We start from the raw sequence: 72,089 nt of genomic DNA, 5'->3' as shown, positions 1-72,089 counted from the left end.
TTTTCAAAATGGCGGCACTGACACCTGGCTGACGCTTCGAAGTCTCGCACAAGTCTCGTGAAGATCGCGCGGATAAGCGACGCCTGCCGTGGACCAAACGAACTAAATTCAACATGGCTAAAAACCGAACAGGCCGATAAGTATAATATTTAATTGCAATTAGTTGCCAATACGAGTCACGATATAAGGTTACTAAAACTGAAAACGTAATTGAATAACATGTTAATTAAGAAATAAAGCAAGTTTAAAAATGACTTCAGTTCTCCTTTAAACACACTGAAGATCTGGATTGCTAAAATGAGTCACGTTTTGATTCCATGTGATATGATTATGATATGAACTGCAGCTTTTTCTTCAGCCACTCATGATTAACGTGGACTATTTTTTTCTTCTTCTTCTTTTCGCTCTTTATTGCCAAACAAAGTAGATCATCAATTACATACAGCATATCTATTGTTCAGTATAATGTCCTCCAACCAAAGAGTTTGTGCCATTCTGTTATTCTTCATAGGACACCATTAACTTCGCCATAAAGGATAGTCACTATGATTGCGAACACGATTGGCATTTCTTGAGTCGCGTGTGAAGCTTGTGACATTGCAGACTGCTTTGCAGGTTTACGGTTATTTAGCACAAAAGTCTTTTAGTACAAGTTCTAAAGTCTGAGCACAACTCTAAGTTCTTTAGCACAAGATCCAAGAACACTTAATCTTTTTAAGCCCAGCGCACACGGGCGATTTTCCGTCGCTTGGTCGTACAACTTTTTGACGCAAGCGAAAAATTGCTTCATGCGCGGATATTCGCGACAGCAATTTTTTTTGTTGCTTGCGACAGATCGCAGGTATCAAACATGCTTGATATTCTGTGACAAAAAATCGCAAGTCGCTGACTTGTTGCAGAGATATCGCCACGTGTGCATGTCTTTGCGATAACAAAGCGATCACCTCCAAAGGCTAAGCCAATCCCCGCCCATGAAATAGTCACGTGATTTCCACATGACTTGCATCCCCCTTCCCAAATCGCCCACTGGTCGCAGATAACGCGCACACGCAGCTACCCGACAGGGGAAACTTGTGTCCAAAAATCGCAATGAGACGTCACCCGTGTGCACCAGGCTTTATGAATACTTACTGATCATGTTTAAAGATGCTTGATGGATTTTTTTCATGAAAGTTGCCGAGATTCTGACTGAAAACGAGCAATTGTATTTCTCTACTCCGCCGTCTTGGAACCGCCATGTTTGATGTAGCCTGTATGTTAATCACCAATCCTCCCTCCAAATTATTTAACACACCACTACAGCCAGCTTCCAGGTTTGTTTTGTCTTTATTAAAGTGCTCAGCTTAAATTATATCATATTTATTACTTACAATTTGCTAATTTGATAAAGAATGAAAAATCAAGTGAAATTTACAAGATAAGAGTTTAAAGAAAGCTTTTTGTTTGTTCTTTATTTAATTTTTTTTTTTTTTACATTTTTAAATATCGGCTTCCAGTCCCTAAACAATCATAATAAACCCCTTCCTATATCAAGATGAGTATTTTTTTTTCGATTATTATGACCATAATCCAGAGACTTTAGAACTTGTGCTAAAAGGCTTTAGGTTTGGGCGGCACGGTGGTGCAGTGGGTAGCACTTTTGCCTCACAGCAAGAAGGTTCTGGGTTTGAGCCCAGTGGCCAACGAGGGCCTTTCTGTGTGGAGTTTGCATGTTCTCTCCGGGTGCTCTGGTTTCATCCAAAGACATGCAGGTTAGGTTAACTGGTGACTCTAAATTGACCGTAGGTGTGAATGTGAGTGTGAATGGTTGTCTGTGTCAGCCCTGTGATGACCTGGCGACTTGTCCAGGGTGTACCCCGCCTCTTGCCCGTAGTCAGCTGGGATAGGCTCCAGCTTGCCCGCGACCCTGCACAGGATAAGCGGCTACAGATAATGGATGGATGGACTTAAGGTTTGTGCTAAATAACCAGATCCCGCTTTTTGTATGCTGACATCATGCAGGAACACAACTGATATAAAACACTCTTTCCAGGATTTCTAGGCTTGCGTCGAAGAACACAGATCTTCACAAAGCTCACTGTGCTTAGCATTTACGTTTAAACTGACCATGCCAGCATTGCTTACTCTTCACTCTGAATGCTTTACAGTGCATCCAAAACGAATCGACACTCCCATCCTAAAAAGACTTGCTACTGTAGACTCACATTTATACGTTCATTTGTTTGCAACTACTGCCAGTGCTGAAGAGCTGCTAACATACTGTGACTAGAGTTTATTTGGAACACTGGGATTTTCTGTGATTGGCCGAATCCTAGATGATTATTGATTGGCCAAATCGTCAATAGGCTTTATTTCACCATATAATAGAAAAGACCAGAGCAAAGCATTTGAGTGCAATTAACTGCAAAGAGAAGCCTTCATCCTGTGTTTTTGCTTTGTTGCGTTTGATCTTGTGACGTGTTTTTTTTTCTTTTTGGCGTGAAATCTGTTTTTGTGAAGAGTGACTGCTCAATGTTTATACTTAAATTATTTATGAAATATAGTGTATTGTTAGAGAAGGTCCATATTCTTGCTGTTTGGAGAAAAAAACAAACAAAAAAAAATACAAAAAAAAAAACAAAAACAAAAAAACATTTCAGACGTGATTGTACTGCCACTTAGTGGACCACCATTGTTACATCAGTGTTTTAGTAATGTTCTGGATGCGGCGACTGAAAACAAGGAGGAAAAAAATGTGTTTTTATTTAAAAACATTAAAAGAAAATACAGACATTTTTGCAGGCTTTGAGTGGTTTTTGATTTGTACTGCTTGTCTAGTCTGTGTTATAGTGCTAATGACACATCTTATAAAAATAACATTGGTCTTATTTGTGTGGAAAACCCTTTAGATGGCCAAATTAAAAAAAAGAGTAACATTTTTCACTATATACACTACCAGTCAAAAGTTTGTACACCTCTACTCATTCATATGAGTTTCTACATTGTAGAACAATACTGAAGACATCAAAACTATGAATTATCATCTGGAACAGATATAGGATTACGTGTTAAAAAAAGGTGTTAAAACAAAATACATTTCATCCTCTAGATTCTTCAAAATATCCAGCATTTACCTTGATGCACACTACTGGCATTATCTTAACCATCTTCATGAGGTTGTCACCATGCTTTTCAATTAACAGCTGTGCCTCGTCAAAAGTTAATTAGTGCAATTTCTTGCCTTCTTAATGCATCTGAGATCAGAAAGTAAATAGTAAATAATAACAATACAGTAAATAGCCCTATTCCACACCACAACTGTAGTAATCCATACTATACTGTATCAAGAACTGCTCAACGAAGTAAAGAGAAACGACATCCATCATTACTTTAAGACATGAAGAAGTGTCTCTTAATTAATAAAAATAAAGAAAAACATTGAATTAGAAGGTATGTCAAAAGTTTTGACCAGGACTTTATGACCGCTCCCAGCCAACTGAATTAGTAAGATGGAGCTGTGTAACTCTGTTGGAGATGTCAGAGTCGACGTAAATAAAATGTTCAAAATTTCAAATAAAAAAAAATCAAACTTTAAATATTGTACTGGCTATTGTAATAAATTTCTCCTTTTGGATGGAACCTTAGTTCGCTTGCATGACTCGTCAAAATCCTCAGGTAACATGGCCAGTTAGCTAACATTAACATTCGTTCCATGATGCTAAATTTAGATGTGTAGCTTGATGTACATAGCTAACTAGGCTACATTATCTATTTACGTATCATATTATGTCACAAACTGATCAAGTCAGTAAAGAGAAACGACATTCTTTAAGACATTGACATGCAGTGACTTTTAATTAATAATAATAATAATAATAATAATAATAAAGAAAAACACTTCCCAAAACTTCAGTCTGAAGTATGTTTCACTTGCACATGTAATATCTCAATTAGTAACATTCTAACATTTGAAAGAAATCATATTTTAGTTCACCCAAAAGTGAAAATGACAAAAAAAAATTGCTATTAAAGCTTTCATTCCAGTTCCACTGAAATATTCCCTGCCTACCTCTACATTTATAACCTAATCTACTTCTAACCTAAAAGCAATGTTACTGCCAAATTTGTAAGGATTATACGTTTAGTATAGGTCAAAAGTTCTCACTGATTATGAGCATCATTTACACCAGTATCTGTGTCATCGAGGATCTAAAGTAACCTAAATAAAAACATCTCCACGTTGACTTAGTAAAGTATATTCATAATATTGATGGATATTTCATCAGTTTTGGCTGTTTTCCAAACTTCAGCCACAGAGCAGCTGAAGGATTTTCCCTTCATGTCTAACATCCTACTGGTTTATATAGTGAGTGATGAAAGAACCTCCGTTAAATGTACAAAAATTAAACATGTTCACAACCCTGGCACAATATATCACAGTGTTGTTAATGTTTTTTTACCATTCGGCAGCCCATGAAACTGACATTCCTTTGAGTGAGAGGTAACTGAACAGACTGCCACTCACAGCCGCCGAGCACACTTCACCTGTTCATCGCTTGTGGTTCATTTGTGATCAGATAACTCCTTATTCTCACACCACATAGTGTAGCACCTGAATTTGCATCAGACAGCTTGGTTTCATTATCTGATTGCAAGGCCTGAGGAAAAGCCCAACATTCAAAATGTTCAGCTCCGACACACACTGATGGCTGTGTTTTACCAGAAGTGAGCTGCATCTATCCAAGTGGAAGAGGTCTTCTACAATCTTCTGATGTTGCACAATTCTTCAGTCAAAACTGCATGACATTCTGACAGAGGTAAGAAAAATGACTGAGCACAATAATAATAATAATAATAATAATAATAATAATAATAATAATAATAATAATCTCATCTCATTATCTCTAGCCGCTTTATCCTTCTACAGGGTCGCAGGCAAGCTGGAGCCTATCCCAGCTGACTACGGGCGAAAGGCGGGGTACACCCTGGACAAGTCGCCAGGTCATCACAGGGCTGACACATAGACACAGACAACCATTCACACTCACATTCACACCTACGGTCAATTTAGAGTCACCAGTTAACCTAACCTGCATGTCTTTGGACTGTGGGGGAAACCGGAGCACCCGGAGGAAACCCACGCGGACACGGGGAGAACATGCAAACTCCACACAGAAAGGCCCTCGCCGGCCATGGGGCTCGAACCCAGGACCTTCTTGCTGTGAGGCGACAGCGCTAACCACAGCAAGATTGCTTGCCAGCCATTAAGTAGTATGGCCATGACTGTAGAAACAAGGGTGGCAAAAAAGGCACATATTATTTGTGATGATGTGTCACATCCCTTACATCGGGCATATGAGTTGTTGCCTTCGGGCAGGAGGTTCAGGCTGCCTTCATTTCAGACAAATAGAGCTCGCAGATCATTTATACCCACTAGTACAGCCCTGTTAAATAAGGACCCAACTGTAAGATTGTATCAGAACAACCCATTGCACTTGGTCTCTGAATAATTGCACTTTACTATTATATTGTATGTAAGACATGAGGGGGTTTTGTCCTATGTTGTCTTGTATCTTGTCCTGGGGGGGGTGTTTGTATATTGTGTTTCTTTGTGTTTTTGTAATAGTTTGTATCAGACGTACTGTAAATGGCACAGAACAATTTTCCGAAAGGACAAATAAATATCCTATCCTATCCTATCCTATCCTATCCTACACCACCGTGCCGCCCAATAATAATAATAATAATAATAATAATAATAATAAGTGTTGCCAAGCAAAACAAACCTCGCCCGGCAACACTTATTTTATAGCTATATGTTGATAATGGTAATATTTCTCAATCATCAGCTGTCAGGTTATAGTCCTATGAAAATCCATGACCTTGAGTTTGACATTTCAGAGTCATTCAAGGTCAAAGGTCATGGTGCCAAATGAAAGCCCATATGGCACTTCCTATAAGTTGATAAAGGTAAATATCTGTTTACCATCAACCGTTTTCAAGTTACAGCCCTCTGTAAATCCGTGACCTTGAGTTTGACCTTTCAAGGTCAAAGATAATGTTGCCAAATGAAAGGCCATATGGGAGTTCCTATATACTCATAATAGTAAACATCTGTCTATCGGCAACCGTTCTTGAGTTTGAGTAATCGGTGCAACCGTCTAGACCAGGGGTCATCAAACTACGACAAACAGGCCGACTCCGGCCCGCCACCCCCCTTTGACCGGCCCCCCAGCCCCTCTGCCCCCCACCACTTGAACCGGCCCTATGAGGCAATCCCCAAAAGTGGTCATGGCCTATTTTTTTAAATTGCTTTTTGGCAAATAATAACGTCTGCATCTTGTATTTTGTTGATTTTATCAATTAAAATTGATATTTAGTTATAAAATGAACTATTCATATTTTCCGAATTTTCGTCATATGCTCATGATCAAGCAGTGACAGGCAGCGCACGCGCAGAGAACTGTCAGTGTTCAGGACAGCAAAACGGCTAGCGGGAAGTGAAAAGTTGACAGAGAGTGCAGAGTTTTTAAAGAACAGTGGACCACCGATTATTTTTTCGTTCAGTGTAAGGACCGTGCAGTTTGTCTTGTATGTAAAGAAAGTGTGTCGGTTTTCAAAGAATATAATCTGCATCATCACTACGAAACCCGCCACAAAGAGTATGCTAGTTTGCGAAGGCAAATAAGAGAAGACAGGATTCGGAGGATGAAATGCGGACTGGCTGCACAACAGAATGTATTCCTTCGCCAAACCCAGATCAACCAGGCTGCTGTCCGAGCTAGCTATAAGGTAGCTCACCTACTAGCTACCCATGGAAAGCCGTTTACTGATGGGGACTTTGTTAAAGTATGCATGCTTGCTGTGGCCGAGGAGGTGTGTCCCGACAAGAAGGATGCGCTCAACGCGGTGAGTCTTTCCGCACCTACTATGACCAGGCGAACCAAAGATTTGGGGGACAACGTGTATGACCAGCTGAATGAGAAAGCGTCAGAATTCGAGTTTTTTGCTTTGGCCATGGATGAGAGCAATGACGTGCAGGACACAGCACAACTGCTGTGATCTACTGATCTATTGCTTATTATAATTTCATTGTTTTTTTTTAAATGTATTTATTTTATAGGCCTATTTATTTGACCTTTATTAAGTGCTGCACACAATTATTATTAATATTATTAATAATATCAACAGGCCTACCTACAATTTATAATTTTCCACCCACCTTTGCCAGTGTCAATCACCTCAAATAGGCAGATGTTTCTTACCTTGACAGCTTTGATGTTATTTTTATTAGAAAATAAATAAATGGAATATCTGTGGTATTTCAAATTAAAACAAAGTGTGAAGACTCGATTACTACTTTTGCAAACCACAAGTAAAGATAAACAAATATGTGCCAGGAATCAAGTGTTGATATAGTAGTGTGGATATAGTAGTGGGGGTATAGTAGTGTGGATATAGTAGTGGGGATATAGTAGTGTGGATATAGTAGTGGGGATGGCTGTGCCAGGCTAGTAATCTCTACTACACAATGAGGCCTGCTGGTGGTCATATTTGTCTGGGTCATACAATTCTATGTTATATAGCTGACCCGACCCCGGCCCCCCATCACAGTCAGGAACGACAATGTGGCCCCCAGAGAAAAAAGTTTGGTGACCCCTGGTCTAGACGCTAGAATTTTAACAGACAGACACACACAAACAAACAAACAAACAAACAAATGAAAGTTTGAAAGAAAACTATGAGAGATGCCCCATCATGTAGCATATCAGTGGAAGCAGAATTGAAAGATGAACATTTTGGAATTGGTTTGAAGTAAATATGATGAATATGAAGGAAGATATCACAAAAAAAAACAATTTTGACCTTTTTGGTGACCTTGACTAGATGACCCTCAAAATGTTGGAGGTTCTACTTGAGACCAATGCCTATCTATCCTGAAAGTTTCATGAAGATTGGTCCAGCCATTTTCCCGTAATGTTGATTAAAAAAAACAAAGAAACAAAGAAACCCAACCGAAAACAATACCTTGCCCCCTGGTGGACTCTGTCCCGGGCGAGGTAACAAGACCGTCAATGACAGCGTAGCTCACTCCGGCCCCATCTAGTCCTGAAGGAACGATCTAAAGTGGGCCATCCTGCACAATAATGCTGCTTTTCCACTACCAACGCGGCTGAGTCGGGCTGAGCCGTGCCGTGCTGAGTTGGGCTGAGTCGAGCTGAGCGGGGCTGTTGGAGTTGCATTTCGACTACAACCGCGCTGAACCGTGCTGGCTGGAAGTGGGTGGACACATTGGGTGGAGTTAGCGAAAGTGTGTGGACGTCAGGTGATGTCATTAGGCGGCGCAAACAGTGACATCAGTGATCTTTTAAGCGGTAGTCTCACAACCCGGAGAGTAAACAATAAACATGGAGGACATGGAGTCGTTAGTGTTGCTGGTCCTGGTGCTGTGGCTTGTTGTCACCGACAACGCCAACAGATACTGGCAAGAGTGTATAGATGATGCGAGGCGCATAAGGCTTCATAATTCTCGTAATTCTCCTTCTTCCGGGTTTACAGTGTTTACAGATCCCAGCGTGCTCGCGGGGCGTGTGTGGGCATGTGAGGACACGCCTCCTCACCAATCAGTGCACAGGGGAGTGTCTCCTCACGCCCCTAGCCCCACTCAGCTCGGTTTGGCTCGCTTCAGCCCCACTCCAAAACCGTGCGAGTTTTGGGGGCTGAGCAGGGCTGAAGCGAGCTGAGTCGTGCTGTTCTTAGATAGTCGAAACGTGAGCCGTGTCGGGCTGAAGTGAGCTGAAGCGAGCTGAAATGAGCTGAAAAAGGGTAGTGTAAAAGGGCCATAAATGTTGCAAGTTATATACACTATATACAAGCTATATATAGAAGCGATATACACCCTAGGAATACCGACCTATTTGCCAGAAAGAATCCAAAACAGCAAGGAACTGACCGAAAAAAGCGATTTTTGTTGAACTGCTCATGAAGGCTTAATTAGTCCATAACTTCATTAATAATTGTAATTAAGAAAATCTGGGTAGAAGTTGTATGCACCCTAGGTACCCCTACCTTCAGGCCAGAAAGAATCAAAATCGGTGAAGAATTGAGAGAGAAGAAGCAATTTTCGTGAATTGTGGATGACGCCGGATGGATGACGGATGATGGACAATGGACAGATGACGGGCAGACAACAGACAACATGTGATGGCATAAGCTCATCACCTGTTGGCCGGATGAGATAATCTCATCTCATCTCATCTCATTATCTCTAGCCGCTTTATCCTGTTCTACAGGGTCGCAGGCAAGCTGGAGCCTATCCCAGCTGACTACGGGCGAAAGGTGGGGTACACCCTGGACAAGTCACCAGGTCATCACAGGGCTGACACATAGACACAGACAACCATTCACACTCACACCTACGGTCAATTTAGAGTCACCAGTTAACCTAACCTGCATGTCTTTGGACTGTGAGGGAAACCGGAGCACCCGGAGGAAACCCACGCGGACACGGGGAGAACATGCAAACTCCGCACAGAAAGGCCCTCGCCGACCCCGGGGCTCGAACCCAGGACCTTCTTGCTGTGAGGCGACAGCGCTAACCACTACACCACCGTGCCGCCCATAATAATAATAATAAATACTAATAATAATAGCACCCTTTCACAGTAGAGTCGTAGATCATAATGCAGCATTTACCATTTTATTACAGCTTGTGCTGTCATCAGGACATTGAAGACTGTGATCTTTACAAGGATAATCCGAAGAAACTGGATAACCAGAAGGCCCGTGTGTGCTCGGATAGCTAGTGGAATGAAAGAAAAATACTGGTTACTTTGTCCCATGTAAAACTGGCTCATATGAAAATACAGAATATATGACTGCAAATATATCACTTACTGTTAGAAAAACTCTCATACTCAGAACACATATGCTCCATGTTGTCATTATCAAACTCTAAAAACAAGCAAAAAAACATTAATAATCAACACACTGATTGCATAAAATGTAGTAGTGTATTTTAGCTTTGCTGTAAGTCAGTGTTTACAGTGAGTCGGTTTCCCCATTAATCAGTGACCCAGACACGTGAAACATACCCACAGCAATCTGATACAATTTAACATGACGATCTGTTGATTTACCTGCTCTGCTCTTTTGCAATCCATAGTAGTGTCCAGCCTTGAATTGAATTGTGCTTCGGTGACTGATGAAGCAAACGTACGTGTCCCATTCTGTATAAACAAGTGATTGAACAGACACAGTGTTCTGAGCATCTTCTTTCCCTAGTATGTTATATAAGCCAGGGCTTGATCTGCTGGTCCTTTTGGAGAGCCAAGCCATCCCTCCATCCCTGTTTAGGACGTCATTGACCACACAGACCAGGATGGTCAAACCTCCGTGGTCCAGCGGGATGTGGAAAAAGGGTGATGTGGAAAAGGGGGCAGCCTTTACAGCTACCATGTTATCCACTGACAAATAGACATCATAAAACCAATAAACATCCAAGAATCAATATGGCATTGGTTTGTTGACAACCCAAGATGGATATATATATATATATATATATATATATATATATATATATATATATATATATATATATATATATATATATATATATATAAGGATATCAGGTTCTCCAAAGACATAAATGTCTTTTACTTACTTGTAAGGAGCAGGATGATAAGTACTTGTAAGCTGCAGAGCATGATGCTGACTGGGGTATTTCTCTGAGCTCTGTAAAGCCACACAGAGGATTATCAACTTTCAGTCACATGACTTCACATCCACCATGGATTCTTCCTTTCCACTGCGCTGTCCTTTCCTCTCTGCATAGACATGGACATGCTTTGGCTGAAGGACACAGATACCTGTGGTCTTCTTTACTTAAGGTTATATTGGTCCCAAATCCTGCTGGGAATTATAGGGCGAAATGTTCAAGTGCAACTGCATTACACACAACCATTCATACATACACACACATTCAGAGGAATAAAGAATAAATGCGTTGAGTTAGTACATACGAAACACCACTGTACAATAGGCCATTATTTATTTATTGATCTAACAATAAAACCTACAAGCTGAAAGCATTTTCTGACAGGCCAGAATATGTGTCTCAATGTAAATGTGAACGATTGACTGTCTTTCTGCAGGTCTGTGGATCACACCTGTTTTTGGTTTGTGGTAAACCAATAACAATGATATGCTTTGACTAACGACTTTTCTACAGCTGCTTCTCCATGCCCAAACTGTTACTCATCATAAGTAACCTACCATTTGCTTTCAAAGAATAGTTTAGAACATTTTAGTTAGTTTTTTTTTTACACTTTGGCTGTGACAGCCAAATACTTGATACAGAAGGGAAAACAAGTTTTTTAAACTAATTACTTAAACACTGTATCTACATTGCTCTTCTGTACCTGTTACTGGTACAACCCCATTTCCAAAGAACTTAGAAAGCTGTGTAAACTGTAAATAAAAACAGAATGTGATGATTTGCAAATCATGGAAACCCTATATGCATTGACAATAGTACAAAGACAACATATCAAATGTTGAAACTGAGAAATTTTGTTGTTGTTGTTGTTGTTTTGAAAAATATATGCTCATTTTGAATTTAATGCCAGCAACATGTTTCAAAAAAGTTGGGACAGGGGAAACAAAAGACTGGAAAAATTGTGTAATGTTAAAAAAATAACTAATTTGGTTAATTGGCGACAGGTCAGTAACATGATTGGGTATAAAAAGAGCATCTCAGAGAGGCGGAGTCTCTCAGAAGTAAAGATGGGGAGGGGTTCAGCGCTCTGTGAAATACTGCGTGGACAAATAGTGCAACAATTTAAGAATAACATTCGTCAATGTAAAATTGCAAAGGATTTGGGGATCACATCATCTATGGTACATAATATCATTAAAAGATTCAGAGAATCTGGAGAAATCTCTGTATGCAAGAGACAAGGCTGAAAACTGACATTGGATGTCTGTGATCTTTAGGCCCTCAGGAGACACTGCATTAAAAACAGACACGTGTCTGTAGTGGAAATCACTGTATGGGCTCAGGAACACTTCAAAAAAACCATCGTCTGTGAAAACAGTTCATTACTGCATCCACAAGACAATGCCAAACAGCACTGCACGTACATACAAACATACTGCATGCCTCTATAATAAAAGAGTCCAGGTGCTAAACTGGCCTCCCTGCAATCCAGACCTGTCTCATTGCAAAACTATGCAATGATTTGCAAATCATGAAGACCACACTCTTGTTAATGTGATATTGCTTAATTATACAACAGTTAGTTCCAGTCCACTAATTTGATGGGATAAATGGTGTTCCAAGAGTTCTGATATTTAGTATAATAGCACTGAGACATTTCACTGTTTGTATCTCTCCACTTGTCTGTGTTCGCTGCATAAAATTCCACTTCAAGAGTTTGTTACATTGAAATTGTTACTCCACTTAACTGCGTGCTGTCAGTCAGGCAGGGGGCGTAAACTACAGATGGGTCACTTAATGCTGACAAGTCTATGCTGTGCTGAGCTTCCAAACCACAGATGTTTCAAAACACTGCTCCGAAGTGTGGTTCAAAAATCACGTGACCATAACTAAGTGAAGGTTCAAGCGTTTCACTCTGGGTTACTGATCAGAGGGTCGTGGGTTCGAGCCCCAACTTGTGATGGCCAGATGAATCCCAGGCTTCGAAGCATGTGTGGAGTATTCGAGTGTGTGCCAAATGAAACCCTGTTTCAAGGCGTGCATCAAAACCATGTGACCAATGAAAAATAGGGCCTCGGGGAACCAGAGTGATGCTAGTGATTCATCTGAGGCATTGAGTACAAGATGTACATAAGTGAAGTGCTGCGATTCGGGGGTTGTTAACATGTAGGTTGGCGTGTGGTAAGCTGAGACGCTGACTTTTTTAAATTCTACAACTAAATATAATAAAAAGTATTTAAATGGCTTTTTGGTCTCATTTCTTCATACAAAAACATAATTATTGTCATACAATCTGTTTTAGGGGCGGCACGGTGGTGTAGTGGTTAGCACTGTTGCCTCACAGCAAGAAGGTCTGGGTTTGAGCCCCGTGGCCGACGAGGGCCTTTCTGTGTGGAGTTTGCATGTTGTCCGTGTGGGTTTCCTCCAGGTGCTCCAGTTTCCCCCATAGTCCAAAGACATGCAGGTTAGGTTAACTGGTGACTCTAAATTGACCGTAGGTGTGAATGTGAGTGTGAATGGTTGTCTGTGTCTATGTGTCAGCCCTGTGATGACCTGGCGACTTGTCCAGGGTGTACCCCGCCTTTCGCCTGTAGTCAGCTGGGATAGGCTCCAGCTTGCCTGCGACCCTGTAGAAGGATAAAGTGGCTAGAGATAATGAGATGAGGTGACAATCTGTTTTATGGGTGTTTTTCACAGGTATTGTTGCTCATTTATGCATATATGCATTTTAATATATACATAATATATACTCACTAAGCACAACTGTAGTTGTAGTAATCCCATTATTATGATCTATTACGTTGCTCAATTCCTTAATATAAGACAAAACTTTGAAATATATAAAATATACTAATTCTTTATGTAGAGGATATTACATGGTGGCATGAAGATATGAAGATCTTCAAGTGGTGAATGGATATATCATGAGTGAGCTAAGCAAACGAGTGAAAATGTTTTCAACATAAGAGGATAAACTTCATATCTTCATGCCACCATGTAATCTTCTTTATATTATATGGACATGGGTGGCACGGTGGTGTAGTGGTTCGCACTGTTGCCTTACAGCAAAAAGGTTCTGAGTTTGAGCCCAGCGGCCGATGAGGGCCTTTCTGTGCGGAGTTTGCATGTTCTCCCCGTGTCCCCATGTGGGTTTCCTCCAGGTGCTCCGTTTTCCCCCACAGTCCAAAGACATGCAGGTTAGGTTAACTGGTGACTCTAAATTGACCGTAGGTGTGAATGTGAGTGTGAATGGTTGTGTGTCTCTGTGTGTCAGCCCTGTGATGACCTAGCGACTTGTCCAGGGTGTACCCCGCCTCTCACCCATAGTCAGCTGGGATAGGCTCCAGCTTGCCCGCAACCCTGTACAGGATAAGCGGTTATGGATGGATGGATGGATGGATGGATTATATGGACACACACAAAAAATACACAAATTAATCGAAATAATTTTAATTTTGAACCGGTTCGCCACTTTGACCCTGCACATCAAGTCAGTGGGAAAACACTGCGAGTGACATCATCGGAGTGAAATATCAGGAAATATGTCACTCAGATTCACCATGTATTCTGTATGAAAAATGCAAGTGTTTCAAGATGAGAAGATAAACTTCATATCTTCAAGCCAACGTGTGATTTTCTTTTTATTATGTAGACACATTCACAAACAAAAAGTCCCCAAATTTATCAGAAACAATTCATCGATTTCCTCATGAGTGACATATGAAGAAATATGTCATGGTTGCCATCTGGATGTAGTTCGTATGAAAATTACGAGTGGCGTATTTCCCAGTAAAACACTCGTGTCCGTATAATATACTAAAATATATTGTGTATATAGTAGTTGAACTTCTAAGTTGTATTCAGAATACAGATATTTAGTATATATTTACAGATTTATCATTATATAACACTGGTTTGAGGAACTGCTGTGCTCCAGCCTATGTACTGTACAGTGGTGCTTGAAAGTTTGTGAACCCTTTAGAATTTTCTATATTTCTGCATAAATATGACCTAAAACATCATCAGATTTTCACACAAGTCCTAAAAGTAGATAAAGAGAACCCAGTTAAACAAATGAGACAAAAATATTATACCTGGTCATTTATTTATTGAGGAAAATGATCCAATATCACATATCTGTCAGTGGCAAAATTATGTGAACCTCTAGGATTAGCAGTTAATTTGAAGGTGAAATTAGACTCCGGTGTTTTCAATCAATGGGATGACAATCAGGTGTGAGTGGGCACCCTATTTTATTTAAAGAACAGGGATCTATCAAAGTCTGATCTTCACAACACATGTTTGTGGAAGTGTATCATGGCATGAACAAAGGAGATTTCTGAGGACCTCAGAAAAAGCATTGTTGATGCTCATCAGGCTGGAAAAGGTTACAAAACCATCTCTAAAGAGTTTGGACTCTACCAATCCACAATCAGACAGATTGTGTATAAATGGAGGAAATTCAAGACCATGGTTACCCTCCCCAGGAGAGGTCGACCAACAAAGATCACTCCAAGAGCAAGGCGTGTAATAGTCGGCGAGGTCACAAAGGACCCCAGGGTAACTTCTAAGCAACTGAAGGCCTCTCTCACATTGGCTAATGTTAATGTTCATGAGTCCACCATCAGGAGAACACTGAACAACAATGGTGTGCATGGCAGGGTTGCAAGGAGAAAGCCACTGCTCTCCAAAAAGAACACTGCTGCTCGTCTGTAGTTTGCTAAAGATCACATGGACAAGCCAGAAGGCTATTGGAAAAATGTTTTGTGGATGGATGAGACCAAAATAGAACTTTTTGGTTTAAATGAGAAGCATTGTGTTTGGAGAAAGGAAAACACTGCATTCCAGCATAAGAACCTTATCCCATCTGTGAAACGTGGTGGTGGTAGTATCATAGTTTGGACCTGTTTTGCTGCATCTGGGCCAGGACGGCTTGCCATCATTAATGGAACAATGAATTCTGAATTATCCCAGCAAATTCTAAAGGAAAATGTCGGGACATCTGTCCATGAACTGAATCTCAAGAGAAGGTGGGTCATGCAGCAAGACAACAACCCTAAGCACACAAGTCATTCTACCAAAGAATGGTTAAAGAAGAATAAAGTTAATGTTTTGGAATGGCCAAGTCAAAGTCCTGACCTTAATCCAATGGAAATGTTGTGGAAGGACCTGAAGCGAGCAGTTCATGTGAGGAAACCCACCAACATCCCAGAGTTGAAGCTGTTCTGTACGGAGGAATGGGCTAAAATTCCTCCAAGCTGGTGTGCAGGACTGATCAACAGTTACCGGAAACGTTTAGTTGCAGTTATTGCTGCACAAGGGGGTCACACCAGATACTGAAAGCAAAGGTTCACATACTTTTGCCACTCACAGATATGTAATATTGCATCATTTTCCTCAATAAATAAATGACCATGTATCGTATTTTTGTTTCATTTGTTTAACTGGGTTCTCTTTATCTACTTTTAGGACTTGTGTGAAAATCTGATGATGTTTTAGGTCATATTTATGCAGAAATATAGAAAATTCTAAAGGGTTCACAAACTTTCAAGCACCACTGTATGTATTATTATATGATCATTTGATCAACAGGTGTCTAGTGAGCAAGTGAAGCCTCGAGTGAAGCCACTTCTCAGCACAGTTGGCTGGAAAGCTTCATGAAGCCTCATCTGGTCATCAATAGCCCCCAGTGTGACATTGTTTCTTAATTTTCCCTTATTGATCTTCACTTTCTCTAAGCTTATTTAACAACATTCACTGAAACTTCATTCCACTGTAGATGAAACATGTTCCACAAAGAAAACACATTAAAGGAGCCTACACTTCACAGGCTACAAAGCACACTCAAACTCACAAAACCCATGTGCGTATTTATCCCAATAAACAGAGCAACCTTTTGTTCATAGGTTATTTTCCTAAATGTCAGGTCTTTCACAAAAAACTGAAATACAAGCAATTGAAATAGCCTCACAGATGCTAATAAACACAACACAACAGAAAACAAAAATAAATATTTATTGATAGACAGCACTGTGCAAAAGTCTTAGGCACATGTAAAGAAATGCTGTCGGAAAAAATGGCTGAAAAATAATGAAATTAAATGTTCCAACATTTAAAAAAAGCCATAATAAATGAAACAAAGTCCGTATTTGGTGCAAGACGACCCTTTTTTTTTTTTTTTACCTGTAACATTGTATTTTGTGCTGAAAAACAAACGTTTGGACTCTAAAATGTTTTTGTACTGACTTGATAATGTAGAAGTCTCATCTCATCTCATTATCTCTAGCCGCTTTATCCTGTTCTACAGGGTCGCAGGCAAGCTGGAGCCTATCCCAGCTGACTACGGGCGAAAGGTGGGGTACACCCTGGACAAGTCGCCAGGTCATCACAGGGCTGACATATAGACACAGACAACCATTCACACTCACATTCACACCTACGGTCAATTTAGAGTCACCAGTTAACCTAACCTGCATGTCTTTGGACTGTGGGGGAAACCGGAGCACCCGGAGGAAACCCACACGGACACGGGGAGAACATGCAAACTCTGCAAAGAAAGGCCCTCACCGGCCACGGGGCTCGAACCCAGACCTTCTTGCTGTGAGGCGACAGCGCTAACCACTACACCACCGTGCCACCAATGTAGAAGTCATAAAATAGAAATCTATAACAAAGTTTGTATGAAAAAAATAGGGTGCCTTTAGTTTTATCTGTATTATTTCTTTCATCATTTTATTTCAAATTAAAACCAACATCACCATTCGAAACTGTATAGTTTACTGACTGTGAGTATATTTAGTGGGGTACCCACACAGTACCCAGTTTCTGAGACAGACCCATATATTTGAACATGAAATATGCTGTTTCACAGATTCCCACTCAAGTATGAGGGCTAGGGGAGGTGGGATGCCCATCTCTGGTTAGTGGGCAATAATATTCCTTCTTCTTCTTGTTTTTTTTAAAATAAAAATTTGATATGATGTAGAGAAATACCAGACTGTTGGCTCTAGTTGAGCAGCAGCCTTGAAAAGGTTTGATTGTGTTTTGAGCTATTTTCAACCCATAAAATGCTGACATTTGTAAAAATAGTCACACACACATCACATCACATTATCTCTAGCCGCTTTATCCTTCTACAGGGTCGCAGGCAAGCTGGAGCCTATCCCAGCTGACTACGGGCGAAAGGCGGGGTACACCCTGGACAAGTCGCCAGGTCATCACAGGGCTGACACATAGACACAGACAACCATTCACACTCACATTCACACCTACGCTCAATTTAGAGTCACCAGTTAACCTAACCTGCATGTCTTTGGACTGTGGGGGAAACCGGAGCACCCGGAGGAAACCCACGCGGACACGGGGAGAACATGCAAACTCTGCAAAGAAAGGCCCTCACCGGCCACGGGGCTCGAACCCAGACCTTCTTGCTGTGAGGCAACAGCGCTAACCACTACACCACCGTGCCACCAATGTAGAAGTCATAAAATAGAAATCTATAACAAAGTTTGTATGAAAAAAATAGGGTGCCTTTAGTTTTATCTGTATTATTTCTTTCATCATTTTATTTCAAATTAAAACCAACATCACCATTCGAAACTGTATAGTTTACTGACTGTGAGTATATTTAGTGGGGTACCCACACAGTACCCAGTTTCTGAGACAGACCCATATATTTGAACATGAAATATGCTGTTTCACAGATTCCCACTCAAGTATGAGGGCTAGGGGAGGTGGGATGCCCATCTCTGGTTAGTGGGCAATAATATTCCTTCTTCTTCTTGTTTTTTTTAAAATAAAAATTTGATATGATGTAGAGAAATACCAGACTGTTGGCTCTAGTTGAGCAGCAGCCTTGAAAAGGTTTGATTGTGTTTTGAGCTATTTTCAACCCATAAAATGCTGACATTTGTAAAAATAGTCACACACACATCACATCACCTCTAGCCGCTTTATCCTTCTACAGGGTCGCAGGCAAGCTGGAGCCTATCCCAGCTGACTACGGGCGAAAGGCGGGGTACACCCTGGACAAGTCGCCAGGTCATCACAGGGCTGACACATAGACACAGACAACCATTCACACTCACATTCACACCTACGCTCAATTTAGAGTCACCAGTTAACCTAACCTGCATGTCTTTGGACTGTGGGGGAAACCGGAGCACCCGGAGGAAACCCACGCGGACACGGGGAGAACATGCAAACTCTGCAAAGAAAGGCCCTCACCGGCCACGGGGCTCGAACCCAGACCTTCTTGCTGTGAGGCAACAGCGCTAACCACTACACCACCGTGCCACCAATGTAGAAGTCATAAAATAGAAATCTATAACAAAGTTTGTATGAAAAAAATAGGGTGCCTTTAGTTTTATCTGTATTATTTCTTTCATCATTTTATTTCAAATTAAAACCAACATCACCATTCGAAACTGTATAGTTTACTGACTGTGAGTATATTTAGTGGGGTACCCACACAGTACCCAGTTTCTGAGACAGACCCATATATTTGAACATGAAATATGCTGTTTCACAGATTCCCACTCAAGTATGAGGGCTAGGGGAGGTGGGATGCCCATCTCTGGTTAGTGGGCAATAATATTCCTTCTTCTTCTTGTTTTTTTTAAAATAAAAATTTGATATGATGTAGAGAAATACCAGACTGTTGGCTCTAGTTGAGCAGCAGCCTTGAAAAGGTTTGATTGTGTTTTGAGCTATTTTCAACCCATAAAATGCTGACATTTGTAAAAATAGTCATTTTTATAATATTAACATGAGCATTGATGTGTTTCATCACAGTACAGTCATATCATCTAGTTTGCAGCTCAAAAACACACATTTTGCTGACCTTTTCTGCTCCTCGGACCTGCCTGATCCATCCTGGTGCCCTATGTTTGGCTGGAGTCTCATCACATCGCTCCTGTGGAGGACGGCCCCATATAGACAGTCGAAAGTCGCACTTGGAAGATGCTCTGGACATTTACAATAATGCTTTTATGGCTGAGGACTACAGTTAACTTGCTAACTTTTTTTTGTTATGAACAGTTTTGCATTCAAGTGTCCATCAATGAAGAGTTTATAACATAAATGAAACAGATTTCCTGTTAAAACTGTTAAAATGTTATAATCACTCTATCTGTTATCACCCAAATGAGGATGGGTTCCATTTTGAGTCTGGTTCCTCTCGAGGTTTCTTCCTCGTGTTGTCTGAGAGAGTTTTTCCTTGCCACCATCGCCACACCACTACACCACCGTGCCGCCCAATAATAATAATAATAATAATAATGGGCGGAATGGGCGGCACGGTGGTGTAGTGGTTAGCGCTGTCGCCTCACAGCAAGAAGGTCCTGGGTTCGAGCCCCGTGGCCGGCGAGGGCCTTTCTGTGTGGAGTTTGCATGTTCTCCCTGTGTCCGCGTGGGTTTCCTCCGGGTGCTCCGGTTTCCCCCACAGTCCAAAGACATGCAGGTTAGGTTAACTGGTGACTCTAAATTGACCGTAGGTGTGAATGTGAGTGTGAATGGTTGTCTGTGTCTATGTGTCAGCCCTGTGATGACCTGGCGACTTGTCCAGGGTGTACCCCGCCTTTCGCCCGTAGTCAGCTGGGATAGGCTCCAGCTTGCCTGCGACCCTGTAGAACAGGATAAAGCAGCTAGAGATAATGAGATGAGATGAGATGGGCGGAATGGTGGTGTAGTGGTTAGCATTGTCGCCTCACAGCAAGAAGGTCCGGGTTCGAGCCCAGTGGCCAGTGAGGGTCTTGCTGTGTGGAGTTTGCATGTTCTCCCCGTGTCCGTGTGGGTTTCCTCCGGGTGCTCTGGTTTCCCCAACAGTCCAAAGACATGCAGGTTAGGTTAACTGGTGACTCTAAATTGACCGTAGGTGTGAATGTGAATGGTTGTCTGTGTCTATAGCCCTGTGATGACCTGGCGACTTGTCCAGGGTGTACCCCGCCTTTCACCCGTAGTCAGCTGGGATAGGCTCCAGCTTGCCTGCGACCCTGTAGAACAGGATAAAGCGGCTAGAGATAATGAGATGAGATGAGATAATAATAATAATTCCAGTGCTAGTAATAGGACTGGCATTGTGAGGTCAATTCCTCACAAACATCTGTATTTCTTGGACCAGTTGAAGATCAAGTACAACGTAGGGTTTTTTCAGAAATCTGCATTGCTGGGAACTGCAAATATCTTGCGGAAGCTGCTGTCGATCTGAGGTCATGGGGACCTGATGGACATGCAGCAGTATGAATAGACCAGTCAATTACACTGAAACTGTGAACTTATAATAATAATAATGGCACCTGAGGGTTTTGGAAGACTTTGGCATGATTGTTCTAGTAGGCTAGTAAAGATGTGTTTGACATAAAAAGATACAGGACTGTGCAAAAGTCTTTGGCCTCCTTTTTTTCATACAAGCTTTGTTATACAGTAGATTTCTATGACTTCCACATTATTAAGTTAAAACATTGCAACATTTTAGAGTCCAAATGTTCATTTTTCAGCACAAAATTAAATGTTACAAGTAAAAAAAAAAAGTTTGTATCTGAGCAGCATATTCCATAACAGACCACTTTTCAGATTAAAAAAGAAAACATAATGAAGGCTGCTGGATTTTGGTGCAAAATGAAGAAGCGAGTGTGACAGTCAAAGTGTCAAGAAGAACTCTGGCTGGTTCTGTAAGATGCTCAGTAAAACCTACAGCTCATTTCCTTATACAACTGTACTCATTGTACCTGAGACTGCTATTTTTTTTTAAAGCAAAGCTTCGACTCACACCAAATACTGACTGTCATTTATTATGGCTTGGGTGTGGGTGGCACAGTTGTGTAAGTGGTTAGCACGGTCACCTCACAGCAAGAAGGTTCTGGGTTTGAGCCCAGTGGCTGGTGAGGGCCTTTCTGTATGGAGTCCCCGTGTCTGCGTGGGTTTCCTCCGGGTGCTCTGGTTTCCGCCACAGTTCAAAGACATGCAGTTAGATTAATATGGGACGGCCTTGGGCTGAGGTGCCCTTGACCGAGGCACCTAACTCCCAACTGCTCCCTGGGCACTGTTAGCATGGCTGCCCACTGCTCTGGGTATGTGTGTGTGTGTGTTCACTGCTTCAGATGGGTTAAATGCAGAGAAGAATTTCACAAGGGGTGGCACGGTGGTGTAGTGGTTAGCGCTGTCGCTTCACAGAAAGAAGGTTCTGGGTTTGAGCCCAGCAGTCGACGGGGGTCTTGCTGTGTGGAGTTTGCATGTTCTCCCCGTGTCTGTGTGGGTTTCCTCCGTGTGCTCCGGTTTCCCCCACAGTCCAAAGACATGCAGGTTAGGTTAACTGGTGACTCTAAATTGACCGTAGGTGTGAATGTGAGTGTGAATGGTTGTCTGTCTCTCTGTGTCAGCCCTGTGATGACCTGGCGACTTGTCCAGGGTGTACCCCGCCTCTCGCCCATCGTCAGCTGGGATAGGCTCCAGCTTGCCTGCGACCCTGTAGGACAGGATAAGTGGCTACAGATGATGGATGGATGGATGGATGGATGGATGGATGAATTTCACAAGTGTGTGATGAATAAAGTTGTGCTTTCTTTCTTACTGATTATTGTTTATAGTATTTTTCATTTCATCACTTTTAAAGCTCATAGGCAATGATTTTAATTTTATGCACATTTGAAACTTTATATGTTAAAAAAAACCTCTATAATTTTCTTCTGGTCCCAAGAAGTATTGTTAATAAGTAATAATTAAAATAAGTTAGCGCGAATCATGGCGAATTTCTGTCGGCTATTTCCATGACCATTTGGTGCATGACGTCATTTAAGCCAAACTAACTGCTTGAGTTGAGTCCACTTCTGTTTACTTACATTGCTGTTCGGCTTGAGTGCAGACATGCATTCAGGAATTTCCAAAGAAAAAACATGCCTTATTGTTGTGTAGTGAACTGTAACAACGGGACTGGTTCAGGAAGGAGTTTTTACCTTTTTCTGAAAGAGGAGAAGAGGCAGAGCGAGAGGATTGGCTTTTTCCAAAAGAGGAGACAAGGTAGAGAGAGTGGATTGTGCACGTGAAGCCAGAGGGATGGCTTTTTCCGGAAGAGGAGATGAGGCGGAGAGAGTGGACTGTGCGTGTGAAGCCAGAGGGATGGCTTTTTCCGGAAGAGGAGATGAGGCGGAGAGAGTGGACTGTGCGTGTGAAGCCAGAGGGATGGCTTTTTCCGGAAGAGGAGATGAGGCGGAGAGAGTGGACTGTGCGCGTGAAGCCAGAGGGATGGCTTTTTCCAGAAAAGGAGATGAGGCGGAGAGAGTGGACTGTGCGTGTGAAGCCAGAGGGTTGGCTTTTTCTGGAAGAGGAGATGAGGCGGAGAGAGTGGACTGTGCATGTGAAGCCAGAGGGTTGGCTTTTTCCGGAAGAGGAGACGAGGCGGAGAGAGTGGATTGGCTTTTTCCGGAAGAGGAGATGAGGCGGAGAGAGTGGATTGTGCACATGAAGCCAGAGGGATGGCTTTTTCCGGAAGAGGAGATGAGGTGGAGAGAGTGGACTGTGCGTGTGAAGCCAGAGGGATGGCTTTTTCTGGAAGAGGAGATGAGGTGGAGAGAGTGGACTGTGCGCGTGAAGCCAGAGGGATGGCTTTTTCCGTCAGAGGAGATGAGGCGGAGAGAGTGGACTGTGCGCGTGAAGCCAGAGGGTCGGCTTTTTCCGGAAGAGGAGACGAGGTGGAGAGAGTGGATTGGCTTTTTCCGGAAGAGGAGATGAGGCGGAGAGAGTGGATTGTGCACGTGAAGCCAGAGGGATGGCTTTTTCTGGAAGGGGAGATGAGGCAGAAAGAGAGGATTGTGCGCGTGAAGCCAGAGGGATGGCTTTTTCCGGAAGAGGAGATGAGGCGGAGAGAGTGGATTGTGCACGTGAAACAAAATCAAGCAGTCATAGAAGAAACGGACCAGCAACGCTCAAGCAAAAAGGAGAAGATTGGGGGTAAACATTTTTACTTTTGCTTGCAATTGACAAGTCAAGAATCCTGAGGGATCCTGTACAATCATTGTGGAAATGAGACAAAGGGATATTTCCTCGCTTAGAGTCGGCTATAAATAGTATAATGCCGCGGATGGCAGGCTAATGTGGCCTACCGGCGCACTGTCAAGTAATCGTTACATATATCCACTCGGGAGGGCGGTTTAATTATTCTTTAAAAGGGCTCTTATTTAGTATTAGGATGAAAGTAAGAATTTATCATAATTACCAGGGTAAATCGTTTGGGCACGAGTCTTGTTGAGGACTGGGGTCACCGCGATCAGAGTCGGCCGAGTCGCTGTCCGATTCCGAGGCTGCACAGTTAAATCAGTGAGCCACATTCACGGCCAGAGGTTCATACATATATGGTTTCACCTCTCGATGTTCAATTTGGAGAGTTCCTACTTCAAAATCACTATCAGACATTTTACACAACCTCTCACGACCAAAGTCCGTACACGTGTGCTCGGTAGTGATGTGTCATGCGCTTTGTAGTGAATCAGAAGAGCCAACTCCCATCGAGTGAGAGCCGGCTCCCCACATTTTTTTTCCTTTCGCTGCTCAGCTCTCACTCTCAGTGGCTCAGCTCTGCTCACGGCAGAACTTTGTTTTGATTGGCAGCATGGCGGCCTTGTGGCCTCATACCATTATGTGAAAACAGAAAGGGGGACAAACGCGACAGTCAGGTGGAGCGTCTGTCCGTCCCGTCAGTCAGTGAGTGAGACAGTAGACAGCGGTGAGGAGGAGAGTGCGAGTGCGTCGCAAAAACACGTAAATTTCACTGACACCCGTAAACGAAGCAGCATGATATTGGGAATAGCAGAGCAGAGTGCCTTGACTGTAAAATGAAAATAACAGTAAGAGCAGGTTCCACCACAAACCTGCACAGACACATCAGAACTGTCAGAGCAGTGGGCACTTATTGCAGAAGGCAATTATAAGGCTTCTCATAAAAACACTAAATGCAAAAGGGTTTATAAACACACAAAGCATTCATATTTGCCAAGTTAGGCTAAAATATGAGGCTACAGATGATAATAAATTAAGATCCGGCTCTTCTTTGGGAGCCGTGCCACAAGAGCCGGCTCTCTGAAAAGAGCCGAACTTCCCATCACGTGTGCTCAGTTCGCAGGTAAACACAGAGCTTTTTTTTTTTATTATTATTGATGCTGTAGAACAGTAACAATAACAACACAGACAGCAAGACACAGACAAACAGACGTCAACATAAAGAAAAAGACAGGAAAAAAATTAAATACAGTCTTCCACTTTTACAATACGTGTTAAAAATAAAGAACAAATAACAAAATATATTATATAATATTATATAATATTACATAGTACAAGGAGAGGAAGGGATCAATCATACTTTCAATACTGTGTGAAGGAGACATAAAAGTCTGTCATTTTTTGATTATTTTTAACCAAGCGAAGAGAACTGAGGAGCAAGTCTATTTCTGACTTGAAGGCACAGAAGGAAGGTCATACTTTTTGCCATTTTTGTTTCATCTCATCTCATTATCTCTAGCCGCTTTATCCTGTTCTACAGGGTCGCAGGCAAGCTGGAGCCTATCCCAGCTGACTATGGGCGAGAGGCGGGGTACACCCTGGACAAGTCGCCAGGTCATCACAGGGCTGACACATAGACACAGACAACCATTCACACTCACATTCACACCTACGGTCAATTTAGAGTCACCAGTTAACCTAACCTGCATGTCTTTGGACTGTGGGGGAAACCGGAGCACCCGGAGGAAACCCACGCGGACACGGGGAGAACATGCAAACTCCGCACAGAAAGGCCCTCATTGGCCACAGGGCTCGAACCCGGACCTTCTTGCTGTGAGGCGGCAGCGCTAACCACTACACCACTGTGCCACCAGTCCATTATATTATCTTCTCCAAAAGATAGATGACTTTTTATCAGTTGGATAAATCCTTTTGGGATAGCTTTAGTAAATGAGTTAAATTCCCTAAACGGGACTGGGAGGTTATGACGTGACAGAAATTGTTCATAAGTCGATACTGCACCAGATCCATCAAATAAAAAGATAACGTTGCAGATACCATGATCGTACCATCTAGAGAAAAATACAGATTTGTTTTTAATTGTAATATCAGCATTGTGGTGGCACGGTGGTGTAGTGGTTAGCACTGTCGCCTCACAGCAAGAAGGTCCTGGGTTCAAGCCCCGTGGGCAATGAGGGCCTTTCTGTGTGGAGTTTGCATGTTCTCCCCGTGCCCGCATGGGTTTCCTCTGGGTGCTCCGATTTCCCTCACAGTCCAAAGACACGCAGGTTAGGTTAACTGGTGACTCTAAATTGACCGTAGGTGTGAATGGTTGTCTGTGTCTATGTGTCAGCCCTGTGATGACCTGGCGACTTGTCCAGGGTGTACCCTGCCTTTCGCCCGTAGTCAGCTGGGATAGGCTCCAGCTTCCCTGCGACCCTGTAGAACAGGATAAAGCAGCTACAGATAATGAGATGAGATATCAGCATTGTTCCAGATAAGTGTTTTATGAGGTGAAAAGTTGTGGATAGAGCTGTTCTCCGTCTGTTTGGCTTTAATGACGTCACGACGGCTGCCCCCTAGCGGTGAAAGTGCGCATAAACGTGAGATGTACACAAACCTTCGGAAATAAGGCAAAAAACAGGACATTTTAACCGTTTTAGGGTGCAAATTAGACACAAGGAAGCTTGAATTCGCTTTTTCAGTCGTTCTTCTAGACCAGGGGTTTTCAAAGTGTGGGAGAGTCAGCCCCCCCTCAGAGAGCAAATAAACAACAGCCCCCCCCCTTACAATTTTTGTTGTTGCTATACTTAATGTTCCATTCGCATTTTAAAAAACGGTTGTTGTACACATTTTTATTTTTTTCTTTTACACATTTTAAACATCTGTGCTTTTTTGAAAACATCTTTTTTACACATTTAAAACATACGAACTTTTTTAAAACCTCTTTTTTTTTTACACATTTTAAACATCTGTGCTTTTTTTTTTTTTTAAACATCTTGTTTTACACATTTTAAACATCTCATAGCATCGTTAGCTAGCACCTCTTGGCAGACAGCACACTGTGGCAGTGGAGCATCTTCAGATCCAGTCCATGAAAATCCAAACTTTAAATAATCGTGGTCATACTTCCTTCTTTTTTTGCTTGACCCAGACTCTGTCTCCTCTCTCACTGTAGCTTTAGGTACTAAAAGTCGATCCATTTTGTCTCTGGCAAAGGCTAGCTGAAGTTCGCTAAATGTCTGCAATAGTAACTTATTCTGGTTTATTTTTCCTCACATTGCACCCCCCCTGAAGAACTCTGGCGCCCCCTAGGGGAGGCGCGCCCCACACTTTGAAAAGCCCTGTTCTAGACAATGAAGTTGATATTCTACGTTTCAGCTCCAACCCTTGCCTATGACCTTTAAGCCATTTTTGGCCGATAGTATTTCTTTACACTTTTGTGCAGGACTGTGTGTGGTAGTGAATGGTGTATCAATTTTGTGCCAAAATGTTCATACAATACTTTTGAAATATCAAACAAAAACGACAAAATACAAAAAAAGTCAATTTTTTTAGACTGGCAAACAAATTATTCGTGTAATCGTGCAAAATACCAGTCTATTACCCTTCAGAAACCTTTTATTTTTGTTCTGCGTCTTTCTCAGTTTTGTTTGACGTAATTTATTTTGGTTGTGATTCCAGCTTTCTCGTTTGCGCTCCCTGACTTTTTGCTTGCAGTTTTGGCACAAACTTCAAGTGTGGGCGGGCTGTCCAGGAATGCATTCCCATTGGCTAACTTGTGTTTGACTGACAGCTACGCTCAGCCATTCCCTACTCGGATTCTGGCGGACTGTTTGACGAGTGACCGATTCATTGACGGTAAAAAAGGATCGAGTGGACTTCAGTGGCGACTATGATCTCATCTCATCTCATTATCTCTAGCCGTTTTATCCTTCTACAGGGTCGCAGGCAAGCTGGAGCCTATCCCAGCTGACTACGGGCGAAAGGCAGGGTACACCCTGGACAAGTCGCCAGGTCATCACAGGGCTGACACATAGACACAGACAACCATTCACACTCGCGGTCAATTTAGAGTCACCAGTTAACCTAACCTGCATGTCTTTGGACTGTGGGGGAAACCAGAGCACCCGGAGGAAACCCACGCGGACACGGGGAGAACATGCAAACTCCACACAGAAAGGCCCTCGCTGGCCCCGGGGCTCGAACCCGGACCTTCTTGCTGTGAGGCGACAGCGCTAACCACTACACCACCGTGCCGCCCCGGCGACTATGATATTGAATTAATTCAACAAAGTGTAAGTGCGGGACAGATGTGTTGCAGTAGTGCACATTATGCAGGTGTTTCGTGGCAAGTCAAATGTTAGCCTTAGCTCCACCCCCCAATATAATAGCTGTCTTGCTAACGTTAAACACACCTGCATAATGTGCACTACTGCAACACATACAACACATCTGTCCCGCACTGACACTTTGTTGAATTAATTCAATATCATAGTCGCCACTGAAGTCCACTCGATCCTTGTTTACCGTCAATGAATCGGTCACTCGCCAAACAGTCCGCCAGAATCCGAGTAGGGAATGGCTGAGCGTAGCTGTCAGTCAAACACAAGTTAGCCAATGGGAATGCATTCCTGGACAGCCCGCCCACACGTGAAGTTTGTGCCAAAACTGCAAGCAAAAAGTCAGGGAGCGCAAACGAGAAAGCTGGAATCGCAACCAAAGTAAATTGCGTCAAACAAAACTGAGAAAGACGCGGAACAAAAATAAAAGGTTTCTGAAGAGTAATAGACTGATATATTTTGCACGATTACACGAATAATTTGTTTGCCAGTCTAAAAAAATTTACTTTTTTTTTTATTTTGATTTATCGTTTTTGTTTGATATTTCAAAAGTATCGTATGAACATTTTGGCACAAAATTGATTCCATAATGGTGCACTAATGAGAGAGAGAGAGTTGAAGGACGGAAGGAAGGAGCTGGTTGTCCAGACGCGCAGCAGAGATGAGCTCGGCTAATCCTGTAGCAGCAGCTGCGCGCGCAGGGGATTGTGGGTAATCAACGGCAAGCCGAAAGGGAAAATGAAAGCTGCGCTTGGCGCGACGGTGACTCAGGTAAACTCATCACCTTCATTTTGTCGCCTAAAACATTTCTCTGTGCTTTTCCCTCCTGTGTGCGTCTTTAAGTGACCGTGTGCACCTCAGTCTGCTTCCTGATCTCCGCCCGTGTGTGGCAGCGCTTCCTGCAGCGCCTGGGGGACTGGGACAGAGGCTCAGTGTCACATTACACGCGAGCTCTGTCCCACTCATCCCACTCATCCCACTAAAGCCTGCTGCAGTGCACATGGTCTGCTCTGGTGCACACTCAATATGTGTCCTGGTTCTACTGGACATTCTTTCCAGCATGCTGTCTCAAAATGCAGTTGCTGCTCTGACCTGGCACTGAAACATAGACAGTCTTTCTGGTCCATACTGTATCATTTCCCTCATCCAAGGGAGTAACTTTGATTTTGACATTGGTGGGGACACAAAAGTGATCCAAGGCAGAGCTTCCGAAAGGTGTGGGGTTTTTTTTCCATTAGCAATCATAATTTCATGTTATGCAGATGTTATAGATTAACAAGGGCAGCCGTGGTGTAATGGTTAGGGAGTTGGTTTTTAGATCCCAGGGTTGCAGGTTCAAATCCCACCCTTATATCTCCATCCATGGCTGAAGTGCCCTTGATCGAGGCACCTTTGCTAGAATCTGATGATTTATTACTTTTACACCACACAATTCCTAATTTGTGTTTAAGCAGTCGTTCTGTCTCATCTCATTATCTGTAGCCGCTTTATCCTGTTCTACAGGGTCGCAGGCAAGCTGGAGCCTATCCCAGCTGACTACGGGCGAAAGGCGGGTTACACCCTGGACAAGTCGCCAGGTCATCACAAGGCTGACACATAGACACAGACAACCATTCACACTCACATTCACACCTACGGTCAATTTAGAGTCACCAGTTAACCTAACCTGCATGTCTTTGGACTGTGGGGGAAACCGGAGCACCCAGAGGAAACCCACGCGGGCACGGGGAGAACATGCAAACTCCGCACAGAAAGGCCCTCGCCGGCCACGGGGCTCGAACCCGGACCTTCTTGCTGTGAGGCGACAGCGCTAACCACTACACCACCGTGCCGCCCGTCGTTCTGTCTCTTTCACAGAAATACATGAAAATAAGAATTAAAAACTTTAAGCATTTTTAGCATTAAATATTGTTTTTTTTAAAATTCAATATCTGTGTTGTTGGCGGCATGGTGGTGTAGTGGTTAGCGCTGTCGCCTCACAGCAAGAAGGTCCGGGTTCAAGCCCCGTGGCTGGCGAGGGCCTTTCTGTGCGGAGTTTGCATGTTCTCCCCGTGTCCGCGTGGGTTTCCTCCGGGTGCTCCGGTTTCCCCCACAGTCCAAAGACATGCAGGTTAGGTTAACTGGTGACTCTAAATTGACCGTAGGTGTGAGTGTGAATGGTTGTCTGTGTCTATGTGTCAGCCCTGTGATGACCTGGCGACTTGTCCAGGGTGTACCCCGCCTTTCGCCCGTAGTCAGCTGGGATAGGCTCCAGCTTGCCTGCGACCCTGTAGAACAGGATAAAGCGGCTACAGATAATGAGATGAGATGAGATCTGTATTGTTTGACATTGAAGGGGGGGGGGTGTCTCAAAATTCACTGACTGCCTTATTGAGACACTCATAAATAGGTGCTACTGGTGGCATTTTCTATTCTGTAATTAAGCTCAAATTTAGTTAAAATGATATTCGGATATATAATTTAGTGATTGCCTATTATAGCATGATTATGATTACATTAGTATTGCATTTGTAGTATACCCCCCATTTTTTTTGTCTTTTTGTTGCCCCTCCATTTTCCATATTATGTCTTTTTGTTGCCTGTTTCTGTGTTCGTAACGTGTGTTATGATTTTCACTGCAGATGTGCTTGTGACTTCTATGTTCATGCGGCAGTTACCAATATTCGGCTGTAGGTGGCAGTAAAGGACCATGGATTTGTTGTATCTAGCCTAGCCTAGTAGTAGTAGAAAGAGGTCTCTGTAAAACGGTGAACGCAGCAGACTCAGCAGCAGACTCCGCGGCTGTCACGCTGTTGATTCTGAAATGCAAGTCGCACATCTGCATGGCCATGCAGTAGCCTACATCTGACTACTTACATTCTGTAAAACCATTAGGTCTATAAATTTAACATTCATTCATCGATGCTATTATCTAACACCAAGTTACGTTGCTCCAGCATTCCTTTTCTCTGCAGCTATGCAGTAGCCTAGCTCTGATGCGTCCTGTCACTTTGCTAAACCTGCCTAAGGAGCCGCAGCAATACTTTTATGAAGGGTTTCCATACATCAAAAGGATTTTGTTGAGTTTTTAAAGCTCGACGGAAACCCTGCACTTACATTCTTGACTTTGAAGAAGAATGAACGAATGTCTCGTTTCTTGGGAGGGGGGCCGTCGTCCATGATACTCAAGTCAGCATGCGAGTCGTAGGGCAAGCATGCATGGACATCGAAGTCCAGCTCAATTTGTAGGCTGACGGAGAGTGGGGGGGTGCGTGGGGTAGGTCAGGTGTGTACGTGTGAGATACGGGGGGTTGATGAGCGGGTCGTCACGGCTGCTGTGGGAAGTGTGCTGCTTTTACAGCAGATGGAGTGACAGCTGGGATAGCCAACCATATAAGTTAGCGAGAAACAGGTAGCTAATCAGAGAATGTATATCTACGTTAGAGGGGGGATTATTAGCAGTGTCATACGTTTAACCCTTTGTGTGCCATATAATCATTGCTCAGGTTAGGACATTGGTTTTATTGATCGTGATTACACAGTAGCGGCTGAATATTGGTAGGGACACGTTCCTAGCGTCCCTACCCAAAATTATGCCCTAGCCCTCATCTCATTATCTCTAGCCGCTTTATCCTGTTCTACAGGGTCGCAGGCAAGCTGGAGCCTATCCCAGCTGACTACGGGCGAAAGGCGGGGTACACCCTGGACAAGTCGCCAGGTCATCACAGGGCTGACACATAGACACAGACAACCATTCACACTCACATTCACACCTACGGTCAATTTAGAGTCACCAGTTAACCTAACCTGCATGTCTTTGGACTGTGGGGGAAACCGGAGCACCCGGAGGAAACCCACGCGGACACAGGGAGAACATGCAAACTCCATACAGAACGGCCCTCGCCGGCCACGGGGCTCGAACCCGGACCTTCTTGCTGTGAGGCGACAGCATGATGACAGGACCACTACACCACCATGCTGCCCCAGTCAGTAAGATGTACTGCTTTATAACTGTTGTGTGCTGCGCGTCCTGTTATCGAAGGTTGACCTGAGGAAGATGTTAGCCAAGTTGCATCCTTAAAGTGCATATTCTGGACCAATTTTGGTTTGTTTTGGGGGTTTTTTATTACATGAAAGTATGTCATCCAGAATGGTAAGGTCATCTGTCTACAGCAGAAAAAAATAAAATAACAAAACACATCTGGGGCGGCACGGTGGTGTAGTGGTTAGCGCTGTCGCCTCACAGCAAGAAGGTCCTGGGTTCGAGCCCCGGGGCCGGCGAGGGCCTTTCTGTGTGGAGTTTGCATGTTCTCCCCGTGTCCGCATGGGTTTCCTCCGGGTGCTCCGGTTTCCCCCACAGTCCAAAGACATGCAGGTTAGGTTAACTGGTGACTCTAAATTGACCGTAGGTGTGAATGTGAGTGTGAATGGTTGTCTGTGTCTATGTGTCAGCCCTGTGATGACCTGGCGACTTGTCCAGGGTGTACCCCGCCTTTCGCCCGTAGTCAGCTGGGATAGGCTCCAGCTTGCCTGCGACCCTGTAGAATGATAAAGCGGCTAGAGATAATGAGATGAGATGAAAACACATCTGGAAAAATCCCAAAGGAGTCTGGAGCCAGAATCGTGACGTTACCTGTGGAAGCAAGCTTGCGCGGTTTCAGTGCACAGCCTGTGTAAACCAAGCGCTCCCATTTCTCTCTCATTGTCCGGTCTTTTGGAAAACGATGAGTACTAATCCCATCAAGATTGGTGTTGCTACACCCTCCTACAATACATCTGTTCACCACGTGATAACGTTGAAGAAATTTGCAGAAAACCACCAGGTCGTTTTCTCATAAACAAACCAGCGTTTCAGAGGGAGGCGTCCCGCACGCGACGTCATGAAAATCAATGTTTGCCGGGAAATCCAAATGCCAAGTTTTTTCAGAGGCGGATCAATTCGCCTCAAATGGCTTGATTTCAACTGAATTTTTCTGGTATTGCGCAAGGTATTTGACCAAAGTTTAATATAAAATAGGAGAATTGCATTGATCTTGCTCCTGAATTTACCCGTGATATGCACTTTTTAATGGTGAACACCTCCCATCCACTGCAGGAGACAGTAGCAGCACTGGGCAGCTCCTTCAGTGACCGGCTCCTCCATCTGCAGTGTGTTAAGGAGCCATACAGTAGCATGCAAAAGTTTGGGCACCCTCGCTGAAAATGTCTGTTACTGTGAATAGTTAAGTGAGCAGAAGATGAACTGATCACCAAAAGGCATAAGGGTAAAGACGAGACATTTCTTTAATATTTTCTGCAAGATTACATTTTTATTTCCATCATTTACAGGTGTAAAATACCAAAAAATGTAAAGGATCCGAAGCAAAAGTTTGGGCACCCTGCATGGTTAGTACCTAGTAACACCCCCTTTGGCAAGTATCACAGCTTGTAAACACTTTTTGTAGCCAGCGAATAATCTTTCAGTTCTTACCTGGGGGATTTTCACACATTCGTCCTTGCAAAAGGCTTCCAGTTCTACAAGTTTCTTGGGCTGTCTCGCATGCACTGCTCTTTTGAGATCTATCCACAGATTTTCAATGATGTTTAGGTCAGGGGCCTGTGAGGGCCAGGGCAAAACCTTCAGCTTGTGCCTCTTGAGGTGTTCCATTGTAGATTTTGAGGTGTGTTTTGGATCATCGTCTTATTGTAGGACCCATCCTCTTTTTAACTTCAACTTTTTTACAGATGGTGTGATGTTTGCTTCCAGAATTTGCTGGTATTTATTCGAATCCATGCTTCCCTCGACCAATGAAATGTGCCCTGTGCCACTGGCTGCAACACAACCCCAAAGCATGATCGATCCACACCCATGCTTCAGAGTTGGAGAGGTGTTCTTTTCCTGGAATTTGCCACCCTTTTTTCTCCAAACATACCTTTGCACATTGTGGCCAAAAAGTTCTATTTTGATTTCATCAGTCCACAGGACTTGTTTCCAAAATGCATCAGGCTTATTTAGATGTTCATTTGCAAACTTCAGACACTGAATTTTGTGGCTAGGATGCAGGAACGGTTTTCTTCTGATGACTCTCTCATGAAGGTCATATTTGTTCAGGTGTCACTGCATAGTAGAACAGTGCACCACCACTCCAGGGTCTGCTAAATCTTTCTGAAGGTCTTTTGCAGTCAAACAGGGTTTTTATTTGCCTTTCTAGCAATCCAACGAGCAGTTCTTTCAGAAAGTTTTCTTCATCTTCCAGACCTCACCTTGATCTCCACTGTTTCCGTTAACTGCCATTTCTTAATAACATTACAGTCTGAGGAAACAGCTACCTGAAAACACTTTGCTACGTTCTTGTAGCCTTCTCCTGCTTTGTGAGCATCAATTATTTTATTGTTCAGAATGCGAGGGAGTTGCTTAGAGGAGCCCATGGCTGTTGATTTTAGGGACAAGTTTGAGGAGTCAGAGAATTTATACAGCTTTGAAATCTGCATCATCTGACCTTTCCTAACAAAGAATTTGAACAAGCCACAGCTCAATAAGCTAATTAAGGTCTGGAACCTTGGTAAAAGTTACCTGAGAACTCAAATGTATTGGGGTGCCCAAACTTTCGCATGGTGTTCCTTTTCTTTTTTCACTCTCCAATTGTACAAAACAAAAATAATACACAAATCCTGCATAAAACGCTGAAAGGAAATGTCTCGTCTTTACCCCTATGCCTTTTGGTGATCAGTTCATCTTCTGCTCACTTAACTATTCACAGTAACAGACATTTTCAGCGAGGGTGCCCAAACTTTTGCATGCCACTGTATAGCAGCTCCTTCCTCCCTACTGCTGTGAGACTGTACAACCAGCACCTCATCAAACACAGCACCAAACGCTCCTCACAATAATGAACAATACTGTCCAGATCACTTCTACGTCCATAGAAACCCTTCTGAACGTATACGGTGTGCACCGACTATCAGGATCAGTACTTTACAGCAAACTGCTAGCTACACATGGTTAAAATGCCTCTTGTGCAATATATATACTTACTTGTGCAATAATACCTGGGTAATACTACCTGTGCAATACTTACACGTCGTGGGGGTGGGGGTGTCCTGGGGTGCCTGTGACCCCCCCCCTTTGTCAGACCATACATTTTTTTCAATAGCCGCATAAGGATATTAGAAAAGCGGCCACTGTAATTTTTCTAACCTTTTTTTTTTTAAACTAGATTGTCACCTCAGCCTCATTAAGGTTTCTATAACCTTGTATGGACTTCCTGTGGTTTGGGCTCGAAAACCCAGTTCTGTGCAAGCGCAACACGATCGCACTGGAAAGCATGGTCAAGCTGCCAGTGTAGCTGCAGTCTTTTTAGTTGTGAATTACGAGTATTTCCTCGTGTATTAATAATTCGCCATGTCAAAACAAGCGAAACTTTCCTCCTTCTTTCGACATAAAGAGAGGTAAGCAATTTTTTTTTTCCATCAAAGTTGCATTTTGTGGCTTCGAAGCTAAGTTTTAGTGTGCCGTTTCTAGAACACGGCATCAAGAAAATGTGGAATACGCTATGGCAGAGCAATCGACATTGACAAGATTGTTGACATCTTTGCCATTCGTCATCCACGACGCCTTTTACTTAGAAACATTTTGGCCGATGAGCAGTAAGACAACAAGAATAGAGAGCTCTACATCGGTTGACTAGGGTAAGATGTTGAGCCGCTATCCATACACTGCCGGATAAAGCTGATTTGGCCTAATCATTGTCCGACATCTCAGCAGCTCGCGACATGAGATGAAAGAATGATGCAAAGACCGCATTATTTTCTCAAATGTATTCACTGTATTTTTTCATTTCCCCATCATGTTGTCTTTCTGGACCTCCAGACCTGATGCCAAGTGGTGCACAAAAGTGCCACAGACCTGACGGGTATGGAAGTTGCTCTGCAGTGACAACTGACTTGCCGAGTGATGCCATCTATTGGCCATTTGAGTGGCTCTTCCACATGCCATCTGGTGGTGTACCACTGACCATGTTGGGTTCATCTGCCACATTGCACCGAAAAGCGCCCTGCTGCCAGTGCCTTATTGGTGATGTACTGTTTAACCCATAGCTGGAACCCAGGCAGGTGCTACCACTCCGGGTCAGAGTGGACCTGGGAGCAATGGTGATTAAGGGGAAACTCCACTTTCCCCAATACTAAAGTCCTCCCTAATCTGAGACTCACCACTGGTTGCAGTTTAAAGTCACACCCAGGACTATAGTGTGATATAATTGAACAACAGTGATGTGGTGACCGACGACACTCTGACAAAAAGTCTAGCATGTCAGGGTTTTTTTTTTGCATTTTCTTACCTAGTTTGACATCTCCCACAGCACGTTCCTTGATGCTCCTTCTGTAGCTATGATTGACAATTTCTTGACCCTCCTTCCCAACAACCTGCAAGGACATGAACAATAATTGGTCTGGGTCAAATTTTAGTGTTGCCAGTCTCCCAACCAAGACATGGCAAGAATGTATGGCACTATGATCGCCTAATCTGACGTGGTGACCATAATGAAAGACAAAAATCTCATGTAGTTTGATCCTGGCATAAGACACCTTATACCCAGACTATGAGTTAAACCCATAATCGAGATTTAGAGGTCAAAAACAACAACAAAAAAAACACTACAGATCAAAGACAGAGTAACCAAGAGAAACTTCCTACATAACAATTTCAGTAGAAAGTTCTGATAACATATTGGACATGTCCTAGCCAACGTTGGTGCAGTGTTTTGAAAACAGGAAGTCTGAGCAATGATTTGTTCATATTAATTGAACCAAACAAACCTTACTGTTAACAGTCCTATGATTTAAAAAAAAAAATCTCTAAACACCCAGAAAATACAAACTATACGTTCTAGTAATTTACAACTTAGTCCTTAACCCTCTTATACTTCAATCCAATTGTGCATGCATTTCACTTCCTGAAGAGAAGACTGACGGGACAAACCCCCCAAAACAAACAACAACTGAAAGAACCTGCACTAAAAGCCTGGAAAAACATCACAAACAATAAAGACAACAATCGGGTCATGCCGGGCGGCACGGTGGTGTAGTGGTTAGCGCTGTCGCCTCACAGCAAGAAGGTCCGGGTTCGAGCCCCGTGGCCGGCGAGGGCATTTCTGTGTGGAGTTTGCATGTTCTCCCCGTGTCCGCATGGGTTTCCTCCGGGTGCTCCGGTTTCCCCCACAGTCCAAAGACATGCAGGTTAGGTTAACTGGTGACTCTAAATTGACCGTAGGTGTGAATGTGAGTGTGAATGGTTGTCTGTGTCTATGTGTCAGCCCTGTGATGACCTGGCGACTTGTCCAGGGTGTACCCCGCCTTTCGCCCATAGTCAGCTGGGATAGGCTCCAGCTTGCCTGCGACCCTGTAGAACAGGATAAAGTGGCTAGAGATAATGAGATGAGTTGGGTCATGCCAGTCGGTCACTGAATTGATGCAGTTATTGCAAGCAAGGGATATGCATCCAAATATTTAACAGTTATTTCACAAAATCGAGTCGTACATGAGCTGATAGCCAATGAGGCGTGTAGCACCAAGTTGGCTATAATCCATGTATGACGAGATTGAGTGGAATAACTGTTTTATTCTATCCACATTCACTGGATTTTGAGAAACAGAGCATTTTTATTTTTTTGCAAATTCGATAAATAATAAAAACTTTTATACAAAACGCCTGACAAAATAATTTCCGCTTAGAATGTAAACAAATCAACAAAATGACAGGAGCAATTTGTGAAAAATGCTATCATAATAATTCTTGAAAAATAACAAAAGATACATTCTTACCATCCAGGACTTTTATTTCATATTTTGTTGTGTTTTTTTTTTTTTTTTTTTTGGGGGGGGTTCTTCTTCTTCTTTAGGGTTTTTTAGTGGTTGGCAAACCAACTTAAAGGTGAATTACCGCCTCCGACTGGGCTGGAGTGTGGAACAGGCAATATTTGGGGGGGGGGGATGACACAATACACACTATATTCTTTTAGCTATTTCTGTTTCTTTTAAACACTTGATTACAATTTGGGGGGGGTTTGTTTTTGAGTAGAGTTTTTATTTTGTCCTCGGTTAGTTCAGCAACACACTCTGCCATTTTGTTTTTCTCTACTCACGGTATATGAGCTGATAGCCTAGTAGTAGAGTAGCCAATCAGAGCACGCGATTGCTCATATCCAGTGAATGTGGATAGAATAAAAGTCAACTGTAATGCAGCAGGGAATTACAGTCCCTTCTGATGCAAAGTCAGGGTTTAATGTGATGATAATACTCATTCTTGAAAAAAAATACATTCTTACCATCAAACACTTTTATTTCATATTTTGTTGCCTTTTTTTTTGTATTTTTTGGATTTTGTTTTCGAGTAGAGTTTTTATTTTGTCCTTGGTTGGTTCAGCAGCACGCTCCACCATTTTGTTTTTCTCTACTCACGGTATATGAACTGATAGCCTAGTAGTAGACTAGCCAATCAGAGCACGCAATTGCTCATATCCAGTGGATGTGGATAGAATAATAAGTTATTTATTTTCATTTACATTAAGACACTCTGTTGCTATACGTACTCACCTACAAATTGGGTGGTCTGCCACCAAAGGTGTGATATCATCTCGTATTCATCTAAAACCCAAATGTCTTCAGTGTATAGCATAAACAAAAGAACCGGCCCTGCCATTCCAATACTTTCAGAGGGGACTGTCGCTATTCTAAAATTGTTAACTGGGAATATGAAGAGGTTTCTAGCAATTTGCTGGCTATCCATCAAACAAGGATGGTCTACTAAATAACATTCATAATGGAATGCGAATACTACTTTTAAAAGTAGCTAGTTAAGCTTCCAGTTATTAGAAAAAGTCCTTTAAGATTTCCTTCTAAACAGAGGTTTCAAGGATTGTGTTTGAAGCAGAAACTTGTTAGACAGTTTAATTATTACATAAGATGTTGACACCCTTCTTTTCTGACTTTTTTTTATTTTTTCTCTTCTTTCAGGTTAAACTGAATGCAGTTCTTACCGAGGCACCAAGCGAAGAATGTGAGAGGAGAAATTAAGTGCTAATACTCGCCTTCAGTACACGTGCTTCATTCAAGCTTCTAGTATGCATCTCTTACTTTTTGTCTTCGCCTTAGTGGCAATCCTTGGTACATGCCTGTCCTCTGAAAGCATCAACTCCGCAGCTGAAACCATTCATGTAGCGACCAACGGCCTCCCTTTCCCCTGGAGCAAGTTGCGCCTCCCGAATTACATTATTCCTATTCATTACCATCTGTTCATCCATCCCAACCTGACCACTCTGAGGTTCAATGGTTCGGTCAAGATTGAAATTGATGTGAAGAACAACACAAACTGGGTGGTCCTGCACAGCAAGAACCTTGAAATCATTGCAGCTACTGTACTGGATGAGAGTGAGGCTCACTTGTCTGATAAAGTGCTCCCTGTTCTGGAATATCCTTCCCACGAGCAGATCGCCATCTTCTCTCCGAAGATTCTGTCCTCAGGAGAAAAGTACTTTCTCTATTTGGAATTTGGTGCAGCATTGGTTGACGGTTTCTCTGGCTTTTACAGGAGTACCTACAAAACCAAAGAAGGAGAAACACGGTTTGTGTGATAATCTTATGTTAATTGGTGTGAAAATACATTCTTGAACATCTGGTAGAAGAACATAATAATTTCATGCTTGCTGCCCATGGCGCTGTTTATATCCAGGGTATTGGCGTCTACTCACTTTGAGCCAACCGCTGCACGGATGGCCTTTCCATGCTTTGATGAGCCCATATTCAAAGCCAACTACTCTGTCCGGATCAGAAGAGGAGCCTCACACATTGCGCTATCCAACATGCCCATAGTAAGATCTGATAATGATATGAATCATATGCTATGGTCTTCACAATCACTATATCTCAACTTAATTGAACATTTGTGGTAGATTTTGGACCAGTATGTTAGACAGTGCTCTCTACCATCAAACACCAAAATGTGCTGTCGGTCAAGAGTGTTAATTTTGCTTTTTAGGTCATTTGGTGCACTACTTCCTATATTACAGCAAAGAGCTTGCACTGTGTATTTAGACCTACAATAAGTAATGTTAGCCTAGCTGTGTTGGAACTGCCCTTGCAGCAGTGTTGTAGTCGAGTCACTAAACCTCGAGCCAGAGTCCAGTCTCGAGTCCCCAGTGTTCAAGTCTGAGTCATTCACAAAAAATTCGAGTCGAGTCTGAGAACAAGACCCCAACCACACCATTTGACAGTGGCTGTTTTAGCGCCATTAACATTAGTTTGTTCCTGAACGTCACGTATGAACAGGTGAATGTGCATTCTTTTTATCAGGGATTGCAAAGTATTCTGTCAGAGATGGTTGGGAGACGGATGGAAGTGCAGAAGGTGCGTTTATTAATACAAGTGAAGACGGTAAACAATCCAGAACGGCAGGCAAAATTGTAAAACAGTGAAACAGGCAATAGGTCGAGCACGGCACAAACAGGCTATCGTAGATTCGGCAGAATCAAAAACGAGAAACAGGAAATCAGGGATCAGGAAACCAAACAAGGAAATAAGGCTCCGTAATGTGTCAGCAACGCAACTCAATACTTCGCAAAGTAAGCATGTTTTCACAGTTTTTATATCGGCGCGCTGATTGCGCCTTAATCCTGTGCAGGTATGAGTCGTTTACAGCGTGTGCGAGAGTCCGCTTGGCGCACACGCTGTCCGGAGAGCGTCCGAGAGCCTATCTGATGCACGCGCCAACGCCAAAGCACGCAGGTGTGACACTCTTGCACGAAATTAGTATAAAAGTTAACATAGATATAAATATCTTATGCCAAATTATTATGGCATGTTACAAAAAATAAAGAAAAAATCCGAGTCCTCGTCTCCAATTTGCGAGTCCGAATGCAGTTAATGCACGAGTCCAAGTCCGAGTCTTCAGTGCTCAAGTCCAAGTCGAGTCACGAGTCCTTCAAATTAGGGCACAAGTTGGACTGAAGTCCGAGTCCTGGACTCGAGTACTGCAAGCCTGCCTTGCAGTGTAGATTTTCCAGACTTTTGCCAGATTATCTATTTTACTGATGGTCATCAGGATGCAAAATTAATTGATTTGATTTTTTTTTTTTTTACTGCTTTATTGGCCTTCAAACAACCAAACTACAAATTTACAAGACATGCAAATGCAACAAAGCCATGAAAAAAAAAGAAAGTCCAAAAGGGTAGGCACAAACAGGACCGAGAGTCCCATGCAAGGAACCTCCTTACTAAAATGTTAAAAATCTCAAAGGCAAAAGAAAAACCCAAGTAAAATCTATTGTTGCCAATGGCAACCACAATTATGACCGAGGCTCCACGGGCAAGGTCTGTCAGTATCAAAAACATTAATTAACAGATCCTTGTACACATTAGTAACAAATACCTTGAAAGACTTTAAACAAAGGAAATTACTAGGTGTAGCTAGTATTCCCTTGAGAGCAGTGCTGCCAAAACGAAGACCATGGCAGCGACCCAAGAGGTAAAGGCAATCAACATCTACTGCAGTGGTGTGCCACTTGAGCAAGTCAGCTCATTCAAGTACCTTGGGGCGTATATCTACCAGGACCGTAGCAAGGAAATCCATTGTCGGCTTGGTGTAGCTGGAACAGCCATCAAAACTTTAGCCAAACTCTGGAAAGACCACACCCTCAATAAATCCCTGGTCAAACTTCTTGAAACACTCATTTGGCCCATCGCAAACTATGGTGCCGAAAGTTGGACCTTCAGGAAAGGTGATATGAAGCGCATCGAGGCATTTGAGTTGTTCGGATACTGCAGGATTTTATGGGTTAATCTGGGTAGAACATAGAACTAATGAGTCCATTCTGCAGGAACTGAACACCCAAAGGAAACTCCTGCCTGCCATCGCCAAACGTAAGCTAGCCTATTTTGGCCACATAAAAAGAACTGGAGGTCTAACATGCACTATCCTGGAGGGCTGAGTGGAGGAGACTAGATCAAGAGGTCGGCCTAGGAGGAGATGGATAGATGACATTTGAGACTGGATGGGCCTGACCGATGCCGCATGCTCTGCCTTGGCACGGGACAGGCAGGGTTGGAGGAGTGCGTGTGCATCTCCTAGGATTGCCGACCCTCAAACGTGAGGATGGCCAGAGAGAGAGAGAGAGAGAGAGAGAGCGCGAGCTAATTTGCCTCTGAGGTTTCAGAGTTTAGCACCGCGATTGAAAAAAAGAGGACTGAAAAGTAGCGGTTTTACAGAAAGGTGTTTCTAAGTACTTAGATTGGGATCGTCGTCGTTGTGTGTGACCATGACTTACATATTTTGAGAAACTAGTATCAGTGTCAGCATGTCTGTATAAAGCCTTATAAAGAAAAACTAAGTCCTTGACTTCGCGGTCACAGGTAAGAAGTAACAAATCCAATTGAATAAGCCTTTCTTTATATAATACTGCTCCTTGTTTGACTTGTAGGATCCAATGTGTAACTCTTCCGTGGCGTAGCACATAGCACATCTGAGATTTTACCAGGGCAAGATATAACATTCTCCTTACTTTCATATCAGTCAGCATAGAACAAGTGCGTCGTAATAAACCAAGCAATTTGTTTGCTTTGGCAGTGACTGCGTGTGGATGAGAGTCCCGTGTCATTCTCCTTGTTATGGTCTTTCTTCTCTTTCACGTTTAATAGTTTCACATTGTTTATAAAAACCTATTACGGCTGCTTTAAAATCTGTACTGTCAGAAATAAGGGTACAGGAGGAGTCCATTTCTGTCCCCCAAGGTACAATCTACACTAATATACCCCTAAGGCTCGTTATTGGACCTCAAGGTAACTGTGTGTACCTTTGTAGGGCCAAAAAGATGCATACATGTTCCCAAGCAGTATATAAGGGGTCTATATATAAGTACCTTACAGGGAACTGCCCCAATGACAAGCCGTTGTGCCCCTAAAGGTACAGTAATGTGCTTTATTTCCTGAGAATGTGCCTATTATGCTAATCTTAATACAACCCCGATTCCAAAAAAGTTGGGACAAAGTACAAATTGTAAATAAAAACGGAATGCAATAATTTACAAATCTCAAAAACTGATATTGTATTCACAATAGAACATAGACAACATATCAAATGTCGAAAGTGAGACATTTTGAAATTTCATGCCAAATATTGGCTCATTTGAAATTTCATGACAGCAACACATCTCAAAAAAGTTGGGACAGGGGCAATAAGAGGCTGGAAAAGTTAAAGGTACAAAAAAGGAACAGCTGGAGGACCAAATTGCAACTCATTAGGTCAATTGGCAATAGGTCATTAACATGACTGGGTATAAAAAGAGCATCTTGGAGTGGCAGCAGCTCTCAGAAGTAAAGATGGGAAGAGGATCACCAATCCCCCTAATTCTGCGCCGACAAATAGTGGAGCAATATCAGAAAGGAGTTCGACAGTGTAAAATTGCAAAGAGTTTGAACATATCATCATCTACAGTGCATAATATCATCAAAAGATTCAGAGAATCTGGAAGAATCTCTGTGCGTAAGGGTCAAGGCCGGAAAACCATACTGGGTGCCCGTGATCTTCGGGCCCTTAGACGGCACTGCATCACATACAGGCATGCTTCAGTATTGGAAATCACAAAATGGGCTCAGGAATATTTCCAGAGAACATTATCTGTGAACACAATTCACCGTGCCATCCGCTGTTGCCAGCTAAAACTCTATAGTTCAAAGAAGAAGCCGTATCTAAACATGATCCAGAAGCGCAGACGTCTTCTCTGGGCCAAGGCTCATTTAAAATGGACTGTGGCAAAGTGGAAAACTGTTCTGTGGTCAGACAAATCAAAATTTGAAGTTCTTTATGGAAATCAGGGACGCCGTGTCATTCGCACTAAAGAGGAGAAGGACGACCCAAGTTGTTATCAGCGCTCAGTTCAGAAGCCTGCATCTCTGATGGTATGGGGTTGCATTAGTGCATGTGGCATGGGCAGCTTACACATCTGGAAAGACACCATCAATGCTGAAAGGTATATCCAGGTTCTAGAGCAACATATGCTCCCATCCAGACGACGTCTCTTCCAGGGAAGACCTTGCATTTTCCAACATGACAATGCCAAACCACATACTGCATCAATTACAGCATCATGGCTGTGTAGAAGAAGGGTCCGGGTACTGAACTGGCCAGCCTGCAGTCCAGATCTTTCACCCATAGAAAACATTTGGCGCATCATAAAACGGAAGATACGACAAAAAAGCCCTAAGACAGTTGAGCAACTAGAATCCTACATTAGACAAGAATGGGTTAACATTCCTATCCCTAAACTTGAGGAACTTGTCTCCTCAGTCCCCAGACGTTTACAGACTGTTGTAAAGAGAAAAGGGGATGTCTCACAGTGGTAAACATGGCCTTGTCCCAACTTTTTTGAGATGTGTTGTTGTCATGAAATTTAAAATCACCTAATTTTTCTCTTTAAATGATACATTTTCTCAGTTTAAACATTTGATATGTCATCTATGTTCTGTTCTGAATAAAATATGGAATTTTGAAACTTCCACATCATTGCATTCCGTTTTTATTTACAATTTGTACTTTGTCCCAACTTTTTTGGAATCGGGGTTGTAAATAAAATTTAAGCTGAGGCTGAAAAGGTTTTTTTTTCTCTCATGCAGGAGCAGACCGTGAAATTAGACGGTGGTCTGTTTGAGGATCGGTTCGAAACGAGTGTACGAATGAGCACTTACCTTGTGGCCTTCGTCGTCTGTGACTTCAAGTCCGTCAGTCGACGAACTGCAACGGGGATCGATGTAAGTCGGATTGGTTGTCAGTCGTTTAATAGTTTTGCCACTTTACTTTTTCGTATTGTGATATACTCCAGCGTTATAGTACTGTACATGTTGCCGTTCATGTTGAACGAGTGCCGCCATGTTGTAAGTTGCTCTTTCTTAGGTTTCTGTTTACGCTGCACCACACAAGTGGCACCAAACCCACTATGCTCTTGAAGCAGCTGTAAAAATTTTGGAGTTTTACGAGACGTACTTCAATATCTACTATCCACTCCCCAAGCTAGGTAAATAGTGTAAACCCAGTGTGTATTCCAGTGTGGTTTTCCCTTTATCTGAAAGCGATGTGCTGTGTTCGTGCATTACATTTACGTTTCTGTTATGTTCCTTCAGACTTGATAGCAATTCCAGATTTCCAGTCTGGTGCGATGGAAAACTGGGGACTGACCACCTACAGAGAGACATCTCTCCTCTATGATCCGGAGGTCTCCTCTACCTCAGACAAGCTCTGGGTTACTTTGGTGATAGGACATGAGTTGGCTCATCAGGTTAGCACACCACATGTGACACTACTTACCTGGACGGTCATGGTTTGGAGAGGTTTAAAGGCCTGAAAATGCTGTTAGTGCCTTTGCTGTTGAGGTTCTACCAAGATACATTTTTTATCCCCCACTGGCCGAAAGGCCCGAAGAGGAATTATGTCGTGGCGATGTCTGTCCGTCCGTCCCGGGAAGGGTGCTCACCTTCTGAAATCAACTCCTCTCACAATTTTTGGAGGAATTTCACGAAACTTGGCAGGATTCTTTGTTATATGTCGGTAATACGCATATTGTAATTTCATTAAATTCGGTCATATTTTACCAGAGTTACAGCCCTTGATTTAACAACCTTGTATTTTCACAATTTCATGAAGGTGTGCTTGCCTTCCGACATCAACTCCTCTCTCAAATTTTCGGACGAATTTCTCGAAGCTTGGCAAAAGGACTTGTTTTATGACGGTAATACGCATATTGTGATTTAATTTCGTTTGTGAAAATTTGACCAGAGTTTTGACTCTTGATTAAATAACTTGTACTTTGACAATTTCATGAGGGTGTACGTTCTTCTGAAATCATCTCTCACAATTTGTGGACAAATTTCATCAAACTTGGCAAAAGGCTTTGGTATATGACAGTTATACGCATATTTAAATTTCGTTTAATTTGGGCAAATTTGACCAGAGTTATGCCCTTGATTATTAACAAACTTGTACTTTGGCAATTTCATCAAGGTGTGCTTGCTTTCTGAAATCAACTTCCCTCACAATTTTTATCCCCCGCTGGCCGAAAGGCCCGAAGGAGGATTATGTCGTGGCTATTTCCGTCTGTCTGTCCATCCGTCCCGGGAAGGGTGCTCACCTTCTGAAATCAACTCCTCTCACATTTTTTGGAGAAATTTCATGAAACTTGACAGGATTCTTTTTTATATGTCGGTAATACGCATATTGTAATTTTGTTCAATTCGGTCACATTTTACCAGAGTTATGGCCGAGTTGCCAGCGGGGGATATTGTACTCTCTGAGCACTCTTGTTAATTTAGGATATTAGAGCTGTGTTTTTATTATTTATTCAAACTTTCCAAATTTTGACTGTTTAATACTTGTACATACAGGCCGGACCAAAAGTATTCATATAGTATTTCTTCGTTATCTCTTCTTCATTCATGATCTCTTCTGATTAGCTCATCTGGCCAATAGGCAATGAGTTTACGTGTTGGCCATCGTCCGTCCGGCGTCATCTGCATTTCACGAAAATTGCTTCTTCTCTCTCAATTCTTCACCGATTTTTATTCTTTCTGGCAGGAAGGTCGGTCTGCCTGGGGTGCATGTAGCTTCTACCCAAATTTGCATAATTGCAATTAATAATGACGATATGGAGTAATTAAGCCCTAATGAGCAGTTTCCACACAAATCGCTTCTTCTCTCTCAATTCTTTACCGATTTTTGATTCTTTTTGGTATGAAGGTAGGGGTACCTAGGGTGCATACAACTTCTACCCAGATTTGCTTAATTACAATTATTAATGAAGTTATGGACTAATTAAGCCTTAATGAGCAGTTCAACAAAAATCGCTTCTTTTCGGTCAGTTCCTTGCTGTTTTGGATTCTTTCTGGCAAATAGGTCGGTATTCCTAGGGTGTATATCGCTTCTATATATAGTTTGTATATAGTGTATATACCGTAGCTTGCAACATTCATTGTGCAGGATGGCCCACTTTAGATCGTTCCTTCTGGACTAGACAGGGCTGGAGTGAGCTACGCCGTCATTGACGGTCTCATTTTACTTCTTTTTCAGTATTGACGAAGTATACAATCCCGATCGGGTCATGTTTAGTCTCTTAGGTGCTCAAATGTCCTCCATCAAAATTGCAGTATTGCTAGAACCTGTCACCAACACTGTGACATACACTCACCAGCCACTTTATTAGGAACACCCATACATCCACCTGCTGTTTGATGCAGTTCTCTAATCAGCCGATCTCTTGACAGCAGCACAATCACGCAGATACAAGTCAAGAGCTTCAGGTAATGTTCACTTCAAACATCAGAACGGGAAACATTGTGATCTCAAAGTGTGACTTTCTTTCACTGTGGCACTGTGGGTGTTGGTTTGAGCCAGATGGACTGGTGTATTTGAGTATTTCAGAAACTGCTGATCTCCTGGGGTTTTCACACACAGCAGTCTCTAGAGTTTACACAGAACGGTGCGAAAAACATCGAGAGAGCGACAGTTCTGTGGGTGGAAACAAACACCTTGTTGATAAGAGAGATCAGAGGAAAAGAGCCAGATTGGTTCGAGCTGCCAGGAAGGATATAGTAACTCATAGCAACTCTTTACAACCGTGGTGAGCAGAAAAGCATCTCAGCATACAACAGCAGAAGATCACAAGATTGGGTTCCAGTCCTGTAACCAAGAACAGGAATCTTAGAATCAAGAACAAGTTCCTATTAAAATGGCCGGTGAGTGGAGTGTATAGTAGCACACAAATTCCAGTTAGCATCAATGTCCACACACACACACACACACCCAGAGCAGCGAGCAGCCAAGCTAACAGCGCCCGGGGAGCAGTTGGGCATTAGGTGTCTTGGTCAAGGGCACTTCAGCCCAAGGCTGCTCCATGTTAACCTAACCTGCATGTCTTTGGACTGTGGGGGAAACCGGAGCACCCAGAGGAAACCCATGCGGACACGGGAAGAACATGCAAACTCCGCACAGAAAGAACCCCGTCAGCCGCTGGGCTCGACCCCAGAACCTTCTTGCTGTGAGGCGACAGCGCTAACCACTACACCACCGTGCTGCCCAAAAACGAACCTTCATTGCATTACTTTTATATCACTTCATCATTTCAGTGAAAACGAGCAATTAGCAAAGGCTCGCTTTTTAAGAATTAAACCCTGACTTTGCATCAGAAGGGACTGTAATTCCCTGTTGCATTATAGTTGACTTTTATTCTACCCACATTCACTGGATATGAGCAATCACGTGCTCTGATTGGCTACTCTACTACTAGGATATCAGCTCATATACCGTGGGTAGAGAAAAACAAAATGGCAGAGCGTGTTGCTGAACTAACCGAGGACGAAATAAAAACTACTTGAAAACAAAACCCAAAAAATACAACAACAAAAAAAAAAACAATAAAATATGGAATGAAAGTCTCATCTCATCTCATTATCTCTAGCCGCTTTATCCTGTAATACAGGGTCGCAGGCAAGCTGGAGCCTATCCCAGCTGACTACGGGCGAAAGGCGGGGTACACCCTGGACAAGTCACCAGGTCATCACAGGGCTGACACATAGACACAGACAACCATTCACACTCACATTCACACCTACGCTCAATTTAGAGTCACCAGTTAACCTAACCTGCATGTCTTTGGACTGTGGGGGAAACCGGAGCACCCGGAGGAAACCCACGCGGACACGGGGAGAACATGCAAACTCCACACAGAAAGGCCCTCGCCGGCCACGGGGCTCGAACCCGGACCTTCTTGCTGTGAGGTGACAGCACTAACCACTACACCACCGTGCCGCCCCTTATTATTATTATAGCATTTTTCACAAATTGCTCCTGTCATTTTGCCGATTTGTTTACATTCTAAGCGGAATGATTTTGTCGGACGTTTTGTGTAAAGTTTTTATTTATCGAATTTGCAAAAAATAAAAACACTCTCAAAATCCAGTGAATGCGGATAGAATAAAACAGTTATTTCACTCAATCTCATCGTACATGGCTTATAGCGGCTATCAGCTCATGTACGACTCGATTTCATGGAATGATTGGTAAATATCACTGTGCTTCAGTTGTGCTACACTGAAATGCAATCCTTGTCCAATGGCGTGATGTATTTGGTGGTACAAGGCTGAAAATCCAAGTACACCTGCTGAAATGGATTAAATGCTCTATAATTAGATTACATCTGTACTAATGTAAAATGAATAACCCGAGTCTGAAATGTGTAACCCTGTTCCACAGTGGTTTGGAAACCTGGTAACTATGGAGTGGTGGAATGACATCTGGCTTAATGAGGGCTTTGCACAATATATCGAGTTTGTTTCTGTTGAGGCTACGTATCCACAACTAAAAGCGGTATGTTCTAGTTTTTGTAGATTTTTATTTTATGTGATAAGTTGAAATATTTCGCTGTTTTTCAGTGTTTCTTCATTGTGATCTGAATTTCAGGAGGATTACTTGTTGAGCACCTGCTTTGTCGCGATCGGTCGAGATTCACTCAACTCATCCAGAGCGATCTCATCCTCCGCAGAGAACCCCACTCAGATAAAGGAAATGTTTGATACAGTGTCTTATGAAAAGGTAATTCTCTATCCATATCAAAGCCGTTTTTGAATCCTTGTCTCAAAGTATCAGCCCAATAGCGAGATATTTTCTCCACATCAAATTCAATGCACCTTTTTTTTTAAAGCACATGTAAAGCAGATTTAGATTCAGATATAGATATAAGAGTTAAGTTTGATTAACCAAACCACTTCAGGAGATCAGATGTGCATTTTGCTAGATGTTATAATAACAAATATTTGTACAGTATATGTTATGGATGTGACACAGTGCCAATATGTTCATCCGTATCTGTTTAGTGGGCCAAAATATCCATATTTATTAGCTCTCTGTCCATAAGGCTGAAGAGTTATTACCACGGCGTGGCGTCCATCATCTACAATTCAGTTAAATCGTATCCCCTCCGTTAATTCTCGACGGATTTCCGTTCCGATTGTTTTGTTTGAAAGAACTCATCACTCCGCACAAAACTTGGTCATTGTTTTGTCAGATTTTTTTGCTAACGAGTTACTCATCTCATCTCATTATCTGTAGCCGCTTTATCCTGTTCTACAGGGTCGCAGGCAAGCTGGAGCCTATCCCAGCTGACTACGGGTGAAAGGCGGGGTACACCCTGGACAAGTCGCCAGGTCATCACAGGGCTGACACATAGACACAGACAACCATTCACACCCACATTCACACCTACGGTCAATTTAGAGTCACCAGTTAACCTAACCTGCATGTCTTTGGACTGTGGGGGAAACCGGAGCACCCGGAGGAAACCCACGCGGACACAGGGAGAACATGCAAACTCCACACAGAAAGGCCCTCGCCGGCCCCGGGGCTCGAACCCAGGACCTTCTTGCTGTGAGGCGACAGCGCTAACCACTACACCACCGTGCCGCCCTAACGAGTTACTAATTAGGCCAAATTAGCTAATTTTCCAGGCCTCTCACTGGAATTTTTATCTCATTTCTCATCCGATTTCAGTTCTGATCGGTTTTGGGTCGATCTTCACTTGAGGAACAAAACTTGGTCATTTGTTTGTTGATTTTTCCTGTTGTACACACTTGGTTTGCAACTTTTTTTTATTTTCAGTGAATTCATATCTCCTCCCTCCTTCAGTTCTCAATGGATTTCAGTTCTGATTGTTTTATTTGAAAGAACTAGACGTTCTGCACAAAATTTGGTCGTTGTATCACAAATTTTTGCTAACACATGAGTAATTAGGTCAACTTAACACATTTTCTTCTGACTAGAATTGTATCTCCTCTCTCATTGATCATGCGAATTCAGTTCTGAGCGATGTTTTGGGTCGATCTTCCCTGAAACAAAATTTAGTCCTTTGCTGATTTCCCTGTTGTAAATAATTTGTCGTGGAGGTCGGTCCTCTCTCACGTTGTCACATTTCAGTTCTGTTTGATGTTTTGGTCATCATGGAGGTTTTGATGAGATGCTATGTCCTTGACGTTCTGGTATTTGTATTGAGATTTAAACCTGAAGCAGGTGTAACTTGAACAGGAAGAGTCAGCATGGTCTGTGAATTCTAGCTCTGACTATTCCTTAATCACAATTATAGCACTTGAATTTGTAATTTATCTCGTAAATAAAAACACGTATTTGGAAAATATTAATATCAGAAGCAGGTTACCCGGGGGGGTGAAGCTCGGACGTAATTATTTTAGTATGTGATATGCAATATATTAAAAACAAACAATTCTAGTTGTATATTCTTTATTAGAGCAACACAAATATAAGCTATATACATTTCTCCTGGGAAGATATTTTCACTTTGTAGATTTTTACATTTCAGGTTCCGATAAAATACGCTGTGTGTGTGTATATGTGTGTGTATATATATATATATATATATATATATATATATATATATATATATATATATATGCATGCAGTGGTGCTTGAAAATTTGTGAACCCTTTAGAATTTTCTATATTTTTCTGCATAAATATGACCTAAAACATCATCAGATTTTCACACAACTCCTAAAAGTAGATAAAGAGAACCCAGTTAAACAAATGAGACAAAAATATTATACTTGGTCATTTATTTGTGAGTGGCAAAAGTATGTGAACCTCTAGGATTATCAGTTAATTTGAAGGTGAAATTAGAGTCCGGTGTTTTCAATCAATGGGATGACAATCAGGTGTGAGTGGGCACCGTTTTATTTCAAGAACAGGGATCTATCAAAGTCTGATCTTCACAACACATGTTTGTGGAAGTGTATCATGGCACGAACAAAGGAGATTTCTGAGGACCTCAGAAAAAGCGTTGTTGATCCTCAGGCTGGAAAAGGTTACAAAACCATCTCTAAAGAGTTTGGACTCCACCAATCCACAGTCAGACAGATTGTGTACAAATGGAGGGAATTCAAGACCATGATTACCCTCCCCAGGAGTGGTCCACCAACAAAGATCACTCCAAGAGCAAGGTGTGTAATAGTCGGCGAGGTCACAAGGGACCCCAGGGTAACTTCTAAGCAACTGAAGGCCTCTCTCACATTGGCTAATGTTCGTGAGTCCACCATCAGGAGAACACTGAACAACAATGGTGTGCATGGCAGGGCTGCAAGGAGAAAGCCACTGCTCTCCAAAAAGAACATTGCTGCTCATCTGCAGTTTGCTAAAGATCATGTGGACAAGCCAGAAGGCTATTGGAAAAATGTTTTGTGGATGGATGAGACCAAAATAGAACTTTTTGGTTTAAATGAGAAGTGTTGTGTTTGGAGAAAGGAAAACACTGCATTCCAGCATAAGAACCTTATATTTATGCAGAAATGTAGAAAATTCTAAAGGGTTCACAAACTTTCAAGCACCACTGCGTGTGTGTGTGTGTGTGTGTGTGTGTATATCTCATCTCATCTCATTATCTCTAGCCGCTTTATCCTGTTCTACAAGGTCGCAGGCAAGCTGGAGCCTATCCCAGCTGACTACAGGCGAAAGGCGGGGTACACCCTGGACAAGTCGCCAGGTCATCACAGGGCTGACACATAGACACAGACAACCATTCACACTCACATTCACACCTACGGTCAATTTAGAGTCACCAGTTAACCTAACCTGCATGTCTTTGGACTGTGGGGTAAACCGGAGCACCCGGAGGAAACCCACGCGGACCTGGGGAGAACATGCAAACTCCACACAGAAAGGGTTTTAAGAGCAATACAATAGTCAGTGGGAAGGGTGGAGAGAAGATACTTTGTTGCTACCTATTTCTTACTTCATCCAAATATTCACCACCCAGGGGCCCACCAGAGACCCCCTGGGGCCCAAATATGGAATTTCTGGGTTCTGCTAAACTGTGGCTATCTCCTGTACCTACATGCCAAGTTTAGTGAAGATCTGTTGAGAGTTTGTGTTGATAAATGTAATGTGAAAGGCATTGAGGGAGGGAGTGGGTGGATGTTGTGCCCCCCAGGGACCTCCCTGGGGCCCGTACATGAATTTTGCTTATATCTGCAAAATTCTGGGTCATCCCCGGACCTACTTGCCAAATTTGGTGAAAATCCGTCAAGAAATGGCGACGTTAGCTCAAGACAAACAAACTTTGCCGCTTATTATATAGATAAGTCGTAAGAACCAGCAGGTTTTTTGGGGTTTTTTTTGTTTTTGTTTTTTAACTTTAAGTTTGTGTCAAATGTTTAGGGGGCATGCATTCTACACATGCTGAGGCATTTCCTGACAGATGATGTGTTCCAGAGTGGCATAGTCAGGTACCTGAGGAAGTTCAGTTACAAGAACGCCAAAAACGAGGATCTGTGGGACAGTCTGGTCAATGTAAATACCTTTTCTCTTTTTTGAGAATTATAGGATGCGATATTAATAATCAGTTTCTAATGTGAAGTATTTCATATTTCTGTTCTCGACAGACCTGCTCTGAAGAGGATTTTGTCTTAGGAGAATACTGCTACAGTGACAAACAGGCTACCAAGAATGCTGTACGAATATTTGCACACTTCAGAGTCTTATACGGTGCCTGTGTTTCAGTTTAATCATGAAAAACTAGCGCGTTTGTAAAACACAGCTTGTTCTGTAGTATCTGTTTGCAGGGGAGCATATCGACCTGAAGAAGATGATGTACACGTGGACTCTGCAGAAAGGCATCCCTTTGGTGACGGTGAAGCGACAGGGGACTAAGCTTTACATTGAGCAGGAGAGATTCCTGAAGACAGTCCAGCCCAGTGACCCACTGTGGCACTCAATGCAAGCTGGGTAATTGCCATCAGCCTTAATGTTTGCTTTAATTGAAGAGTCTGAAATATTTTCTGTGCTTGTGTTCAGTTGGAATAATTCTGAAATCTCATTCTTTCACCTAAACAGCTATCTGTGGCACATTCCTCTGACCTACAAAACAAGCCACTCCAGTGAAGAAATGAGGCATATATTAGAGACAAAGTCAGGTCTGGACTACAAGACAATTTGTTTCACTCAGAGTCAAGTACGTAAGAAGGCATTTATGCATTTATTGAAGTACTTAATCACTTTTCAGATACGCTGATCCTGGATCAGGAAGTGAGCTGGGTTAAGTTTAACACAGACATGAACGGTTACTACATTATCCACTATGACACGGAAGGTTGGAGCGCACTGATTAACCTTCTGCAAGTAAACCACAGTGCTGTGAGCTTTAAGGACAGAGCCAACCTCATTCACAACGCCTTCCAGCTGGTCACGTAAGCTATTAAGACAATATGTAGACGAGTTAGAAATCTTAAATGGAATGTAAATGCATTTTGCTATCATTTTGTAAGCTATGAAAAAACTTTGGTTGTGACATCACGCACTCAGGGCTGGCTAGCTCAGCGGGGCAGCTCAAATTCCAACTTTGCGGTCAATTTTAACATTCAAAAATACATATTTTTTATTCCCATTTATGCAGCATACAAGAGTCAAGGATGGAGATACTACCCACGCAGAAATTTATTTTAGAAAAAAGGTTCCGCGTATCTGCTTTAAGCAAGACAAAAAAAGAAATTCCTGGTTTGAACACAAGGTGTCAGGCTTGAGCAAAAAATAAATCTATAAATGATCGGCTCCCTATCACTTAGTCTTGGCCCTCTGCAAAATATTCATAACTTTGCAGTCAGAGGAAAGTTTTTTTCTGATTACAACTCACACAGTAAGTCATTTAATTTAATTAAATTAAAAAATAAATAAAATATAACATAGCGGTGCATGGTGGTGTAGTGGTTAGCACTGTCGCCTCACAGCAAGAAGGTCCAGGTTCGAGCCCCGTGGCCGGCGAGGGCCTTTCTGTGCGGAGTTTGCATGTTCTCCCCGTGTCCGCGTGGGTTTCCTCCGGGTGCTCCGTTTTCCCCCACAGTCCAAAGACATGCAGGTTAGGTTAACTGGTGACTCTAAATTGACCGTAGGTGTGAATGTGAGTGTGAATGGTTGTCTGTGTCTATGTGTCAGCCCTGTGATGACCTGGCGACTTGTCCAGGGTGTACCCCGCCTTTCGCCCGTAGTCAGCTGGGATAGGCTCCAGCTTGCCTGCGACCCTGTAGAAGGATAAAGCGGCTAGAGATAATGAGATGAGATATCGGTGCATAATGTAAATGAGTCAATATATGAAGCCTCATATTAGCCCTGTAACAATTACAGTGCTGAGCGTAAATGAGTACACCCCTTTTGAAAAGTAACACTTTAAACAATATCTCAACGAACACAAACAATTTCCAAAATGTTGACAAGACAAAGTTTAATATAACATCTGTTTAACTTATAACGTGAAAGTAAGGTTAATAATATAACTTAGATTACACATTTTTTCAGTTTTACTCAAATTAAGGTGGTGCAAAAATGAGTACACCCCACAACAAAAAGTACTACATCTAGCACTTTGTATGGCCTCCATGATTTTTAATGGCAGCACCAAGTCTTCTGGGCATGGAATGAACAAGTTGGCGACATTTTGCAACATCAATCTTTTTCCATTCTTCAACAATGACCTCTTTTAGTGCCTGGATGCTGGATGGAGAGTGATGCTCAACTTGTCTCTTCAGAATTCCCCAAAGAAAATAATTTCTTTCCACTACAAAGGTGAAGGCTACAAGAAGATCAGCAAAGCTTTACTTATCAGTCAGAATACTGTCGCAAAAGTGGCACAAAAATTTAAGAAAGATGGAACTGCAACCATCTCACAGAGACGTTCAGGTCGTCCACGGAAGTTAACACCTCGACAGGAGCGTCTTCTGATGAGAAGGGTTGAAGAAAATCGGCATGCAAGTTCACTGCAGTTATCTAAAGAAGTAGAAAGCCAAACTGGGGTGACTATTTCCCCTGACACAATACGGCGTACGCTGCAGAGGAATGGCATGCATGGATGCCGTCCACGAAAGAAGCCTCTCCTAAAGCCCAGGCACAAAAAAGCCCACCTAGAGTTTGCCAGGGCCCATGCTGACAAAGATGAAGACTACTGGGACTCTATACTCTGGAGTGATGAGACCAAGATAAATGTTTTTGGAACTGATGGCTTCAAAACTGTATGGCGTCGCAAAGGTGAGGAATACAAAGAAAAATGCATGGTGCCTACAGTGAAACATGGTGGTGGCAGTGTCCTTATGTGGGGCTGCATGAGTGCTGCTGGTGTCGGGGACCTGCATTTCATTGATGGCATCATGAATTCACAGACGTATCGCTCTATACTGAAAGAGAAGATGCTACCATCACTCCATGCCCTTGGTCGTCGTGCACTTTTCCAACATGACTAAACACACATCTAAGGCCACTGTTGGATTTCTGAAGAAGAACAGGGTGAAAGTGATTCAGTGGCCAAGTATGTCTCCTGATCTGAACCCAATCGAACACCTATGGGGAATTCTGAAGAGACAAGTTGAGCATCACTCTCCATCCAGCATCCAGTCACTAAAAGAGGTCGTTGTTGAAGAATGGAAAAAGACTGATGTTGCAAAATGTCGCCAACTTGTTCATTCCATGCCTAGAAGACTTGGTGCTGTCATTAAAAATCATGGAGGCCATACAAAGTACTAGATGTAGTAGTTTTTGTCGTGGGGTGTACTCATTTTTGCACCACCCTAATTTGAGTAAAACTGAAAAATGTGTAATCTAAGTTTATATTATTAACCTTACTTTCCCGTTATAAGTTAAACAGATGTTATATTAAGCTTTGTCTTGTCAACATTTTGGGAATTGTTTGTGTTCATTGAGATATTGTTTAAAGTGTTACTTTTCAAAGGGGGTGGACTCATTTACGCTCAGCGCTGTATATAATTATTTGAGCTGACCAGGATTATTTAAAGTGATTGTGGTTAATTGTTTGAGCTTTTCTGCTCAACACGGTTGTAAAGAGTGATTATATGAGTTACTATATCCTTCCTGGCAGCTCAAACTAATCTGGCCATTTTCCTCTGACCTCTCTTATCAACAAGGCGTTTGTTTCCACCCACAGAACTGTCACTCACTTGATGTTTTTTGCTTTGCGCACCATCCTGTATAAACCCTAGAGACTGTTGTGTGTGAAAACCCCAGGAGATCAGCAGTTTCTGAAATACTCAAATAAACCAGTCCATCTGGCTCAAACCAACACCCATGCCACAGTGAAAGTCACACTTTGAGATCACAATTTTTTCCCATTCTGATGTCTGAAAAGAACATTAACTGAAGCTCTTGATTTGTATCTGCATGATTTTATGCATTGTGCTGCTGTCAAGGGATCGGCTGATTAGGTACCTGCATAAAACAGCAGGTGGATGTATGGGCATTCGTAATAAAGTGGCCGGTGAGTGTATTTCTTCCCCGATCACACAACAGCGAACAAACAGGGTGGGTGGCGGTGCTCCGGTGTCTTCCTATGCTGCATCACGGGACGGGAATACAGTTGGAGGAAGCCACCATATTCCCTCCTTTGTACACACAAGTCGTTGTCATTCTCATTAAAAGAGGAGAGAGAGAGATGCCATCCTTCTGACGCAAAGAGCATGGCCAATTATGCTTTCTTGAAAGTCAGGCCTCAAATGGCATCATTGGGATTCAAACTCACATTCTACCAATGAAAGCATGACTTTCTGGACCCCTACTTGGTTATATTTTCCTGAAAACAAATGCTCTCTCTCTGAGAGCATCTTTCTATACTTGAGGTGCTAAGTCTTGCTGGAAAAGGAAATTGGCATCTCCATGAAGCTTGTCAGCAGATGGAAGCAATGAATGCTCTAAAACAGGGGTGTCAAACTCATTTTGGTTCAGGGGCCACATACAGCCCATCTGATCTCAAGTGGGCCGGACCAGTAAAATAATTGCAAAATAACCTTTGTCAACTCCAAATCTTTAGCATTGTTTTTTCAGTAGGCTATGCTTTATGCTTCAGCCTACATTTGTAGCCTACATAATCACTGATCACAAGGGATCTAGATTATTACACATTTATTCACAGAGAGGCCAATGGATTTGAAATAAAATGCATTTCACTCTCAAACAACTGGTTTATTTTTATACAGTTGAGTGAATACATTTTTACATCTGACAACCTGAACCAACTCCCCACGCTAATGTTGGCAAAGGCAGATTGCTTTTCAGGGCACACGACTTCTGCAGCCTTCAGCATGCATTTTTTCACTAGTTCACCATCAGAAAATGGCTTGGATGCTTGCACCAACTCGTTTGCAGTAAGGTAGCTAGCTTTCACTGCTCCATCACTGACCTCACGGCTGCGAGTCAATGCAGACTGCTGTTTCTTCAGACCAGCTAACAATTCGTTTATCTTCTCTTTTCTTGATTGTCCATATAAATTGTGAATTTTTTTGTTTATGATGAGTCTCATAGTGGCGCAGAATATTATATTCTTTGAGCACTGCAACTTGTTGATTACTAACCAAGCACACTGGTTTTGTATTCACCTCTGTGAATAAATAATACTCAGTCCATTTTTCCTGGAAAACTCTGCACTCTACGTCAGCTTTTCTTCTTTTTGACAAAGACATTTTGGTAATGGGGGTATCACTCTTGATAATTTTGATAGCAACTTAATAGTAGTGAGGCAAGACTGCCATTCATGCAATCAGACAGCATATCTGGGCACGTTGCTAAAATGTGCTGTTTATTTCCTGATCTCGTTATGTCAGTGCTGCTTTTTTTTGGCTGCCCCTAGCGGCTGAATTGAGCATTTCGGTTATTTCTTTAAAAATTCATAAGTCGTCACAGGAATGGTAGCCTAGTAAACTAGACCCACCCGCCTAGCGGCCAAAAATATTTTTGCCTAGCGAGTGGGTCTAGCCTCGCACCATATAAACAAAAACACCCCGGGCATCAAATCGTGCCCGCCAATCACAACGCAAGGTTTTTGTTTGGATTCTTTGGGCGGGCTTTTGCAGGAGTGACGACAAAGCTGCACGACGCTGGAGAAAGCGCAACAGGAAAGATGGCTACGGCTAGTGAACAGCGCACATTTGACTCCGCTTTGGAATCAGTTTTAGAAAAATTAGACTTGGAGTTTTTGTTGAAACATGAGCAGGAAGAGGCTCTCCGCTCATTCCTTTTCAAGAAGGACGTTTTCGCTGTTTTGCCGACCGGCTATGGCAAAAGTCTGATCTACCAGCTGGCTCCGCTCGTAGCCAAAAGGATGGGGCTAGTTTGTGCAGTACGAAGAATTAATAAACAGCTTTGAAACATTACTTTTGGATTGTTTCTTATTTTCCCGTTATTTTAAATTTAAGGGAAATTATTTCACCAAACACCACTAAATAAAAACTCTCAAAAACAGTTTAAGCAAACCCTTGAAAAACACTTGGAAAAAAAAGAGTGTATGTGGTACAGACTCCAAACTTGTGGTCATTATCTCCAAACTTCTTAATATCTAGAACCTGTTTATTAATTAATACGCATTTTGAAAAATTATTTATTTCAAGGCCTCCCCCACTGCTTTCTGTCGCTCTGACTACGTCACAGTTGCGCTGATTGGTCAGAGCGTTGGCCTATGCGCACAGAGACAGTTTGAAAGACAGCGGTTTGTTCCTCCCACCCCCTTCGGAAATGTCTACAGATCGAGGCCAGACTAAATATTCACATTTAGTCTGGCTTGCCAGGCTACAGGAATGGGCTAGAGAATTACTTTTTTTTTCTGACATCCTTAGAAATTTTTTCTCTACAAGTCTGGGGCCAGATCCGGCCCGCGGGCCGTATGTTTGACACCCCTGCTAAAATCTCCTAATAAAGATACATTTTCCTAATAAAGTGGCTAGTGAGTGTACATGGCAAAAATTTGTGGACACCTGATAAGAAACGTTTGAACACATCTGCATTATAAAGCAAAAATATGTACTGATTTGTTCTTTTTTTTTCTTTTCCATATACTTTTTTTTTTTCCCTCTCCAGGGCAGGGCGCTTGAAACTGGACCAGGCGTTGGATCTAATCACCTACTTAAAGTCTGAGACACACAACGTTCCCCTGCTCGAAGGCATCGGATATTTAGAATCATTTTACAAGATGATCGAGAAGAGAAATATAGCTGATGTCACTCAGAATCTCAAGGTAGTATTTCACCATCAGATTGTCCGATTGATGTTTGTTAACCTGTTAGTTTGGTAACTAGTCTACTGCTGCATCAGGATTAACGGCAGACCACACTGTCACAGTTTGGATCAGTGCTTCTGCCTTGACTCTAAATAAATTAATGTAATATACCAGATGTCCCTCAGCAAGATGTTTCCAGGACATTAGAGTCAATCTAATTTGCTACTCGGCGGTCCTCTTTTGCATGTCAGTTAAAGAGGGCTGATTTGTTACCCCGCCCGCGACGGAGTGAGCGGGGCAAGGTATTGTAATCAGTGCGGTTTGTTTGTTTGTTTGTTTGTTTGTCTGTCTGTTAACAATCTAGCGTCTAGACGGTTGCACCGATTGACCTTCAAATTTTCAGAGTAGGTGGGCAATGGTCTGTAGATTACCTGATTACATTTTGGGGGTAATTGGGTCAAGGTCACCGGAAAGGTCAAAATCATTTCTTTTGCCATAACTTTCTTCAAATTCATCATTTTGACTTCAAACCAGAACCCAAATGTGCATCTTTCAATTCTGCATCCAACCATATACTGCATGATGGGGTAGCTTGGACAGTCTCCTTAGCGTTTGGGGGTTAAAATTCAGGGGGGTCAAGGTCATCGGTCAAACTAACATAATTTCCATTATAACTCAAAAACGGTTGCCGATAGACAGGTGTTTACTATTATGAGCATATAGGAAGTGCCATATGGCCTTTCATTTGGCACCATGATCTTTGACCTTGAGTGACCTTGAAAGGTCAAACTCAAGGTCATGGATTTTCAGAGGGCTATAACTTGAAAACAGTTGATGGTAGACAGATATTTAGCATTATCAACTTGTAGGAAGTGCCATATGGGCTTTCATTTGGCACCATGATCTGTGACCTTGAAAGATCAAACTCAAGGTCATGTGTTTTCAAAGGGCTATAATCTTAAAATGGTTAATGATGGCCAGATGTTTACCATTATCCACATATAAGAAGTGCCATATGGGCTTTCATTTGCCGCCATGATCTTTGACCTTGAATGACTTTGAAATGTCAAACTCAAGGTCATGGATTTTCATAGGACTATAATCTGACAGCTGATGATTGAGAAATATTACCATTATCAGCATATAGGTATAAAATAAGTGCTGCCAGGGGAGGTTTGTTTTGCCTGGCAACACTTGTTTAAATAGGATTTCAGGCTTTTTTTTTTTTTTCATGTGAGATTGCAAAAATCTTGTCTTAAGGCCTCTTCTTTTCACAGATCGGATTGAAAGAATTTGCTTCAGTGTGTGGATAGACAGTGACCCCTTGTGTGTGTGTGTGTGTGTGTGTGTGTGTGTGTGTGTGTGTGTGTGTGTGTGTGTGTGTGTGTGTGTGAGATTGGGTTTCTCCCCCAGATCTACATCCTGCAGTATTTTAGAAACGTAATTGACAAGCAGACTTGGACTGATGAGGGCACGGTCTCAGACAGGAGGCTGCGCTCAGAGCTTCTGTCACTGGCGTGTGATCTTGGTTATTCTCCCTGTGTGACAAAGGCCAAACATTTCTTCCAAAGCTGGATGAACTCGAATGGAACAATCAGGTAGTTTGATATAATGTGACATACTCTCTTTTTTTTTTTACCAGATGATAATCATGATCCACGTATTTTGTAATTGATTATAAATCCAGTACTAACAGCGCTGCGTGCATCTGAGATGATTTCAGTTGAATAGTTTAGAGTGTGAATTGGTGTCAATAGCTTACCCACTGATGTGGCTGAGACCATCTACACTGTCGGAGCCCAGGACGATCACGGCTGGCACTACCTGCTGGAAACGTATGCGCGTTCCATAAGTGCAGCAGAGAAAAGCAAAATCCTCTCAGCGCTAACAAGCAACAAGGATCCCAAGAAGCTGCTAAGGTTTATAATTATTATCTACCCAATTGCACTTTATTTTATTTAGTTTATAGGATATTAACATTAAAATATTTTGGATTGGTTTAGATAGATATTTAAACATTACACTACAAAAAAATGATTTCTTGTTAAGAGAAAATATCTTTAATATGGGTGAATTTATCTAATATTTCTTATTAGATGATTATTAAAACTCAAATATAAGTTTATTTAGCTTACTTTTAGATGCTTTACTCATTGCAAGCTTTAATTGTCTTATTCTATTGGCAGATAATTTTGCTTTTTTCTAGAATTAAATGCTTAAAATTAGCAAAATTATCTGCCAATAGAATAAGACAATTTCAAGTTTGAAATGAGGACAAGTGTCTAAAAGTTAGCTAAATGATCTTATATTTGAGTCCAAATAATCTTCTCATAAGAAGTATTTGATAAATTCACCCATATTAAAGATATTTTCTTTTAACAAGAAATCATTTTTTGCAGTATAACTAATAAAACCGTATTTGATTTCAGGCTGTTCGAGCTTGGAATGGAAGGTTCGGTGATCAAAGCCCAGGATTTATCGACAGTAATATACACTGTGGCCAGAAATCCAGCAGGTCATTTCCTGGCTTGGGATTTTGTAAAGAGCAACTGGGATAAACTGGTGGAAAAGTAAGTACAGTATAGATCAGTATATCAGTTAGTCCAATATACAGTACTGTGCAAAAGTCTTAGGCCCTGTCCACACGGCAACGGATTCAGGTGAATCCGATAAAATTTTTTATCATTTTGGCCTGGCGTCCACACGCCACCGGCGTTTTGGGTGCCCCAAAACGATATTTTTTTGAGAACGGTTTCCAGAGTGGAAAAATCTGGCAATGGCGCCGTTGCGAAGTCGTCTGGATGAGTAGAACGGATTTGTTTATGATGACGTCACAACCACATGACTAGAAGAAGGGGTTTATGCGCATGCGTCCTACTTCTTCTATTGTTCTGGTGTCTCCGATGGGACCGTCTTACAGCGCACGTAGAGGTGTGGCATGTGTATTGCATCGTTTTCAGCAAGCGTTGCGTTGCCATATGTACCTGATATTTTACTGATCCGTTGCCCATGTGGATGCAATATTTTTTTTACCCGCTAAAAAAAAAAATCTCGTTGCCGTTGTCGTGTGGATGTAGCCTTAAGCACATGTAAAGAAATGCTGTAAGCCATAAATGGCTTAAAAGTAATGAAATATACAGCAGTAAGCCATCATAAATGAAACAAAGTCAGTATATGGTGTGAGACGAACCTTTGCTTTAAAAAAAAAATAGTAGTGTCAGGTACAGTGAGTGCAGTTGTATAAGGAAATGAGCTGTAGGTTTTACTGAGCATCTTACAGAACCAGCCTCAGTTCTTCTGGACACTTTGACTGTCACACTCGCTTCTTCATTTTGCACCAAAACCCAGCAGCCTTCATTATGGTTTCTTTTTTAATCTGAAAAGTGCTCTCTTATGGAATATGCTGCTCAGATATAAACTTTTTTTTTTTCTGTAACATTTAATTTTGTGCTGGAAAACGAACATTTCGACTCTAAAACGTTTTTGTACTGACTCGATAATGTAGAAGTCATAAAATAGAAATCTATAGCAAAGCTTGTATGAAAAAAAATAGGCGGCCTAAGACTTTTGCACAGTACTGTATGCATATCAGGAAGTACAGTGTATATCAGTCAGCACAGACTGTATCAGCTTTTCTAGGTACAAGAGTGAGAATGGATTTGTGAGAAGTCGTTTCCTCTCCAGAGTGTTTTCTCTGTCTTGAAATTAATAAGACAAAAAGCACAGCTTGTCATGTTACTGAAACACCACAAAGAACAAAGTCTGAAGACTTTCCCATGATGGGAAATTTGCCATTACGAAACACCCGAGACACATTCCATTGAATGTTACAGAAAGTGTCACCATATCAGTTACACAGGGTTTTTTTTATTTTTATTTTGTTTGTTAAGTAAAAACAGGTTTTTTAAATCTGATTTAATATTTTTAATCTTGGTTGAGCAACTGCTACAGTGTTGGTAAAGAATCCCGTGGCATTTTTTAAAAAGCAAATTAAAAGTAAGCGCTGGATAAAAACCCATCTATCTTATGTAAATAAGAATGGAATTTTCACCGTCCGGTGGTCAAGTGTTTGAGATATGTCACCTTGCACTTACGATAGCATTCCCTGTGGTGGTACACGTATAGTGGATATAAAAAGTGTACACACCCCGTTAAAATGATAGGTTTTCGGAGGTTATGGGGGGCTGGTGTCGGTGTGTGGGGGCCCGGAGCCCTGCCTCATGCAGTACCTCCCCCTCCCCTCTGTCGTCCCATCATGACTTAGCTTGGGCAGGGGCGGCTGGCACCATAGCCATGAACAGGTGCTCAAGTAGTCATCGTAATTAACTATTAAAGAACTATTATTTTTAGAATCACTATCTATAAAAAAATTACTAACACAAAGGATTAGCAAATAAAATAATACTCCCCCCCCCCCCCATTATGATCCAGCTTCTTTCTCCCTGGCCCGACACTAGACCAGCACTGCTTATATACACTCACACACACACACGTGCTCACTATCACAAACTCCGCTCCCCCCCCAACATACACACACTGTCCCTCCACCCATAACTCAAGGCCCAAAACCCCTCCAAATCCCCCCCCACCTACCCTCCTCCATCTCACATGCACATTCATTACCCCTAACCAACCCCACCCAGCCTCCCCTATACAGCAATATAGCTCTTGTTTATCTCTGTCAAATTTGTCTCCGGGGCGGCCCGGTGGTGTAGTGGTTAGCACTGTCGCCTCACAGCAAGAAGGTCCGGGTTCGAGCCCCGTGGCCGGCGAGGGCCTTTCTGTGTGGAGTTTGCATGTTCTCCCTGTGTCCGCGTGGGTTTCCTCCGGGTGCTCCGGTTTCCCCCACAGTCCAAAGACATGCAGGTTAGGTTAACTGGTGACTCTAAATTGACCGTAGGTGTGAATGTGAGTGTGAATGGTTGTCTGTGTCTATGTGTCAGCCCTGTGATGACCTGGCGACTTGTCCAGGGTGTACCCCGCCTTTCGCCCGTAGTCAGCTGGGATAGGCTCCAGCTTGCCTGCGACCCTGTAGAACAGGATAAAGCGGCTAAAGATAATGAGAGAGAGATGAGAGAAATTTGTCTCCATGTGTCCTATTACATCTCTCTGTCAACATATTAGTAGTACTGTCCAGCCTTTGAAACTGTTGTTAATGTTACGTCAGTGTTTCTGTTGTATGTCATGTGTATGTATTAATTTGTTTCATTCTGTCCTTGATACTTTGTATTTCTTTGTATTTGTTAGCAAATTTAAAAAAAATGATAGGTTTTTCTGATGTAAAAAAAAAAAAAGAGACCACGATAAATAATTTCAAAACTTTTCCCACTTTTAATGTGACCTATAACCCGTACAATTCAATTGAAAAACAAACAAATCTGTTCGGGGGGGAAAACATAAAAAATAAAAAAATGTACAATAAGCTGGTTGCATAAGTGTGCACACCCTTAAACTAATACTTTGTTGAAGCACCTTTGGATTTAATTACAGCATTCAGTCTTTTTGGGTCGGAGTCTATCAGCCTGCCACATCTAGACTTGGCAATATTTGCCCACTCTTCCTTGCAAAAGCGCTCCAAATCTGTCAGATTGCGAGGGCCTCTCTTGTGCGCAGCCCTGTTCAGGTCACCCCACAGATTTTCAATTGGGCTCTGGCTGGGCCGTTCCAAAACTTTTTTGGGGTCGTTGTTGTGCTGAAAGATGAAACTCCTCTTCATCTTCAGCTTTCTAGCAGACGCCTGAAGGTTTTGGGCCAAAATTGGCTGGTATTTAGAACTGTTCATAATTCCCTGCACCTTGACTAAAGCCCCTGTTCCAGCTGAAGAAAAACAACCCCAAAACATGATGCTGCCACCACCATGCTTCACCGTGGGGATGGTGTTCTTTTGGTGATGCGCAGTGTTGTTTTTGCACCAAACATACCTTTTGGAATTGTGGCCAAAAAGTTCAACCTTGGTTTCATCAGACCATAACACATTTTCCCACATGCTTTTGGGAGAGTTGATGTATTTTTTTGCAAAATTTAGCCGGGCCTGGATGTTTTTCTTTGACCCTACCTCATAGTCCAGACATATGGAGAATACGGGAGATTGCTGTCACATGTAGTACACAACCAGTACTTGCCAGAAATTCCTGCAGCTCCTTCAGTGTTGCTGTAGGCCTCTCGGCAGCCTCCCTGACCAGTTTTCATCTTGTCTTTTCATCAATTTTGGAGGGACGTCCAGTTCTCGGTAATGTCACTGTTGTCCCATATGTTCTCCACTTCTTGATGACTGTCTTCACTGTGCTCCATGGTATATCTAATGCCGTGGAAATGTTTTTGTCCCCTTCTCCTGACTGATACCTTTCAACAATGAGCTCCCTTTGACGCTTTGTAAGCTCTCTGTGAACCCTGGCTTTTGCTGGAGGATGCAACTGAGTAAATGTCTGAACTTTATTTGGGGTTAATCAGAGTCATTTTAATTGATGGCAGGTGTGAACCCAAAAAGACTGAATGCTGTAATTAAATCAAAAGGCGCTTCAACAAAGTATTAGTTTAAGGGTGTGCACACTTATGCAACCAGCTTATTGTACGTTTTTTTATTTTTTATGTTTTTTCCCCTAACAGATTTGTTTGTTTTTCAATTGAATTATACAGGTTATAGGTCACATTAAAGGTGGGAAAAGTTTTGAAATTATTTACCGTGGTCTCATTTTTTTACATCAGAAAAACCTATCATTTTAACGGGGTGTGTACACTTATGTCCACTGTACATACAGACGTCATACATATGGCTTTGCAAAAGCCATCAGAAATCAGTTTGATGAATATGACCATATTCTCTTAAGTATGGAGTTTTGCTAACATTACCATTATGTGGAGCAGCGTTTCTTAACCACTGGGCCGCAAATTTTTTTTCCAAGTTGAAGCTCATTTCTACTTGTGGTCGGGTACAATTGCTGGGTTGCATCCGACGTCATATCTGCCTCATTAAGCTACTGCAGCTCGCGATGCTTTGCGATGGGTTATCGATGGAAATGAGGCATTTTGGTGGCGATGCATGGCGATATACATGTGAGATAAAAGTTGCGGTCACACAGCAGGTGAAAACTTGACTGTCACACCTTTGCATGCTTGAGTGGCACTCACTCACAGAGCGCTTTGTGCACACTCTTGGGACCCAGTCATTATGGGAAACACCAAATACTGATTTAAGCACAATCAGCACGTGCAGATACAGATGCTGTTTTCACAGAGGCTTTGCAAAGTATTATCACTGTCACGTTTGTTTCTAGCCATGTTTATAACGCTGTATAAATACTCTGCTTTATGATTCTGCTTTGCTTTCGTTTTTTATAAATATGACGCCTGCTAATAAACACTCTTCCTGCGCTTAGATCCGTCGACCGCCGTGTATCTTGTAGTGTCCTGATCCCCAGATCTTTAACCCAGCCACATATAAAAAGTTGTACTCGTCCATGCTCTTCCAAGTTTTCATCTGTGTGTCCGTGTAGAACGATGTCTGCAGCAGCAGGTAGTTTGAGATGTCGGGGAACTCAATGGATGGGTAATTTTCCAACTCATGGGAAAAATCCTTCTCTGTTAGTGTGTAAGGATCTAATCCCACTGAGTGGTTTCTATATCCACTTCTTTTGAGTGTACTTCTTGGTTTTAATAACTTGCTTGTTTGCTGAACACAAACATGGCAATAAGTTCTTGTGTTAATGGACCAGACTCCACTTTTGGATCATTAATCCCTTTTGACTGAGAATGCCCTGCATGCATGGTTTGGCTTCTGGCACATCCAGACAATTTTAAATACAATACCTACAATTAAAAACAGTTTGTTTTTATTGCAGTTATTTAATTCCTGGGCTCCCATCTGTAACAGGGAGTGATGTCGCATCCCATTAATACACTTTACAACAGATTATTAGATTCTAATAGAATAGATGAGCCAAAATAATTGGGGATCTTTTTTAATGGGCCCAGACTCGTTACAAGTATGAATAGGTGGGCCTCGAAGCAGAAAAGGTTGAGAACCCCTGATGTGGAGCATTTGCTATACAAGTTCCTGTGACTTAGCTGTAAAGCCTAGGTCACAACCGGACGTACGATTTTTTGGCCGTGCGATTTTTGGCATTTCCCAAATCACTGCGTTTTTTTTGTTCATGGAGAAAGACGCACGTTGGCCGTAAGTTTGTCTTGCAACCTGAAAAAAACGTAAGCGCCCGTAGAGTTTGTTTGACATGACAAAGAACCTCTGCGGCCAGTCTACGGCTCGAAAATCAGCACGTCACACGCGCGCCCTCCATGCATTTCTTGCGTTTTTTGCACGTAGACCGGCCGTAGGAGCATGTACGGCCGGTTGTGACCGAGGCTTAAGCAGTAAAAATATTGTGTATCATAGAGTTTCCAGAGAAACAGGTGGTTTCAGATGAAATCGTGTCATAAGATGTCTGTATTATTTCCTTCTTCTCAGATTTCAGCTTGGATCATTCTGTATCAGAAATATAATCATAGGTACAACTGGGCAGTTTTCATCGAAAGAGGAGCTCGCCGATGTGAGTTTCATCCCGTTTATTTTACAGTGATTCACCATCTTTATCACTGTTCTGTGGAACACTGACACAAAACATGCATGACTTGGTTTTCCAGATCAAGGATTTCTTCAGGTCTATTCGGGAACAGTCGTCCCAGCTGCGCGTCACTCAGGTGGCTGTGGAGAACGTGGAGAAAAACATCCTGTGGCTGGAGAGGAATTTAGAGACTCTGAGGATGTGGCTTCAGAGGAGACTGAATTAAAAAGTTCACATGCTTCAGAAAAAACATACAGATGAATTAATACATTTTCACTAAATATTTTATAAGCAAAGCTCATTTTGTATCAGGATGCAGGATGTAAAGTTCTGATGAGAAACTTTGACCTACATATGATTGGCGTGGTTTGAGTTGTTTTATATTTCAGGTCAATGGGAAACAGAAATGTGTTGCCTGTGTAGTGATCACTGTTCATTTCCTTTAGGTTTTATATGAATGGTTAAATATTGTGGCTGAAATATGGTTTGATGGTTTCTGAATCATAAAATTAAACTGAAATAATTGGGTTATAATTTTGGCTTTCAGAGCGGCCTGCTTTCGTTTTCTAATTTACATATGACCTGTGCGACCTCTGATTCTATGTTCATTCCTTTGGCCTGAATGCAGAGCTCAACTTTTTTTTTTTCTGAAAGACGACACCATGTCAGACAAGAAGACATGGTCATTTTATGAAGACCTCTTAACACTTACGCCCTTATAAGCCCATTGTTTTAATATTGACTTAAGATGTAAGTGCTATGACACCTTCATAAAACGATACCCAGCTTTTTTCAGTAGTATGAGCATGCAGAGTTTCATTGATGTAGCTTAAGTAGTTTCTGAGAAAACTTGTCCAGATTGGGTCCACTTGTACAAAGTCAAATAACAAAAGGCCATAACTCTGAAAATAATAATTTCTAGTAAATGATTTTCGAACTTAACTTAGATCATGAACAGTAATATGAGCACGCAAAGTTTCATTGATGTAGCTTATGTAGTTTCTGAGAAAACTTGTCCAGATTGAAACGAACAGACGGATGGAAGGACGGACTCCATTCCTATATCCTCCTGCGCACTTCGTAGCGGGAGGATAATAATAAAAATGGCTACAGGAGAAGTTGCTTTTTTGGTGTTCTCAGTAGTTGTTGGCGCTTTCACTTCCTTATAAACACCTTATGTACATTCTTAAAAATCCACCCTAAATGACCTGCTTATTAAGCTTTATATTCAAGTTTATCTGTATAGTGCTTGAAACAACAGACATTGCTGCAAAGCAGTTTGACAGAAAATTAAAGACTTTTTAAACGTATGAGCTAATTTATCCCTAATACATTTATTTATCCCTGATAAGATGGCACAAGGAAGAAACCTTGAGAGGAACCAGGCTCAAAAGGGAACCCATCCTCATCTGGGTGAAAATAGATAACTCACTTCTCTAACTGTGTCCTATATAGTCACAAAGTATAACTGTGTAACCAGGAAATTCATTATAGTTTTAGCATGAAGTCTATTTTGCTGAAGTTATGAACAGTTCATTGATGGAGACTGTCAGGGTGCAAGTGCAGGGGATGCAAGTGCAGGGGAGAGCAGGTGCATCACAAACGTGCAATGCGACCATCATCATTATTTAAACAATGATCAAAATGTGCTACGTTATGAGAATCTGCCATGATGGTGGAGATACAAAGCAACTAGGATGGCAGCCGCTGAAAGCGTGTCTGTAAACAATGCTGAATTTTCTCAGTATTACCACGATTTGAACAGTCGAGCAAAGATTCGATACAAAGAGAAGATAGATATGTGTGGTTTTGACCCATATTATTTAAACAAGTCAGACTTTTTTGAAGATAAGATGTTTCTACCAACCATCGAGTACCCAGATATCGCATTCTATCTGGTTTGGCTGCCGAAGAATCAAGTCCGACCTTGGACGAAACATAGCCCATGTTCTGAGTGGGTGCCCAGTCTGGATTGTTTCTATCGTATAATTTTGCTGGAGCTCCTAGAAGCGAAACGGTAATACACGTGTTAAAATTCTAACAACAACCAGTGAACCACGTCAAGAGAACTCTCATTTTATAGCAAAATTCTAGCAACACAAAATAAAATTCTTCCATGATATTATCAAGAAAGCTTTTGAATCTCACCTGAGATAAAATGATTACTGCAAACACGAGCTGTTTTGGTTTTAGTCTCTGTTCGATCAGCCCTGCCGATGTTGTTCAGCCGTGCTCGTCTCCTCTCCGTACTAAGCCTCAGAGTTTCCTCGCCCTCTTTCCGAATCACGGACAGAATTCTAAAAAATCGGAACATGCCACGGTCACGAGTCCTGTTGTAACCACAACCATATACAGCACAAAGATATGGCAGAGCTAAAAGAATGCTTAAAGCAGCGGAAAAACAAAGAGAGTTACGCACGGCACGCGTGACTTGTATGGAATGTCGCTTGACCCTGCATTTGTATATCCACCAACATGGCCGACATCCGGGTTTCTATTTTGCTTTGATGCCACTTGCAAGTCAAGGACTGTAATCCTCAGCCATAATAGCAAAACTGTAAGTGTCCAGAGACGACATCTAAGTGCATTGTTCGACTGTCCATATGGGGCCGTCTTCCACAGGAGTGATGTGATGAGACTCCGGCCAGAAGTAGGGCATCAGGATGGATCAGGCAGGTTCAAGGAGCAGAAGAAATCAGCATCACTGGTATCTCAGGATTGACGTGTTAATTTGACATGTTTTAATTAACATGTGATCTTCACTGGTGTCCAAGATTTATCTTGGAATGAAATTCAGAGAGGAATTAAACTAACCTTCAACAACAAGTTGGTCTGTTTGGATTGTTTTCCTATATTACCCACATTGTCTTTTGACTACCTGCTGATAGTAGTGCCAATAGGATTTAGCTCTTGCTTCATCTCAGAGCAGCAGTGCTTTAGTCCATTAGTCTGTTTACCCATGTGCTCAAACAGATCAAGATCCAAAGCTTCAAGTTTCATGCTAATACCACCATCAGCATTGTCATCTCATAGCTCACTAAGAGCTATGAGATGACGTCAAGCCAAGTCGCTGACTCTTGTAGCTGCATTGCATTCAGACACTGTGAGTCCAATATTTGTTATCTCCTCTATATCTGTACTGAATTTCTCATCAATATGACATTGAATATCACGAGAAAATGGTGAGTGAGAAAAGAAGCTCGTACTGATTTGTTTTGAGGAGCTAACAAGTGAAACCTGACCGTTATCACTTACATTTGAGACAGTTGAAATGTTTTCTCCTGTTAAACACCATTTAACACTTCTATCCAAACACCAGAGCAACAGATATCCTTGCACAGGAATGAAAAAATACAAAAACGCACAAACTAACGCTAAGGTAGCACGGTGGTGTAGTAGTTAGCACTGTCTCCTTAAAGCAAGAAGGTTCTGGGTTTGAGCCCCGTGGCCGACAGGGGTCTTTCTGTGTG

At 42.3% G+C, this 72,089-nt stretch overlaps 2 protein-coding genes across 2 annotated transcripts in view; both read left to right on the top strand.

The window, feature by feature from the left end:
* rgmb (repulsive guidance molecule BMP co-receptor b) overlaps window positions 1-2,772 on the top strand; it is a 20,687-nt gene extending 17,915 nt beyond the window's left edge. Inside the window, exon 3 of the mRNA XM_060907009.1 lies at window positions 1-2,772. This exon is cut by the window's left edge and continues 3,359 nt beyond it. The gene's annotated coding sequence lies outside the window, so the exon portion shown is untranslated.
* A 25,582-nt stretch (window positions 2,773-28,354) lies between these two features.
* erap2 (endoplasmic reticulum aminopeptidase 2) lies at window positions 28,355-69,929 on the top strand. Its single transcript, XM_060907008.1, has 19 exons — window positions 28,355-28,800; window positions 39,001-39,607; window positions 39,716-39,854; window positions 44,650-44,784; window positions 44,927-45,047; window positions 45,154-45,308; window positions 49,274-49,387; window positions 49,481-49,612; window positions 53,239-53,370; window positions 53,463-53,531; window positions 53,630-53,805; window positions 53,914-53,993; window positions 54,083-54,266; window positions 59,923-60,079; window positions 61,475-61,659; window positions 61,819-61,980; window positions 62,491-62,631; window positions 68,523-68,604; window positions 68,699-69,929. Exons 2-19 carry the CDS (start codon window positions 39,108-39,110, stop codon window positions 68,843-68,845), a joined length of 2,811 nt encoding a protein of 936 aa, XP_060762991.1. The 5' UTR covers window positions 28,355-28,800; window positions 39,001-39,107; the 3' UTR covers window positions 68,846-69,929.
* Window positions 69,930-72,089: the final 2,160 nt, after the last annotated feature.

The sequence above is a fragment of the Neoarius graeffei genome, chromosome 24 (genome assembly GCF_027579695.1).
Source record: "Neoarius graeffei isolate fNeoGra1 chromosome 24, fNeoGra1.pri, whole genome shotgun sequence".
NCBI lineage: Eukaryota > Metazoa > Chordata > Actinopteri > Siluriformes > Ariidae > Neoarius > Neoarius graeffei.
The sequence above is the reverse complement of the archived record's forward strand: the minus strand, read 5'-3'. Positions and strand labels throughout refer to the sequence as shown.

Bases quoted from the DNA above. Each gene is read 5' to 3' on its own strand.
- erap2 (XM_060907008.1), top strand. From the start codon at position 39,108: ATGCATCTCTTACTTTTTGTCTTCGCCTTAGTGGCAATCCTTGGTACA. The intron at 39,608-39,715 runs GTTTGTGTGATA...GTTTATATCCAG, and splicing joins ACCAAAGAAGGAGAAACACG to GGTATTGGCGTCTACTCACT. The intron at 44,785-44,926 runs GTAAGTCGGATT...GCTCTTTCTTAG, and splicing joins GAACTGCAACGGGGATCGAT to GTTTCTGTTTACGCTGCACC.